Source organism: Ictidomys tridecemlineatus, chromosome 15 (assembly GCF_052094955.1).
Source record: "Ictidomys tridecemlineatus isolate mIctTri1 chromosome 15, mIctTri1.hap1, whole genome shotgun sequence".
Classification (NCBI taxonomy): Eukaryota; Metazoa; Chordata; class Mammalia; order Rodentia; family Sciuridae; genus Ictidomys; species Ictidomys tridecemlineatus.
In genome coordinates this window covers 36,920,693-36,992,781 of record NC_135491.1, presented here as the reverse complement: position 1 = coordinate 36,992,781, position 72,089 = coordinate 36,920,693, and positions in this window count along the sequence as shown.

Here is a 72,089-nt window from a genome sequence, read left to right as displayed (position 1 = left end):
TAGAATTATTCCAACAAAATAAAATTTTGTTCATTATAAAGAAGAACATTCCAAAATAGTGCAATTTTAAAAAGTGGATTGTGCTGCCTTAGGAAATAATCCCATTAGAACACTCAAGTATATTAATAATAATCATCTGATAGGTACATTAAGAATAGGATTCAAGACACTTGTACAATGTTTTCGTAAGGGATATTCCAATTGACTTCTAAATATACTGTTTTTTCCCTTTCTATACTATAGACCATTATACCAAGATACCCACTTAACACTTAATTTTTTTTTTTCTAGTGTGATTGTTGCCTAGATTTTTTGTTTTTTTAAAGGAGCCAGAACAAATCATGATGGGCATGCTACCAATTCTGTAACACAAAGATTATTTTTTCAGGATGGTTGGGAAAATGTCACTGAGAGCTAACACAAATTATAGTTTAGAGGAGAGGAAGTCAATACCCAAGGAGACAGTGTCAAGTCTGAGAGTGAGAAGAGACAAGAAATGGGAGAACTAACAGGATAAGACTTTAAGGAAAAGTCAGAAAGCCTTGAAAGGAAATGGATCAGAGATAGTACTGTGCACCTTGAGCAAGCGTTACCTTTCACACACCAGACATGGGCTGTAAGGAAACAGCAGCATAGAGCAAAACAAAATAAATGAATATCTAATAAGAGAAAAACTGTTTATGAGGACCAGAGTCTCTGGTCAACTTTCTTGTTTGCAAATCAAGAGTTGTTCTGAGCATTAAATGAAAAAATATAATTGATGTGTTTGGCACCGTTCTTGGAACACTATCAGTGTACATTAAGTTATGGCTATGGTTATGAGTTCTTTAAAGACCTGGTACATTCATCTATGTGTTAATTAAAAGTTTATTGGCTAGCAAAGCTTGGCCTGATCTAGTCAGCCATCATAATTACAGAGGCTGGATATTTTCACAAAATCCAAGCAAAAGGTAAAAATCCATGATGGCGTCCAAATAAGAAGGAACTCCTACTTTAGAATTGGGATCTGATATTAACTTTTAATTCTGCTTTCTGAGGAGAAAAACCAAAATGATCTTCGCTGAAAACAAATCTTTATATATTGCAATGTCAGAGTGTCAAGTGATTGATGGTGTTCCTCAGTATCAACCAAGAACTTAATAGGAGAATTTGAGATTCCCTGCACCATCTGGACTTCCTGTGAAACTGTTACCTATAATTAAGCCAAATAGCAGCCAAAATTATTTAATTCATATCATTTATTTTGATAAAATATCTTCTAAGTTCAGTTTCCCAAGGTTAAGACAGTCACTATATTTAATTTACAACTCTAATAGTTTGACAACATACCAAAAATAGAGCAGGACTTGGCAGTTGACCAAGGAAATTGTGCATGTGCTGGGTCCATTTTCAAAAAAAAAAAAAAAGGTTTCAAGTTGCGATGAATGCATAGTGTTCCTCCTAACAAACAAATGATTGGGATAGACTTCTAAACAGGAATCATGGAAGCAGAAAAGAATTAAAAAGGTGGAATGGGATTAAAGAGAGAATACTTAATGTTGCAAGAAAGGATGGAGTGAAACAGTAGGGAGAATAAATGAGTATAGCCAACATCCTAGTCCTCATCCCCATATAATTAATAAATCCTTACAACGACAGAACTGTAAAATAAATTTTTAAATCACTACTTCAATTTCTCCATGGTTGATTCTTTTTTGTGGGGGGCGGGGAGGTGGGTACCAGGGATTGAACTCAGGGTCACTTGACCACTGAGTCACATCCCCAGCCCTATTTTGTATTTTATTTAAGAGTCTCACAGAGTTGCTTAGCACCTCGCTTTTGCTGAGAATGGCTTTGAACTAGAGATCATCCTACCTCAGCCTCCTGAGACACTGAGAATACAGGCATGTACCACCACACTGGGCTTCATGGTTGATTCTTAAAAGGAAGTCCCAGGAAGTAAAATGACTAGCATTCTCTGAGGTGTACATCAATCTTCTGACAGAACCAGAGCTGGAACTAGTCTCACGTCAGTGCCATTTCCACATTGCATATTGAAGTGATCCTATATCATGAAGACCCTAACCTAGAAGTGCACCTTCAGAAAAAAATGTAGCAGAGACACAGAGGCAGTGGGAAGTAGAACGTACTGGTTAAAGCATTGACTCCAGCTACAAACTTAGATGTAATTTTTTTAAATCATTGTTTGCTGTATGGCCTTGAGTAGTTTGGTTATTATTTTTTTTCTTAATGTTGCTTTGGTTTTTATTTTCTCCTTATTTCTAAAAGGTTATGTATTGGTTGATTGAAGAGTGTTAAGAGAGAAACATGCAATCATCTCTTTCAATTATTATGGTTATTAAACAATACTAAATTGTACAACAAATATAAAGTACTCAGCAACTAGGAGATATTTTGTAATAGTAGGTCTTATTTTGAAGATTAGAGCTTTGAGTATGTCTTCCTAATTAGACCATTAGATCAGATAGACCCATTTTATTTTGAGATAAACACTGAAAAACTTAACTCCAAAAGAAGATAAATCTAAAGACAATCGTGACCCAGCTAAAAAGGGCATCACAAATAGAGTCTATTCATTTTGACACAGAGATGACATGATAAAGCTGACTGAATTGAATATATAATTTTTAGCAATTTTGTTTGATTGACATAGATAATTGATAGATAGATAGATAGATAGATAGATAGATAGATAGATAGATAGATAGGCAGGCATGCAAAGATTTAAGAAACCACCTGTGGAAATAATGTAGGAACATGCTAGAATGGATCATGCCCTGTCTGGGTGTAGCTATTGCTAGACATTTTAGTCATGTTTATTAATGACCATGTAGAAAACTGAAGGTCATGAATCTTCCAGCCTCCTTCTGAGCACTCAAAGTTACACAATTTTTTAATGCTAAAAAAGACAATACAAGTGGGGCTGGGGATGTGGCTCAAGCGGTAGCGCGCTCGCCTGGCATGAGTGCGGCCCGGGTTCGATCCTCAGCACCACATACCAACAAAGATGTTGTGTCCGCCGAGAACTAAAAAATAAATAAATAAATATTAAAAATTCTCTCTCTCTCTCTCTTCTCTCTCCTCTCTCACTCTCTCTTTAAAAAAAAAAAAAGAAATACAAGTTAAAAGTTCAAGTTAGAAGAACCTCTAACAAATAATATACTCTTGGAAGAAGTGGTTAGTAAGTCCAGACATTGCAATTTTATGCTCTCTGAATCAAGTGCATGGCAAAGAAGGTTTTTGTGACAACAGAGTGGGAGAGGGTATTTTCCTTAAGTACAAATTTTGAAAGGCAAAAGGAAATGGAGGTAAAAATGCTTCCCCTTTTTAGGTATGGTCCTATTTCTGATTTGCAGTATGATCCTGAAGGAGCTACGTCACGTAAGCTATACCTTAGTATATTCAAGGGCAGAGCTAAAGTAAAAAACCCTATCTCCTGGGGAGGGGCTTAGAGAAATCATTCTCAGTAGTGATGGGAATTTTCTGTTTATTATTTGCAGATAAATAAGGGAAGAAAAAGATGTGTACACATGCATTGGTCAAGGTTGCCCAGAGACAGAGAACAAATGGGATATATACAAATACACAAGAGGATTTATTAGGAGAATTGGTCCAAATGACGATGGAGGCTGAAAAGTCCCACAATACGTCACCTACATGCTGAGGAAGACAAAAGTGGTAGCATGGCTCAGTGCATGTTAGAAAGCCAGAGAACCCAGGAAGCCAGTGGTACCCCAGGAGGCTACTGAGAAAAATCTCAGAATCCAAAGGCCAAACAACAGGGATTTCTGATATCCAAGGGCAGAAAAAGGAGGTCCAACTTCAGAAAAGAGAGAGAAAGGGAGAGAGAGAGAATATGCCTGTGTGCTTGTTGCATCCAGGGTGCCAGCCAATTGGACGTTACCTGCCCACATTGAGGGTGAACCTTCTTCACTCAAGACCATCAACTGACTCACTGCAAATATCTTCCAGAAACACCATCCAAACACGCCCAGAGACAATGTTTCCAAGCCACCCAGGCTTCCCTCTATCCAATCCAGATGACACCTAAAATTAACCACCATAACAACATTTTGTATTTTCTTGACACTCTGCATCTCCAAAAGCTGAGACAGAAATAGGCAGAGAGCAACCAATTTGTAGATGGCTCTGTTTGACTCGTGTTATATAACTGGTTTTTAATCCCTTCAACCTGTGTATCCTGGTCAGCATGGCCTAAGATCTATTTCCTGAAGTTACCATCTGTGTCCTCCCAATCTAACTTTTCACATCTATTTTGAAAGGCTAGTGATAGAGGAAAGCATATAAAAATAGAAAACTTTATTTCTTATTTTCTAAAAGCTGTTTAAAATGGGGTTCTTATATTACCTGATAGCTTGTTAGAAATGCAGACTCTTAGGCCCCATCCTAGAACTACTGAATCAGATTGGACATTTTAATGAGATGCCCATGCACTTTCATGCAAAAATTGAATAACACTCTCCCATGTTTTTTTCCTTATCAGGAAAAACACACAAAAAAAGTCACCTCTGCCTATTCCTCTATTATGTCCAAACAAAGCATTAGCAGCCCAGATTGCAAAATGATTATTTGTTAATTGTGCAGGCATTAGACAAGCCCAGCAAGCATTCTGATTCAAACACATCCAAAATTGCTCATCAATCAGTAAGAACGCAATTTGTGAATTTCTACCTGGCTCAGGGAAACCATAACTATTAATCTGCCTAGGTGGAGAGACCTGCAAATGTGGGTCTGTGCATTCATGGTGATCACAGTTAGATGATGTGTTCACACCCACATTCTAACACCTGAACAGAACTTACAATAGACCTATTTTTCCTATGATCAAAATTATACCAGCAACCTTCATTCTTACTACCATTTGCGTTTCACTTCTCAAAACATCAATTTTATGTTATAAAGGGCATATCTAGGATTTGTTCATGAGCTTCAACCATGTATATGCTGTAGATGTCTATAAAAGAAAGGGGCACTAGGAAAAATTTCGATGCTTATTGAATAGAAAAGTCATTATTTACACATTTCTACATTCATTTGGTAAACATTTCTTGGTTTCTCTGTGTCTTATTAGAAACAAGGCATATTCAGGATTACAATTAACCTTAGAGAGATAAGATAAACGAACAGATCATTATGATCTGTTAGTCCATTTTGCATTACTATAATGAAATATCTGAGGCAGATTAACTTTATAAAGAAAAAAATTTATTTACCACACCATTGTTAGCTAATATCAAAGTTCAAGATTGGGGCCCCATTGGTTCAGCCTCTGATGGGGTCAATTAGCATCGGCAGAAATGTAAGTAGGAGGCAGGATCACTTCCTGAAACAGGAAGTCAAGAGAAGGGGAAGAGCCAGGATTGCTTCTTTTATAACAATCCTGAGAATTAACATAAGTTCCCATGAGAGCTATCTTGATTCCTACCAAGGGTAGGGCCTTGAGTGACTCCCAAACCTCCCACAAGACCCCCCTTCTTAAAGGTACCACCATCTCAACTCTGCCAAATGAGGACCAAGATCTTAGTGCACAAATCTCTGGGAAACACATGATATCCAAACCACAGTGATGATGCTCAGTTTTGTGCACTAAGTAGGGAAAATTCATGGTGATATAGATACAGAAAAGTCTCCTAAGAAAATCCTCAGAGATCAGAGCATAGAGATATTCTCCAGATCAGACCTAGAGACTATGACTTTTAAGTCAATGTGAGCAAGTAGCAAATACATGATGAATATACAGAGGAAAGGAAAGCAAGTACCAAGTAGAAAAGGAAATAAGGCAATTCAGGATCCAAGATCATGAACACTGCTCCTTCAGGGCATGATGAGCTTCCTCCAGCTGCAGCAGACCTTTAAATAGGACAAACTGGGATGAAGAGGGTGTCCATTTAACTTTTTAAAGACCATCTTTGTAGCCAAAAGGTAATCTGAAGCTCTTGGTTAAAGTAAACATACAAACACACAGTATTTTGCATGTAGAATAAAAGCTGATGAAGTATATCAGATACCTTAGTGTACTGTGGATTCATTTATCCAAGAAGAAACAAAAAGCTGAACAAACAGCGCTGATGAAACTTTCAGTTCCAGTTATCTAAATATTTGAGCCTCGCATCTTAAGGTAAGAATGGAAAATTATAAAGCCTACACAAATTAAGCATGTGGGCGTATGCAACTTGCTGTGGTAGGCTTGATCTTCCACAATAAAAACAGTCTGTGGACTGAATCTTGAACTATTAACCAGGTGTTCAACACATTCCATTTACCTGAAAGACCTATTGTTAACCAATTCTTTGGTATTATGAATTCTTTCCATTCGCACCCTCCCATGCAGATCAGTCAGACCGACATGTGGTATGTGTGTTTGCATGTGTGTGTTCACACGTCTGTCGTGTGTTCATTAGAGCGGAGAACAACTGTCTTAGAAGAGTTCTTTTGATCTCTGGGAGGTAGAGATCATATGATCTTCAAAATCCCACACTGTGTAACTCTAAACTAGCCACTGTTTTCTTCGGTAACACATGAAAACATGATTTTTGTTCCAATATTTTAAGGAAATAAACATGTTTATTTCCTTAAAATATTGTAAAATATTTTAATTAAGAGTTACCGATGTGATTCTGCAATCTGTATTTGGGGTAAAAATGGGAGTTCATAACCCAGTTGAATCTAATGTATGAAATATGATATGTCAAGAGCTTTGTAATGTTTTGAACAACCAATTAAAAAAAAAGAAAAAAAAGAGTTAAATCCCATCCCATTTGGCTTGGTAACCCCCCCCCCCCCCAGATAAAAACAAGAGATTAATCTTTTGAAGTGTTTAACTGAGGAAAACACTTTGCACGTAGACATGCTTCCTTAGTGCTTTATTTTTCTTTCCAAAGCTAAAGTAAGAGTCAAAAATCACATCTAAACTGAGTTGAATACTGTCTTCCCCAAAATTCAGGTTTACCTGGAACCTCAGAATGTGAACTTATTTGGGAATAGAGTTTTTTCAGGTGTTATTTGTCAAGTCAAGGTGAGATCATACAGAATTAGAGTGGCCCAAATCTAATGACTGGTGTTCTGATGAGAAAAGGGAGATTCGGAGACAGACATACGGAGAGGAGAATCCCATGTGAAGACACATGGTGAGAACACCACTTGACAAGAGGGCAAAGGTTGGAGTGATCTGTCTACAAGTCAAGGAATGCCAAGTCTCGCTGGCAACCCATAGAAGCTAGGAAAAAAGCAAACAAGGAAACTACCCTTGAGGCTTCAGAGAGAACATTGTCCTACCAACACCTGGATTTCAGGCTTCTTGCCTTTAGAACTGTGAGACAATGAATTTCTGTTATTATAAGCCACCTAGTTTGTGGCGTTTCGTTACAACATCCTAGGAAAAGAATACAATGTCTTTTGTTTCTTGTACTGAATTAGTCAAATAACAACCTTCTAGAAACTTCCTGAAGCATCCACTGTCCTTACTTGGGAAACTAACCCTTCAGAGGCTGTAGAGGGATGAATATGTTGAAGACAAGAATGGGTAAGCAGTAAGTCCATTCAAATGAAATTTTGATTCGAGGTGCACTTTACTGCTCCTACCCTCAAACTAAAGAGGGAAACCTTTAACTGGAATCTCTGAAAAATGACCAATTGTCCTACAACAGTACTTCATCCTAAAATATGTAGAAGTGGGGCCGAAAATACCACAGGAAGAAAGATTCCCCCGTCCCCTATTACAAGAGTTCTGTATCGATTTCCCATTGCTGCCATAACAAATCATCACAAATGTGGTGGTTTAAAACCGTACGTATTTATCATATTACGGTTCTACAGATCAAAAATCTGGTGAGCTCAGCTGGTTTCTCTGCTTTGAGTCTCAGAGGGCAGAAATCAAGGAGTCAGCAGAGCTGCATTCCCTTCTGGAAGCTCTAGAAGACTCTGTTTCCAGGTTTATTCCATAAGGTAACAGGACTGAGATCAACTGGGGCCACCCTGAACTGCCAGAGGCCTTCCTCGAGGTGTGGCAGGTGTGGCATTTGGGTCCCTAATGTCAGAACCAGCAACAGTGCGGCAGAGCCTCGCACCCTCCCCAGCCCTTCTTCCTCCTCCTCTGCCACAGCAACTCTCTGACTCTTCTACTTCTTTTCAAGGGCTCATGTGATCACACTGAGCTCGCCCCAACATTCAAGCTTAATTCCCTATTTTAAAGTCTGCTGATTAGTAATCCCAATTCCTTCAGCAAATACCCAGATTCATATCTGATTAAACAACCAGATGGAGGACATCTTCAGAATTCTGCCCAACACGTGAGTATCAACTGGCTTACTCAGGGAGCCTCCTAAACAACACCCGGAGCAGATTCCAGGCACAACAGGAGGCTGTGCTGTCTATCTTGTGGTTGTTCAGGCTGGTGGGTCTGGACAGCCTTCCAAATCCTGGATTCCAGCATCATCAATGCTGATCACATCTACCACCCAAGAGCTCCCTGCTAAGCCCGTCCAGGGTCCTATCTCCATCCTTCTGTTGCATTGAAGCTTCATATAATCTCACTCCCAGCTACAAAAATGCAATAAACCAAGCAAACAGGGAGTGGGGGTAATTCTCTGCAACCCTAATAGGATGTAGTTAGGCAGCATGCTCTCATTTCTAGATCACAAGGGTCATTGCTGTGGTCACCAGGGCCCCCCGTTTCCTTTCTTGTACACCAGGAACACACACCAACAGTAACGGAAGGAGCTCTGGGCACTGAGGGAAGAAAGGAGAAAACCTGATCTGTGTGCTCAGGATTGTTATTACTTAACTGCAATTATGCTTTCAAGAGAGGGTTACTTTAAGAACCGCCCATTTAATTTCTTAGACTTTGAAAACTTTCTCGTAGAGTAAATTGCCTGACATAGAACACCTAGGAGGCGAATTGAAATGAAAAGCCTTTTACTGAGTGGCAAAAATAAAGCATTAAATGCTTGATTGGAAGTTCAATGTCACTAATGGGGAATGCAAAAAAAAAAAAAAAAAGACCAGATGAATGCTCCTTGTTCATGGCCTCTCTTCCCTGTCTGCCGTTTCTCTTCTCTGTCATTGTGGATCATGCTAATTCCCCCGGAAACCCCAAAGTGGCTTGGAAATCCTGTTTTTCTTACTGAAAACAAGAAAAGGGAATTGATTGGTTTGGTCTGTTGAGTGGTTTCTTGCTGAAATTACCTCCTTAAAAGATTTTAAATAATCCAGTCTCGTATCGTATTAAGACTGGGTCTGACATACCTGGGTCTTCCATTGCTGAGACCCAGGGGTCATGAAACCCTTTGTGCATCTGATTCATCAACTCTGATATGGGGACAGCAACAGCAACTACTTAGCTAGTTAAGAAAATTAAAAACAGAAACTTTTGGCACACATTAGACTCTAAAGCATTAAATCTTTTTACCCTGTTCTCCCATCTCTCTCTTTAGGTTCTAATTAGTCTCTGGCTTTTGTACACAGGCATGTGGAAAATAGATTTCAAGTCCTCTGAAAGCAAGAACTACATGCCAAAATGATTCCGTGAAAATAGTAATTGACAGACACGCAGGAGATTTAGGCCCAGGCATGCAAAAGTGACCTTGATTAAGTCGGTTGCCTTCTCCCTAGCAATTTCCACAGGTCTGAGAGGTTATTTAACCACGTGGATTGTCCAGCTCTATAATGTCAGGTTAACGCCTACTTTTCACCTCTTTGAAGACTCTATGGAGCAAGCAGTCAGCATTCAAATGAGTGCTTACTGGGTGAAGGTTCTCAGGATGATAGGTTTAGTGACAACAGCTGCTGGGCAGCAATGGGAATAAATCCTAAGCAAGTCATTCTTGATTTTTGACCACATATTTCTGAGAGAATTTGAAAACGACAGAATTTCCCCCTTGGGAGTTAGAAGACAATAAATGATGGCTAATGCTCAATTTCCTCATAAAGTATGTTTGGATATGCACCAGTCTTTCTAGCTACTTTTTTGTTGTTGTTGTTGTTGTTCCCAACAATCTATTTCTCCTTTGGGGGCTGGAGAATGACACAGGGGAGAATGCCTTGGAAAATTCCAGAAGGTTGTAAAGTCTCGTGAAGTTCCCACAGACTGTAATCTCACATCAGCTTCTGAGATGGTGGCCAGAAGACCTGGTACTTAGGTGTTATTTTTATTGAGTTTTAATTTACATTGAATTAAATTCTCATATTCTAAGTACATTTTTGTGTTTTGACAGTGTATACACCTTCATAACTATCATCCCAATTAAGATACAGGCTATTCCCTTTACTTCAGAGAATTCCCTGTGCCCTTCTCTACTCAACCCCCAAGGCAACAAGTGCTCCAATTTCTAGCCCATTAACTTAGGTTTGTTTTTTTGTTTGTTTGCTTTTTATTTTGTTTTGTTTTGCTTTGTTAAGGCAAGTCCTCACTAAACTGCTGAGTCTAGCCTCAAACTTATGATCCTCCTGCCTCATCCGCCTGAGTTGCTAGGATAACAGGCAGTTCTAGAAATGGATTTTGTGTACACAGAATCCATAATATATATGCTTTTTTACCTGGCATATTTTGCTCAATATGTTTTGAGATTTATCTATATTATTGTGTACAAATCCATTCCTTTTTATTACACATATTCTAGTGTATGAAAATGTTATAATTTATATATCCATTCACTTGTTGATGGACATTTGAGTTGTTTCTAGTTTCAAGTTTTTGTGAATAAAGCTATTATGAACATCCATATATTTTGTAGGTGTATTTTATATTTCTCATGGGTCAGTAACTGGAAGTATGATAGGGTGGATGTGGAGCCTGAGATTTGGCATTTTGAACCAACTCCCAAGTGATGTTGATGCTAATGGTCCTCATATGACCATACTTCATGTAGCACTGGGTCAGATTTTCTATCTCACTGTGATGACTCTCTAGTGAGAAGCTTTGTCTTAGAGAAAGGTAATAAGAAAGGTATCTTGCCAACTAAAAATAGGCCTAGGGCTGGCTATAAGATATTTTTGAAGTCTTGCTACATTGAGGGATACACAGAATTGAAATTTCAAAGACTAGTTACATTGCAAAGTTAAATGAAAATGGTCTAGGTTTGCCTCCATATTTTGTGATATATAGATGATAGATATAGATATGACATGATAACAGACAACTTTGCATTTTTAAATAGAGCGAAATTCATTTCAAGAAAAACTCAATATCATACTTTTTTAATGTTTTTCCCACAAAAGAGGGAAACCGCCAATAGGATTCAGCTTTCTCTAGGGCTGTTTGTTATTTTTTTCCAAAACACTTTTTCAGCAGCCACATGAAACCAGTTCTCCACGCACCCTTCATCAGATTTCCAGATTGAGTGTTTAATTTCCCTACCAAAGCAAAACTTTGGCTATTACTTGATTAATTTAACCACATTCTTCTTTGTCATTAAAACAAATCTAAATGTCTCAGCTGACAAACACCACTTTAGGAACATCCTGATTCTGATAAATGCTTGCCTAAAATGCCTTGTAAGTATTATTAGCAAAAATGCTTGTTTGATTCCACACTCCTGCTCTAAAAGCCATCAGTGGGAGATGTGGGATCCAGATGGGAAGGGGTGGCAGTACCCTCAGGCACAGACAGGTAGTATGCACAACCTGTATTTGTGAACCCATGAATTTTTTAAGTCAATTTTCCTTCCTCCTATTTTTTTCTGGTTTTCCATTTTTAGGTTCCCAAAGCAGAGCTCAATTATTCACTGCTGACAAAAATGGCCATTGATTATCTTGAAAATACAGGCAAGAAAAAAGAGGTAATGATACCAACTGCTCAGCTGCTCAAATAGTCAGCTTTTTATTAATAGATATAATTGTTTTTCACACCTTATTAAATAACATGAAGAAGAGGAAAGAAGCAGTATTATTGGTGATTTTTAATCAGGTTTCTATAAGTCTCAGTCATAAAGTAATTATTCAAACAAATGAAGGAAGACAACACAATCAATAACTGTACTAAGTATCTATTAAAAGAATAATGTCTCCTTTTAAGATAAAGTACGTAAAAGTATCTGATTCAAGTAAATCACTTTTCTTTATGTACTTTACCACTTTATGAAAAACAAATTACAATTAATTCCACTTAATGATTACATATTACGTACAAAATAATGTACCATTATTATTTCTAATATCTTTATCATTACAGTGGATTATTGCTATTATTAATAGTACTAACTGTAACTATACCTCATTCTGCAAAGCACTTTCTCTATGCAATGCATTTTGCAGCATTAATGAAGTTAGTTCACACAAACCTAGAGTTAGATGCTCATTCTTTTTAAAGAAATTTAAACTTAGAGAACTTAGTTTAAAGAGCTAAATCTCTTGTTAGTAAATTTAAGATCTGCCTGGGAATCAAAAGCATCTGTGCCTGGCTCTAAAACCCATGCACCTTGCCCCTCCCATATTACCACCAGCTAAGAGGTTCAAAGACAACACAATGTGATAGGATTCAATGATCAATAAGGTTAACAGAGGTCTTTCTCTGCATCTACTAGCCCAAGATGGCGACCTGTTGTAGAAGAGCTTTGCATTGATTGTTCTTTACCTCGAGCTTCCTGGTTTCTTACTTTGTGTATCAAACCTTGGTACCTGAAGCCTGTTGTGAAGTATTCACTTGTGATGTTCCTACTTTTATGTCCTGATTGCTGGCCCACTAATTTTACTAGCAAAGAAAATTTGGATTTTTGCTTTGTTGGAATAACTTATTTACTATTAAAGTGTCACCTGCCCTCTTATTCTCTCAGTACCCTATGAACCTACATTTTGTCCACAATGGACATATAGCTAATCCAGTCATCCAAGGACAGGGGAGGGGATACAGTGGATGGAGGAAATCCATGAGGTCTCCCTTCTGCAGATGTATTTATTAACATCCTTAACATTAGTTCCTATTCTTTTATTCCTTTCTTCTCTTCCACAATAAATTTGTTCTAACAATTTCATTAAGACAGGCCACTCTGGTTTTGTGGAAGGATGGCTTCTGGAGTCAGGTAGATCTGGGTTACAATGCTATTTCTATGTTTTAATAGTTGTGACTACACCATTAACTTCTCTGAATCTCAAATTTCATGTTTGCAAACTGCGACAAAGGAATGTTCTGAGGATTTAAGAGGCAATAATATGTTAAAACCTAGTACATCAAAGATGCTCAAATAATTAGTATCGGTTCACTTCCTCCCTCCCTCCCTCTTCTGCAGATGTAATGGGGAAAAAAAAGGTATCTGTTAAATAGAGATAATATCTCAAAGTGGAGCTAGTGGAGAGAGACCTAAAAGCAAATCTGTTTTTTAAAAAATGGTGTTAAATAAGCCAACAACTCATCTGCCTCTGTTTCTTTCCTTTATTCAAAATAATACTTATTGGTTGTCTAATATGCTCAAGGCACAAAGGATGATGATAATCCAGACATTTAAAGATATAGAAGAACAAAGCTCCAGAAGGTGAAAGTAGCAGACACAAAAGCCCAGGGACAGAAATATCTGATAAATTCAAGGATCCGGAAAGAGATTAATATAGTTGCAATGTGCAGAGTTCTGGGGAGCGTTATGAAATGACATTGAAAGTGGGCAAATGCTAGGCCACAGAAAGTTTAATACCATCCCTTCTCTCACCCTGAACTGGCCATTTTCTTAAATCAGCATGACTCTACTATTTACAGAATTACATGATATGAATCTTGCTTTACTTCTGGATGATCCTGTCCCTGTTGGCTGTTTGTTACAATGGTCTTCCCCACCCCACCCCCCACTGTGGGTACAGAGATTCTAACTTCAGTGCATATCATAAAGAAAAAGCATGACCAAAGCATTTTAGGCTTTTGAGATGACCAAATCAGGCAGGATTGCTTAATGGTTAAAAGTGTAGCTTCAGGGTAGGAGCAGCCCACTTTAGATTCCCAGCTAAGGTATGTGCTTGGCTTCACAATGCATAGCAAGTCCCTTTTCTTGCTAATTCTAGCTCTGCAGTAAATGGAAGCAGATGGTTCTAAGAATTAAATTCTGCTCCAGTGTACTTCACATGGCACCTGACGCATAAGGGTCTAACACAAGATATCCATTGATATTATTAATATGTGCTATCACTTTTCAAAATAAACATCTCACTTGATGATTGCTCTCAAAAACTAGCAGGGACAGAAACAATCTTTATTTTTCAGATCAAGTTTGTAACTGCCAAGATGTTTACCTGTGTCTTCTCCCAATTAGGTAAAATTAAGAGTTAATTAATTTTCAGTAGTAATGATTTTCTCTGTTGTCCTTAAGTCTCATCTTATGGTAAGAGACATGAGTCTGAAGAGTGTGTAGTTAAGTTTCAGCAGCCCAAACCATGCATCCCATGCGTTCATTTATTCCTTACATATTCAATGAGCACCTATTCCGTGCTAGATCTGATGTGAGCACTGGGTATAATATATAATATGCAATATTAATAATAAGGCTTAGTGACATTTTGTTATAATATTTGCAGACTAGAAGATGTAGGAAGCAGTAAATAAACACTTTTATTAAGTTGTTGAGACACAAGTACAAACTACAAAGAGAAGAAGTATTTTAGAGACGAGGATGGAGGTCTTGGACCCTGGGAAAGTCTTCCTGGAGAAAGATGCACATGGACCAGATTTAATGGGTAATTGAGAAAAAGGAGTAAAAGGAGAAAGTGTATTCTCCTGGTTGGAGTCCTAGTTAGTGGATGAGTGATTAACAAAGAACCATTGAGGGCTGGGGCTGTAGCTCAGTGGCAAAGCACTTGCCCAGCATGTGTGAGGCACTGGGTTCGATCCTTAGCACTGCATAAAAATAAATAAAGTCATGCTGTCCATCTACAGCTACAAAAAAATATTAAAAAAAAAAAACATTGAGTACTCAGAAGACTAACCATGAATACACAGGTGTTAGAGGAACAGGTTTAGAATTGAAATATCAGAATTCTCATGGAGGCATGGCCTTCTGAACTCAGAATCAGGTTGAACAGGACAAAACTTTGTGTTCTACACACATGAAGACAAACCAATCAGAAAACTTCTGGAAAATACAGCAATGGAGATTATCTGTGTTTCCACTATACTTAATCTCTACTTTTTCATTTTGGACATTCCATAATTTGAAGACTGCTTCCTTTGCATTTAGTCCAAATTTGAGGCAGAACTGAAACTCTAAGATGCTCCCTTCTATGGTCTAACTTCTATACTTCCTGCTGGGTTCCCAGTGGGTTTAATCTTTAGGGGATACGCTGAAGGCTCAGTGTGGATCAATGATCCTCTCAAACATCATGCATAACACCATGCCTCTTGATAAAATCTCTAGGAGAGTAACCAAGTGGGCCATGATGTCTAATCCTCAAGGAAAATATATTCAACTTGCTTAGGACCCCACACCAAAGCTGTAACTGCTGCTCCATTTGCTTTTGTTTTTCAGCCTCTGTGCTCATGAAAACAATCCTACAACACTCCCTTTTGGTTTTCAAACTGAATTGTGCATTTGGTTGGCTAAAAGTTCCTCGACAAGTCTAGGAGACAATTGCAGAAGCACCTCAAATTGAACAAGTGTCCCCTCCAGCTTTAAAATTCAAGAAGTTAAGATTGGTCACATTTTTGTAATTCTTAAAATACACACACACACATAAACTCACACACCTTCCCTTCTGAAGACCTGGGTAAAGCTGGGTTTTTTAGACCTATACAACTTGTTGGTAATATGGATAGAAAATATGAATGGAAGTAGCATTAAAAACAAGGATAGCCTTGTAATAACTTGATTGGGGCCCTCATCTCATTAACAGACATGATGTGCCCTGGACTATAGAACATACATGTGATTAATCTTCACAGTATTTTTAGGGAACTTTTAAAACAAAAGACAAGCCATCTTGTTTCTAATCACAGTAGAAAGAAGCCCTAAATTGTGCTCTTAATTAATCCAAGCAACCCTGCTGACCATTAATGTATCTATTTCTCAGAATCTAGGCTAATTTTAGCAAAGAAAATACAGTCATACAAAATAATTTGGCTTCTTATTCTCCTGAACATCTCTGAAAATTTCTGATTCTTCTTCTACATTGCTTCAATTCATCCCTTGAGCCAGTTCATAGGACAAAGTAGTAAGCCAACAATGCTCCCTGCACTCTACCCACAAAGATGTCCACAGCCTAATCTCTGGCATCTGTGAATATAAAAAGACCCTGTAGATGTGATTTGGTTGAGGTCCTCGAAGTGAGATGATTAACCTGGATTATCTGGGTGGGCTCAATATAATCATGAGGTTTTTTATAAGAGGGAGGCAAGAATGTCAGGTTCCTAGAAGTTCTGTGACAACAGAAACAGAGACTGGAGTGATTTGGGGCCACAAGCCAAGGAATATTGGCAGTCTCTAGAAACTGCAAAAGAAAAGGAATGGATTCTTCCCTACAGCTTCCAAAAGGAATATGTCCCTCCCCATACCCTTAGTCCCATAACACGCATTTTTGGATTTCTGACCTTCAGATAATGTAACATAATAAATCTATGTTGTTTTAAGCCACTAAGTTTAAAGTAATTTGTTATAGCAGCAATAAGAAAGTAATATAGATGGTGGTAATACCTTTTGTTTACCTATCATGTCGTACCACTTTCAAATACACTCTGCAATTCTGTTCTGATAACCTTCCTCTGAAATGGGTAAAACTTTTATGATTCCCATGTTTTCATTTAAGAAGAGTGAGCTTTTAGGCAGTTGCATAGATGTGTCCAGGAGAGAAAATGAATTAGAACTATACAGCAAATCTGACTCCTCGTCCAGTCCTATCTCCACTCTCTCATACTGTCTGTGATCATGGGTTCTACCTTCATTATTTCTTGTACAAATACTTCTTTTATTGACTGGTAACTGTCTTGAGCTATGAAACTATAGTCAGGGGCATCCTGTTCTTACTCTTCTGGAAGTTCTCTCCTACATATGTCATTATTTATAAGCTCTAAGGGTATGCCCCCAAACCTCTCATCATGAACTAAACAGTGGCATTTCCCCAAAATTTATATGTTGAGGCTATATTCCCCAATGTGTTGGTATTGGAATAGGCACCTTCGGAGGCAACTAGATTTAGATGGGATCATGAGGATAAAGCCTCCAAAATGTGATGAGTGCCTTTATGGAAAAGAGGAAGAGATACCAGACCTGCCTTTCTCCATCTTGTGAAGTTACAGGAAGAAGGTAGGTACCTGCCAGCCAGCAAGAGAGCCCTCAAGAACCCAACCCTGCTGCCGCGCTGATCTCAGGCTCTCCAGCCTCCAGAACGGTGAGAAGTAAATGTCAGCTGTTTATGCCACCCTGTCTATGCATTTTATTATAGCAGCATGAGCCAAGAAAACCCTCATCTCTCTAGAATACAGTCCTCCTGTTCACAGTGTACACAAAACAGCACATCATTCCACCGGTCGTTTTAGTTGCCCGTTTCAGGGCCTTCATGATTCTTCTGATTACCTCTTGCAGTAACAAAGCTGAAATATACTCTAGTTGCAGATGGACTGTGATTGTTACTACACTCAATCCTATTTATTACTACATCGAAATCCATAATGTTCTCATGGTCTATGCACAGGATTCAAAATATAAACCCATACACCAAACATTTTACATAATGCTGGTAATAACAGTAAAAAAAGAAAAAAAAAAGATTGTGTCTTAGAATTTTCAAGTGCATTCTTACTCTTAATTCACTTTAATTTTAAATAGATATTAGCTTTTCACTGACAATCATTGCCACGTGTTTCTGACACTCTGTATCTAATGGTCTCCCATGGTATAGCTTCATGACTGCTCAGGAAGAGATCCTTCAAGTCTTTCTTCTCAGACCATGTTACTAGTCTAAGTTTTGCTTCTCTGTGGTCCATACCCTTTTGATCTCCCCAGGGGATGGGAGGGTAGAAGGGTGCTCATCTTCACTGAATCACTTCATCCTAAGAAGACAAAGGCCAACTGATTGACTCCCACACAAGTGCTTCTAGGTATTGCTTTAAATGACACTTTCCAGATAGAGCAAATACAAGATTGGCTGTTTTATACCCTTCATTTCCTCTAATCTTCACAACCACCTGGTGAAGCAGGTGTTCCAGGAGTGCTGAATTGATTGATCAAGCAATCAATTGATTGATTTTACTGTTTTCACTTCTTGAAGACAAACTGCTTCTTGAGAATGTCAAATTTTTAGCTGCTTTCCTCTGTCTATGGCTTACCCACCAGCATTGGCCATTTTTCCAAGCTTTAGATCTCACCTGCTTAAGCCTTTATAGTTAAGAGTTGGAGGAACGGCAGGGATGCCTTGCAATTAGATTTTTACATCAAAATGGATTTGATTTTTGACATCAATGAACAAACCCATTTGTCTACCCCTTCATTTCAGTACTAGAAATCCATCATAGTTTATCTGCCAGCTGTTGGTTCACCCAGTCATGGTTCCTTATTGAAAAATGCTTCCTAAACTCCACAGAGTCCTGACTACATTTGTAATTTTCAGGTACCTGAAGAGCTTGCATTTTTAATGAATTCCTAATGTACTCACTCCTGCAAACAAGGAAATTATAACCATGGAACATTACATTTCACACATTAATCATAATTACTTAATAATACCAAACAAGGAGATTTTTATTGCAAACTTAAACTTCTTATTTAACTTCAGAATCAGAATAATTGTCACATTTACACATATTCTAACTCATGCCACATATTTCCAAATGCCTACATTAAACAGTTTAGTCATAAAGAAATATTTTGTCAGCTAATTTAATTTAATTGCATGGCATAATCATTTCACCTATTTCTCTAAAAACAGATATTTTAATAAGAGAGCTGTAAGGAGGTTATAAAAATCTCACTTTATTTCTCGATTTGCCAGGAAAGGTCTCTGCTGAAAGTTACCAGACAATTACAGATTCAGGGGGTTTCCATAGTTCTTCAATGTATTTGTTATATACCATTAGTCACCAGGTGAAGCCCTTCACTAATAGCAATACCCTTCAACAATAGCCCCAGAGAATTTAACACTGATTGATGGCAGGTCACCTGGAATTGGTTGGCAGAATTTCCAATTTTCTGTTGGGAAATTGCTTATTTCTCCAAGTCTATTCCCATTTTTACAAGTGGACAGCAAGCTGAGATTATACATTATTATGTGTCTAAATATAAAATTGTGATGGATGGTGTCACACATTTAAAGAGAGTTAAGCATTTAATTTAAGATTTTAAAAGTTTAAAGAAGTTTAAAATGCATTTTTAATCTTTCTCAGCAACTCATGGGCTGATCCCCACTGGAGGAAATATTGAAAAATTGCCTAAGGAATATCATTTAAATGTAGTATTATTTTCATCAAAATTATTTTTTTCAGATTCTCAAAGCAGTATCACAGAACTTTTTTTGTAAATATGTCTGAGGATCTCAGGCTTATCAAGGAAAAGAAGGGATGAATAGGTTGTCTTCCACAAGCAAAGGGCCTAATGCAATGCTAAATTTGGCAGAAAGGGGAGAAAAGGAAGCCACCTAAACTCAAAACCCACATTGCTGTTTGTTTGAAAATATTTACAGAGGTAAATTTTTAAAGAATGTATTCAGAATTCTAAAATGTTACATATTATAGCAATACTATCCTGCAAGTACTTTTACATATATAATTTGTATCAAATTATTGAATTAAGCATTTAATAAGTGGTTGCCTATGTAAAGATATCAGATGCAATAGATAACAAACCTTCCAAGGAAAAGTCTAAAATGCAGTCACTGTGGGTCACTCTGAACAAATAAACTAGGAAAGTTCATCAAACCCTTTAGGTTCAGCACAATTGCTCAATCCATTTGAGGCTTTTAATGTCTTTAGGTTTTAGACTTTACTTACAAAAAAAATGCTTGTAAAAAGTATAGAGAAGCATGAAGAACAAGAGGGAGACAAAAATATTTACCAATGAAAAGCCTGCCTTGCAAACTATATTTTTTTTTACTATGAACATATATGTAGTTAGAAAACTACATATACTTATTTCTAAAAATGCCATTTTAAAGGCAGTGTAGAAATTCATCATACAGTTACTTAGTAATTTGGACAAGAAACCAACGATGGATATTTAATTTGTTTTGTTTGGATTGTTCATTCAACAAATATTTATGAAATATTTGCACATTACGTAACATCTACCTTTACCCAAACTAGAAGTACAAAGCCTCTTCTCTGTGGAGTTTCTATTCCAGGGACCGAACCGTAGAGACAGACAAGAATGCATACAAATAAATATGGCAGCTGATGGGTTAGTCCCACAATAAAACTGTAATAATCATAGTAAAGCAGGATAAGAAGACACAGAGAAGCAGGAAGTGATAGATGATCTCTGCACTGAGATGACCTTTAAACAGAGATCTGAATGGGGTTATGACACACGCCATGTGGCTATCTGGGCAATACGCCTTCCAGACACAGTAATATAAAAGACAGAATAGGGAACATGCTTGGCATGTTGGTAAAGTATTTTAAAAAATCCTTGTGGCTGAATCTTTATTTACATCCTTCTATTTTGGAAAACATTCCCAGGAGTATATTTATGAAGTATAAAAATATGTACTTTTTTAAAATTAGAATTCTCTCAGAGCATTTGACTGAATAATTATGTTTAAACTCTCCACATTATTTTTCATTACTTCGTGAAGCATTGAGAACCTCCAGAAATTCGTATATTTTCAAGAATCTGCTGTCTGTACCAGGAGCCTACATGTACAACCAGGCCTGTGGTTTATTATTCAACCATTGTTGGTGGTAAATGTCAGCATGCCGTGATGTGCATGATACTTATTGTGTTCATGTTCCCTGCCAGATGGCGAGCTCAGGGAGGATGAGACCCTGACTGCACCACTGTATGTGACAACACTTCATGTCCTGGAGATTCTGTAACATGTGTCAGATGTTTTATCACATTTCCTTGCTTATGTTAAATTTACTCCTTAAATAATAACAGTGACCATGTATTGTTAGCTTGACCTAGAATGAAGTAGATAACCAATAGGTACCTTAGATTAATGAAAAACATCTCTCACTGACTTATAACTGAGATAAGAACTAATACCCAAAGAATAATAACTAATTCCATCTCTTTAGTTTGTTCTTTTTAGATATACATGACAGTAGAGTGTATTGTGACAAATTATACATACATGGAATATAAATTATGCTAATTGAGATCCCATTCTTAGGGTTTTACCTGATGTGAAGTTTCACTGGTGGTGTAACTAATTTTAAATATTCAATAAGTTGTCAAAATTTACCAACATCTTCAAGTCCAGCAACGCTTTAAGATTTCTAGTTGCTTAATGGTCACTCAAAGCCTGTATATTTTCTTAAAATCTCTTATAAATAATTTAAATACAATGTGAGATCCCATAGTTAGACAAGTAGTTGGTGGATAAAATGCCCAGCTTCCTTATTCGTCAGTGGGATGCTTCCGAAGCACGTGATATGCAGTCTCTGAGGATCTTCAGTAGAACTTGGACCTTGGTTGCCCATAGCAGACACCCACTAATTAACAAGACCTTTATTTCATTTTCTTTCCTTTCCTGTCTCACTTCTTCACTTCCTTACATGGAACAGAAAATCTGACATCATTTACTAAATAAAATGTTAACACCCCAAAACTTGTCTCATAATCTCCTCTTGGGGTAGTACAAGCTGAGACATTAGGGAATAATAATAGTATCTATTACACAAAGCTCTTGAAAGGATTCATTGAGCCCATACAAGTAACAATGTTCAGAATGTAATCACTGGTCCACAAATGTTAGCCTTTGTTAGAATTATCTGGATTTATTAGTACTATGTCTAATATCATGTATCTCCTCGTACCTACAACCCCTTGGTTTTGACAATCTCATTTTCCACGTATGTCCACAACTTTCCTCTTGATACTCATCTCAGTGACTCCATTGATGGCACATTGATGGCACACCCTGACATTTCTAGACTGTTTCACACCTCCTTTTGAATCCACTCATTGGAGTGACCTTTCAATTGACTGTCTCTGTAATGACCTAACCTGGACCATCTCTGATAGCTTCAGAGGGAACAAAGTGAAACCACACAGATGTAACTTTAAAAGGAGCAGGGGACGTGTATTACTACTGAGACATAGCTGAGAGGACTCCAGATTTTCCAATTTAGCTACTTTCCGTATGGAGAAATATATTTTGAAAAACAGTTCCTATGTGAGCTTCTAATGCCAGTGGAGGTTGATCTATCAGACCAAGAAGGATGCATTATTACTGAAAAGTTCATTCTCCTTTTCTTAAACTGGCATTAATGCTATAAATTTCTTGAGTTAATTGCCAACTAGGATTAATTCTAGAATAGTTACAAAATGTCTGACTTTACAAAGAAGCTCTGATAATTGCCTTTTGTGTTATGAGCAATGACTTGGCTACATAAACATCCTCAAAATATATTTATGTAGTCATCTTCCTGATATTCATCCTTATCCATTCTCTCAACCATATGAAACATTTGAGTATGTACTAAACAAATCTTGATGGATTGGCATGAAAATTATTATAACAGTCACTTCTCCTTTGCATGTAGATATCTCTAAAACAACCAGATGATCTCTAATTGGACTAGCTGCCCTAAAGTTTATAACTAATATACATCAAACCATCTTTGGGATGGATTCATCTGATATAATTGATGATATGAAACAAGGAGAATGATTCCATTTTCTTTTCAGAAAATTCCATTTTCTTGTCACAAAATACACATAACATAAAATTTATCATCATAACCATTTTTAAGTACACAGCTCAGTGGTGTTAAGAACATCCACATTGTTGTAAAATCTCCATAATTATTTTCATCTTGCTAAACTGAAACTTCATACCCATTAAACTACTCCTCATTTTCCCTTTCCCCAATTTCCTGGCAATCACCCTTATAATTTCTGTCTCTATGAATTTGACTGACTCTATGCACCTCATATAAATGATCATACCACATTCGTCCTTTTATTCATTGGCCTATTTCACTTAGCATATTGTCCCCAAAGTTTGCCCATGTTGTAGCATGTGTCAGAATTTCCTTCCTTTTCAAAGCAGATATTTCATTGCATGTATATACCACATTTTTAACTATCCATTTATCCATCAATGGACACTTGAGTTACTTCCACCTTTTGGTTATTACAAATTATATTGCTATAAATATGAGTGGACAAATACTTCTTTGAGACCCTACTTTCTGTTCTTTTGAATGCATACCCAGAAGTGGAATTGCTGAATCACATGGCCATACTGTGTTTGAGTTTTTCAGGAACAGCCATTCTGTGTTCCACAGCAGCTGCGCCATCTTACATTCCCACCAAGAGTGCACAGGTTTCTGACTTCTCTACAATGGCTGACCCCATTCTTTAAATTAACTCCGAATATTACCACACCTTACACTGCATGTTCTTTTAAACTTCCTTGTTAATTGTGAAGATCCTAGATCCCTCCATCTCTACTCTTATTTATCTTTGAACAATTTAAAAAAAAAAAGATATGCTTTAAGTGTCTACTTTCACTCCTAAAGAAATATTTTTAAATGAGTACCAACAGGACCTTGACCTTTGGGATCTCCCTGACTAGTAAGAGACACACAAAGATACTTATAAATTGTAATGTTATATGAAATTGTCACAACATAAATATATATATATATATATATATATATATATATATATATATATTGAAAACACTGTAAGAACAAGAACTGTACAAAGAGACTACCTTTGTTGGAAGACCATTAATTGGAAATTTCAAAGAAAACATTATGTTTGGATCTAGAATAATGAGGAGGAGTTTCAAGTAGAAAAGATAATATAAGGGGAGAATGCACTGCAAACTATACTCAGGCAGACAGCCTTGGAAAGACTGGGGCTGGGTTGGTCCCAAAGAGGATTAAGTACCACACAAAAATATTATTTATGTTTGATTCAATGATGTACATGTAATTCAGTTTTCAGCAGTTATAAGTAATTAAGTTTTCACTTATTAAAATATAAAATGGAATGGAGACAGAGTCCAACTGACAGAAATTATTTGCCTTTTGTAATCCAGCCTTGACCCACAGCAAACATACAAAAACGTGACATTGTCATCAGACCACTATAATTCAGTCATCTGGGATTGGGACAGGGCCAGAAGGTAGATATCCTATAGTCAATGTGACATGGAGTATTTAAAACAACCTAATGAACCATGCTTCCATTAGTTTGGTCATGTCACAGAACCATTGTTACCCTTAATTAAGGGCCTCTCCACATGAGGTACCATCATAGGCATTGCTGAAAGAGGCCTCACTGTCCTTGTATAACTAAAATCAAAGTCCCAAAACCCGATGCAGATTCCAAGGACATCTGAACACAAAGTTCCATCAAATTATAAGCCCACATAAAAATGTGTCATATGTGAAAAAATATATATATATATATATATTAAGAAAAATGCATAGGGTAGAATAGAAGATAAGAAGGTATCATTGGCAGGTATGTATATTAATAGAGTAGATCAGTGGACCTTTGGGGAAAAGTCATTACTTCTTGCATTTATCAGGTAAGTTCACTCAAGGATGTTTTGGGAAAGTTCAATTTTTAAAGATAATCATCTCCTTTCTAACTTTGCACATAAAAAGCTAACCATTAACGTAGTAAATCATAGATCAAAGTTAGTTAGCATAATCTAGATTGCAGAAAAAGGCATTTTTCACATGTAAGAAGTCAGAAATTTACTGCCAAAGTGATATTATCAGGCATCTGATCCTTTTCAGTCACAGAAAGGAAGTATGATACACAAGCCTTTCCATAATATTTGGGTGCATGTAAGCTAACGTTATTTTCTCTGTCCCCAGAGCCAACACTTGCATAATTATTTGATATATGAAAAAAATTTTATCAAAAGCATTGGTGCACATCAGTGAGAACTTTCAACCACCTTGAAAATGACTTTTAGAATATTTCATTAGCAGACTGTCTTTCAGAGCCTGAGTTGACATTCATGTTTCTTCTTACCAGTCTTTCATCCATAAAACCCTTTGTTCTGCTGAACAGTTTCCAGACAATGTGGGCAATCAAAAAAAAAAAAAAGGCGTCCATTCCAGCATTTGATCAGCCTTATTCAAATCTCATCTATTAATACTCTTTTGAGATCTTTCTAAGAATTTTATTTCCTTTCTTTCAATATCATCATATTGTTTCCTTTTAAAAAAAAACTCCAAATTTAATGAAATGGAAGTTTGACATTTCATAGGGAAATAGGCACAATTCATGACTAAGTTTTATCCATTTTTATCACTTTCAATAAAGCATATGGGAAAATAACTGCTGTGTTCAAAGATTTATTTTTAATTACAGAAGATTACTTTTTAGCACTCAGAATATTAGGGGAAAAAACAATTACTTAAATAGCATTTTATTCAGGTGTTTTGTTTTTGTTTTTCAATGCTGGGGATTGAACCCAAGGCGCAAGCTCACTAAGCAAGCTCTCTATCACTAAGCTACACTTCCAGCCCTTAAATAGCATTTTATACACAACCAAAAGTAGTATGTTCTAAATGAAATAATCCAAAGAGTCAAATAGATACTTTTCAATAATTTTAATAAAAATGTTAAATGATTGCTTTGAGGAATAATCTATAAATAGGATGTGTTTCATCTTCAGAGCAGATATACTGTGGACGTGTGTATAGTCTGCAATCAAAAATCAACCTTGGTATTTCAACTCTTCCCATATATATACATAGAAATATACATTATTTTGACTAGTACGCTTTGTAAGCTTAAAAACAAAGTTGTTCTGAAACAAGTGAAATTTTGATGTATCTTGGCATGTGTGAAAGTACAACTTCTGTGAAGTAGGAACATTCCAAAAGTAGAAAGCTCCGCTTTTGCTGCACAATTCTGTCTGTTAATCCTGTTACAATAATTTATTTTATTTATATTTTATTTATTCTTTTTAGATATACAGGACAGTGGAGTTATCTTGACATATTATACGTCCATGGAGTATAATATTATCTATTATCTTGACATACTGTACGTGCATGGAGTATAATATTATTCTAATTAGGATCCCATTCTTGTGGTTGTAAATGATGTGGAGTTTCACTGATCATGTTTTCATATATGAATATTAGAAAAGTTACATCCAATTCATTCTACTGTCTTTCCTATTCCCACCCCCCTCCCTTCCCTCCCTTCCCCTTTGTCTAATCCAGTGAACTTCTAATCTTTGCCCCGCCAACCTTATTGTGCTACTGCAGTAATTCAAATGATGATTTGGAAAGTTTGTCCAAAGTTAAAATGCAAAGCATTAAAATCAAAGAAACACTAAGCTCAGCTTAATTTGCTTTTTCCCCTCATTTTCCTTTTTTCTTCTCTTTCTTTTTTTTTAAATATATTTTTATTTTCAATGATATTTTTTATTTCAATGATACTACCTTTTATATGTATTTCTGCCTACTGCATAAAGAATATCAGCAACCAGACTGAAATCCACAAGATTCCTTTTTCTAATACAGAAACTAAATTTACTTTTTGATTTAAAAAAAATGTAAAAGTCCCCAGTTTGGTTATGTTTTAGTATTTTGTTGTTTAGGTTAATTTGCTGCTATGATACTTCATGGCATTTATGTTTTGTGAGTGAAGTCAATGGATGATTTCAAATAAAGTGAAAGAGAGAAATGAGAATTGTCAAAAATCTAAGAGATGGAAGAGACAAGTTTCTCTTTATACTTTTTTTTTCAAGCAAATTACTTTTCTTTCAAAAAAAAAATTCTTCCCTGAGAATTTCTAAACCTGTATGTCAAAATAGCTCTTAAACAAGAGAACCAAATTTAATATAGTCATAAAGCTCCTAAAGGCCACTTTATGTCTCCTTCCAGGGATTAGAAAATAGCTCTCAGTGAGCCTTAGAACTCAGGCATTGTAATATCAAGTTGGAAATGGAACCAGTTAAGAGAGAGCAGGGGAAAAAAGAAAATCTCTTAGAAAAATCTTCCAAAGATCATGGAGAGAAACACCTTTACAGTTAGACTTTGTGAGAAGTGTTCCAGCATCTGCCTAATGCTGAAAAAAAAAAATCTGTCAAATAGAATCAAAATCTCTTCTGAAGTGAGGGGTTAAAACTCATATAAGGAAAACCTGGGACAAAAGAGGAGACCAAAGTGAGGCACATAGTATATACAAAAAGGAATGGAGCCATACTGAAGAGCTAAACAGCTCACTTGGCTCTCTTAAAGATGACGAAATTGCATTCTATGCCTGGGTGGTTTTTATGATTTTGAATATTTGAAATCTTTTGTATTCCATCAGTTTTCACTGAGTTATGTTCTATGTTGCAAACCCTGAACTAGATATTTCATTTATAATGACATTTAAGTAGAATCCTACTATTACCTGGGATCTTTAATATACCCCAGAAGCCCATGTGTGGAAGGCTCAGACTCCAGCTTGGCACCACTGAGAGGTGGTTGACACTCTAAAAGGCAGGGCCTAGAGAGGAAGTGAGGTCACTGTGTGCCCCCAGAGGAGAATGTGGAAGCCTGTTTCCTCCTCCCTCTCACTTCCCAGCCATGGGGTAAGCAGTCTCCCTCCACCACATGCTCCCACTGTGATGCGCTTCCTCACCCAAAGCAATGGATCCAACCCATCAGGAAACTGTAGCCTCCAACACTATGAACTCAAATAAACTTTTCCTCTTCATAAGTTGATTCTCTCCAATATTTATTATGGTAACAGAAAGATATCTAACACGGATCTCTACTCTGGGGGAAACAGACACAGGAGTCAACAGCCACATCACCCTGGGAGATACACTTGCATAGAACAAGCTTTACTGATGTACAGGAGGACATACATACAGCTAGTATTTACCCCAAATGGCACCTCACACTTAACAAAGGAAATAAACACCAACACATTGAAACACTGATACTGCTCTGCCTGGGAAAAGCTATAAGCAGCATTATTGATAAATGATATTTAAAACAAAATTCTCTTACAGACTGGTTTCTAATAGATGCCTGTTGATGTTGATCTGGCATTATCCTCACAATTCTGTAAAATTACAGGGAAAAGTGAAGCATTATTTTGAGCCAGTGATTTTTTTGTGTAGCTCAACATCTGTAATCATGAATAAGGGTCTAAGTCAATGGATTTCCCTGCTTCTAGCTGGGCTTATCCAATGCAGAGCACAGACAGGAGATGGGGAGGAGTCCAGAGAGAATTGATGTAATTACTCTCCAGGCCTTGCCTGCAAGGACCCTCAATCAAAAGGGCTTTTTCCATTTAAAATAAAATAAAATCCTGTCATTTTTTTTACAACATAGTTGAGCCTGAAGGACATTAAATGAAACAAATCAGGCACAGAAAGACAAATATCACATGTCTCATTCATATATGGAAGCTAAAAAAAAAAATTGATCTCATAGAAGTATAGAAGAGAAGAGTGGTTACTGGAGGCTGGGAAGGGTGGGCATTGGTGGAAAGATGGAGAAAATCTGGTGAACGAGTTTGGAGATGCAGTTGGATAGGAAGAATAACTTCTTTTTTAATTTATCTATGAAAACAGAATGCATTACAATTCTTATTACATATATAGAGCACAGTTTTTCGTATCTCTGGTTGTATACATAGTACATTCACACCAATTCGTGTCTTCATACCTGTACTTTGGATGATACTGATCATCACAATCCACCATCATTAATTACCCCATGCCTCCTCCCTTCCCCTCCAACCCCTCTTCCCTGAAGTTAGCCAATCCCAAAAATCCAAATGCCGAATGTTTTCTTTGATGTAAGCAGGCTGATTCATAGTGGGATAGGGAAAGGGAACATAGGAAGAATAATTTCTAACGTTCTATAGCACAGTGTGCTAACTATGGTTGACAACTAATTATATATTTCAAAATAGGCAGGAGACTTTTAATATTCCCAACACAGAGACCTAATAGATATTTGAGGTATGGATATAAAAATCACTCTGATCTGATCATTAAACATCATATACATGTATTGAAATGTCAGCCCATATCCCATAAATAAGCATAATTAATATGTCAATTAAAAAGTTTTTAATTTTTAAAACAAGCACAGGTGTCCTTCAGCAGCCATCTCCACAATGCCATCTCGTGCCAGGTCCCCTCTTGCCCCTGTGTGCTGAGGGTTAGTCATGGCATCACCCGCTTCCACCTCTGGCAAAATGCACTGTGGCATGGAGTTTCCCTGGAGTCTGCCCACACCTTGGTAAATGGTCTCTTCATTAAGTCTCCTAACCTCAAATTACCCAATTTAAGAGTGCAATCTGTTTCCTGCTGGCAGCCTGACAAACTACACCCCTTATCTTATTTTCCTGCTCTCCAACATTTGATACCAATGTCCACTGCCTTCTTATCTCTGACTCTACCTGCTTAGTCTCCCTAATGAGTCTGTCTTAGACTGGTCAAGAAAAGGTGACAACATTAATCTTCAACAGCCCTTCCACAGAAACATGTAGTCTGAGTCAAAACAACGTGCTTTGATGGAAACACAGCTTCCAGACAAGTTCCCTACACAGCATCTTTTTTACCACCAACACACACACACACACACACACACCCCTAAGTACCTCCAAAATATAAACTCTGGATTCACTCAACAGCTTCTCTCCTCTGCCTAGCCCTTAAAGGCTGTTACTTTCCAAATTTTCCCTTTATATTTTCTAATTTTATACATTCTTTCTGTAAAATTCCACGCCTATGACTTCCATTGTCACACAAACGCTTCCAAATTCTTATCATGAAACCATCCCAGTCCCCAGACATCTAGTTTCAAGTAGCCTTCTGACTACTGGATAACTTTCTTTAGGGATCTCCACAAAGAACCCCAAACTCGACAAATTCAAAACTGAATGATCAAAAAAGCACTCTACAACTGTTCCCTATCCCAGTGAATGGCATGGTCTCTGCTCAGAAACTGTGACCTAGGGCTGCAGATGTGTCTCAGTGGTAGCCCACTTGCCTAGAATGTATAAGTACATGGTTCCATCCTCAGCACCACAAAAATAAAAAAGAAAGGAAGAAAAGAAAAAAGAAAGAAATATGTGATCTGTCCTGAATTCCTCCTACTCCATAACCCTTCTCCCCATTAAATCAGCCAGAAGGTTCTATCATCTTAAATATATCTCAGATCTCCTTCTCCTTTATTCAGCCTCACTGCCTCCTAATTATACTGTACATCAAGTCTCTCCCTTCCCTAATCCATCTTTCATAACGCTTCTCCTGACATTTCTAAAATTAATTTTATCTTCTTATTCTCTCTTTATAATTCTCCAATGACTATATTTTATGTTCAGGATAATATGTCCAGACTTCCAAAAGATATACAAAACCCATGTCTATGTTTCTAGTCTCATAACCTCACAAAATCATATTTATCATAAAATATAGTCCTTTCCCATTATCATTTTCATGATCACGTATGTAAATACATGTAGAGCATAGGTCTATTTCCAGATTCTCCATTCTGTCCCATTGGTCTGTCTATCTTTATGCCAATAACTCACTATCTTAATTATTGTAATTTCATAATAAATCTTACCACACAAACACCACAGTTTAGGTATTCAATGCTATGCATTTCCTCGTATGTACTGCTTACCTGACATGGCACAATTTTTATTGCACTTTCACTTTTATTCAGCTTAAAATATTTTCTAATATTCCTTATGATTTCTTCTTTGACCTATGGGTAATATATAATTGCTTTATTTGTTTTCCAAGGATTTGGGGATTTTTCAGATATCTTTTTGTCATTGATTCTTAATTTAATTACATGTAGTCAGACAACATGAATTGTTTCTCTTGGATCCTTTTAAGCTTACTGAATTTAGATTCATCATCTAGAATGTGGTGTATCCTGGTGAATTTTCCATGACTCCTAGAAAAGAATGCTGCAGTCATTGGATGGAGTGTTTTATAAATGTCAATTACATCAAGATGATTGAGTGGGCTACTTAAGTCTTCCCATCCTTAGTGATTTTTCAGACTACTTTTTCAGATTTTGAGAGGGGATCTTGAAATATTCAAATAACAGTGAATTTTTCTATATTTCCTTGCACTTCTATCAGTGTGCTTTATGTGTTTTGAAGCTCTGTTATTAGATGCTTAAACACTTAGAACTGATATGTTCTAATGAACTGACACCTGTATCAGTAGAAAATAACCTTCATTTATTCTATTACTATTCTTCTTTCTGAATCCTACTTTTTTTAAACACACATACACACACACACACACCCTCTGGCACTTTTTTGAGTAATAGTTAGAATAATATCTTTTTCAATTTTTTATTTTATTTTAAATGTATTTGTATCAATACATTTTCTGTAAGTACCATATAGCTGGGTCATGCTTTTTAATTCAATATGATAATCTCTTCCTTTCAGTTGAAGTATTTTTTATTTTAGTGGTTGCCTTTGGGTTCACTGTATTTATCTTTATTATAGTTAATCTTCAAGGTTTATTTTACCACTTCATGTAAAATATTAAAACCTCACAATATTGTATTTCCATTTCTCTACAAGAATTGTCATACATTTCATTTTAAAAATGTTATAATTCCCAAAATGCATCATTTTATTTTTGTTGAAACTGTTGATAATCCTTTAAGAATATTTTTAAATGAGAAAATAATCTTATATATTTACCATTTGCCATTTCCAGTGCTCTTCATTCCTTTATGTAGATTCATATTTCTATTCATCATAGTTTGCTTTATCCCTAAAGGACATCCTGAATTTCTTAGAATTCAGATAGACTGGATATTAATTCTTCTAGCTTTGTATTTCTGAAAAAAAATCATAATTTTACCTTCCTTTTTTTAAAAGATATTTTAAATTTATAGAATTGAAGGATGAAAATTTATGGTTTTATTGTTGCTCTGTTTTATTTTATCTTTAATGCTTTAAAGATGTTATTTGACTGTCTTCTCAGTTATATCTTCCAGTGAAAAAAAATCAGCTAACATTTTTACCTTTGCTCCTCCCTAGGTAACGTGGCTTTTTTTTTCCTGACTCCTTGGGAAGATTTTTCTCTTTATCAGTTCTCCCTACTTCCTTTCTTTGTCCTGACCTTTTGGGGACCTTCCAACTATATGTTTTCCCTGCAGGCTTGACCCCCACACTGGGGCCTTAAACATTCCTAGGCACCAATGTTTACGTTGTTGCCTGAAATACTGAGAGATCAAACATATTGTCAAACATGTAGAAACCAGCTCCAGTCCTGAGCCAAATTCATTAAACCCCCATATAACCTCCATAACCTGATCCTCTTGTTGCCAACATACCTAGATTGAACATTTCCTTTCTCACTCTCCATCATAAGTACACAGCAGCTCCCTATATGTAAATTCCCCCATACCCACCCAATGAATGCTTTGGACTGATCACCTTGGCATTCAGTGCTTCTTTCTTTGGAATCTTAGCAGATCCCATCTCAAAATTTTTTGAGACAGTCCCTTGAGGGAATTCCCTTGCCACCACTTTTGGGATGACTCCAGCCATGGGTTGACCAAATAAAACACAATGGTTTTGAGCAATTTGATTATGATGTGTCCTGATGAAATTTTGTTTTCCTTTTGCTAGGGTTGGCATTTGTGGGTAATAGTTTTTACCAAATATAAAAATTTTTAACTATTACTTCCTCAAATGCATTGTCTGTACCTCCCTCCTTTGTGAACTACAATTATATGTGCACTATGACACCTAAAGTTGTTCCACATTTCGCTAATTATTTTTGTTTTCGATTTTGGGTTCTTCCTATTGCCATGTATTCAAGTTCACTAACCATTTCTTCCAAAAAGCCTAATCTGCCATTATTAGTCCTATTCAGTTGTGTTTTATTTCAGACATTATAGTTTTCATCACTATAATTTCTTTTGCATCTTTTTTGTATCTTCCATGTTTCTTCTTAATTTTTTGAGTACATGGAATACAATTTTCAGACCTTTTTTAATGTTCTTTTCTGATGATTCTAATATTAGTCTCTGCTGGGTTGGTTTCAATTAATTTTTTTAATCTTCAAAATAGATTGTATTTTATTGCTTCTTTATCTGTCTTATAATTTCTCCTTGGATACAAGACATTGTGAATTTCACCTTCTTGGGAGCTACTAGGTAATTTTATGTTTCCACATGAGTTTTCTTGTGGAGTACACATAAATTGCTTGCAAGCTTGATTGCTGCTTTTAACATTCATTAGGCAGGACCAGAGACATGTTTAGCTCAATGTTCATTATTTCACAATGAAGGCGAGAACCTTCCAAGGACTCTACCCAATGCCACATGAATGAATTTTTCCGCTCTATGGAAAATATTCTCATTCTCATTCTCTCTCTCTCTCTCTCTCTCTCTCTCTCTCTCTCTCTCTCTCTCTCTCTCACACACACACACACACACACACACATCAATCAATCAATCAGTAGGCAGCTAAATATTTAAGAACTGCACAGAAGTCTCTGGGTTCCTCTCTTGATGGGAAGCTCTTACATCTTTAGAACTCTTGCCTGCAAATTCTAGCAACCTTTATCCCTCCAGACTTTCAGCTCTGTCTTCTCAACTCTTGGAGTCTTCTGGGCTCCACCTGGGTTTTCACTTCCTGCCCTGACAGGAGACTGTCTCTCTAGGCTGTAAACTGTGTTAATCAGAGGGATCATTTTATTTGTTTCCCATCTCCCAGGGGCCCCTGTCCTCCGCTGCTTCACACCCAGTGTCTTGAAAGCCATTGTTTCATCTATTTTGCTAAGTTTTGTTTGTTTTGTAAGTAGGATGGTAAATCCATTACCTGTTACTCCACCTAGGTCAGAGGTGGAAGTCTTTGAATAACCTTATTTAAATCATTTAGTAGAGCCTTAAAACTAATTTGATTTTGAGTTCACAATGGCCTCTTTGGCAGATTCTTTTTTGTTTATTCTATTAAATGTGCAACAGATAGATACTATTAATAAATATATTTTATAAATGAGAAAACTGACAGTTCAAGAAAATTTTTCTTCATCATCCAACAATTAATGTTGAAACCATACTTCAAATCTAGACAGCTTGATTCAAGTTGATATCCACAGTTATATATCACCACATATTATAAGACTAGCCATGAACTATAAGAATTTTAGCCATTATACATTAAATACCTATTTTTCAAGTTTTGGCTATGACCTACAATAGAAATCTAGTTTATACCTCCACCAAGCACACACACACAACTCAACAAAAAATTTCATATTTTAAATAAAATATTACAGTTATTATAGGTACTTATCTCTGGTTTTATTCTTTTTGCTCATGTTTGTGTTACTAAAATTAATTCTACAATACATTAATATTTTTGATTTTTTATTAGAGAAACAAAATGATGTTGTTTCTTTAGATTCATTTATTGCAAGACCTCCTTCTGAGATTGCTTTTATTTTTTTATGACTTTGCTTTGATTTTATTTGATTGGATTTTTTTCAGTAATTGGGAAAATACAAGGGCTAATTATGAGATAGTCATATTTATTCCAAGCCTAGATGTTTTGATTTACTACCAATATTATCATCATTATTATTTTTTAGCTTTACGAATTTTATCACAAGTTGGCATCCGATGGATGTTGTAAATTAACTTGAAATGTTCACTTTTCCTTTAAATATTCCTCATCAGTGAATACTTTCATGAGGTAAAAGTTCTGATATGAGCCAGGATATGAGCACATGCCTGTAATCCCAGCAGCTTGGGAGGCTGAGGCAGGAGAATCGAAAGTTCAAAGTCAACCTCAGCAAAAGCAAGGCACTAAGCAACTCTGTGAGACCCTGTCTCTAAATAAAATACAAAACAGGGCTGAGTATGTGGCTCAGTGGTCCAGTGCCCTGAGTTCAATCCCCCATACCCAAAAAGAAAGTTCTGATATGATATTCCATCAATTGATGACATCATCCCCAAGAGATTATTTTTTAAATTGTTAGTTTATTTAATCTTAAGTATATGCTAATGAAACTTAGTTATATGGCTTTCTTAATTAAGTATAATAAATTTATATCTTTTATTTCTGATTTGTGTGGCATATCACTGTTATTATTTTTGTAAATTGATTGCTAGCTTCCATCAACATTTAATTGAGATTCATTGACTACTATGGTTATTTAATTATCAACAAAACATTACTTCAGCAAATTAAAATATATGAGTGGTAGGCATTAACTTTGCAAACAAAAATATGCAATTTGATTTTTATTGATAAACTATTTTCTATGTAATAGTTTTCCATTTAATGGGCCATTTGTAGGAAGACTAATATCAATTAATACATCTATTAAATACTACCACTTTCAAAAATGATCCCCAATTATCTTGCTGTAAGCTATTTTGATAAGTGTGAATAAAATACCTGCACACTTCTTTACAGTTAATATACGAAGACTTAAATTGGACATTCCTTTCTTATGTGATTTTCATCTAATTATATGACCATTAGATATATCCTTCAAATGCTCAATAATCCTCTCTTTACAATCAACTGATGGTTAATTAAAAAGCAGTGACAAACTTGCCAACTCTGCATTAACTACTCACTTGTGATGTAAATTTAATAGCAAGTCTAAATTATTTTAAGTGATGTAAGGATTTCCAATATACTCTCCCAACTGCAAAGTTATCTGATTCAAACAAACAGGAAGTAAAGACAACATGTCAATTAAATATTTTCCTGTTGAGTAATAACAAGTTTCCATTTTAATATTATAATGCAACATTATTAGCACTAAACTTACAAAATGAGAAATACAAATGACTGGTATAAAATTTATATAATTTACGTGAAAACTATTCTGTGATAGTTTTTGTGCAATAAAATATAATTTAAAATATAAAAGGGCAGTTGGAGGGAAGGCTATTTTCACTCTGAGTTTCTACCAGAAAAGATAAAAGATCCCTCTGTTGGAGGATGTTGTTACACAGTCTGCCATCCATCTCATCCCTGCTTCTGAGTTCATCACTGATTGAACTTGGAGATCAGCTGACCAACAAGACAGCAAGGAGCAAATGCATGACCCCAGAGCAACCATCATAAGCTCTGAGCCAATGATATTCTTCATCTGGAAATTTAAATGTAAGAAATAGAAAGTGCACAATTGGAAATAAGAGCAGAAAGGAGTAGGAAATATCATTCGAGATACCGAAATGGAAAAGGGTTAAAGAATTATTAAAGCAAACCTCTTAATGAGGAAGAAAGATGAGAAGATCTAACAAAGGGAGTTGTCCTTTATCTTCAAAAGCCTTCCTCTATCCTCCAGGGTCTTGGGTGCTTGCTTTCTGTTATCATCTTAGTTGACAAAACATCCCTCACAATTCCTCACTCCACGAAGTAAAGAAATATGTGTTCCTTCCAACCAAATGACTTTACCACCATGAGGGTGCTCATTTGGACCAGATCATCAACAAATATTTATGTAATTTTATGCAAAGTCCAAGCAGGATGACACACTTGGTACGTGAGAAGTCGTATCCTCTCAGGAGAATGAAAGTTGTTCCACATTCCTTCACAGACATTTCACTTGAGAAATCAATCCAAAAATTATGACAGGGTAGATGTGAAGATTTTATTTAGAGTTTTGTCAAAGGTTTCATGAATAGACTTGAAGAACGTTTATTTTGTTAAGTGAGATCAGTCAAGCACAGAAAGACAAAAACTACATGATCTCACTCATAAGAAGAATCTTAAAAAATTGATATCATAAAAACTGAGAGTAAATTGTGTTTACCCAAGACTGGGGAGAAAGGAAAGGGGAGAGATTGATCAACAAGTAAGATGTTAGATAGGAGGAAAAATTTCTTGTGTTCTGTGGCACAGCAGGATGAATATCATTAACAATAATGCATTATATATCTGAAAACAGAAGAGAAGTTTTTGTGTGAGAGAAGAGTATTTTGATTTACTTATCATAAAGATATAAGTTTAAGGTGATGGATATGTTAATTACCTTAACAATCATAACCCAGTATATACAGGAGTCAAAACATCATATTGTACCTTATAAATGTGTACAAATACTATATATCAAAAAATTAATTAAATTTAAGTATACAAAATCTCAGTGATTTTTAAATTGGTGAAATAAATTGTAGCCTAATGGATTCTATCCATTCAGTAAAAGTGATAAAAAAAAGCACTGAATGGGCCTATAAATATGAAAATGAAGGACAGAGTGACAAGAAACAATTATAGCCAAATAAATATGGTTCCTTTTTGTTAAAAATAAAATATGTATCTTGAATATCTGCATACAAATACATAATTGAGATAAGGTCTAAAGCCAACATGGTAAAATCAGCAATCCCTTGGTAGTGAAACTGCAAGTGATTTCCTGTCCTCACATTTTGCATGTCTGAATTTTCAAAATTTCTCTACTAAACATGTTTAACTTGTATAATCAAAACAAATTAACATTTGGAAAAGTGAAAGCAGTGATTGTCCCTAGGTGTTTGGGATTATGTTTTCCCTTTCTTTTCAGTAACGAGCAAGTATTCCTTTTATAATTGAAAAATAAATTGTATTTTTTGAAAACAGCATAGAAATATAATGTACCATGAAAGAATAAGTCTGATTCCACAAGAGACTTTATCAGGATTATGATAAGCTTTTGTTAGATTCTTCGTGACCATTTTGTTTTCAAAAACACCACTGTAGAAATAAATTCCCTCCTTGCTCCACCCCCCCCAAAAAAAAAACATATGGTAAGGAACAAGACAGGGTAGTCCAATAACAAATTGTACTCTGTATATTAAGGAGGCCATGAAGACTTTTTGATATGAAAAACAAATTGCCAACTGTGTTACAGTAAATCCACCATTGCCGGTATTGCTGCCAGAATTGCCATTTGTCACCTCATTGGATAAATCTTTCTCTATACAAATCCAGAAGTCTCATGGTAATTCCAACACTATCCATATATCTAACTATGTTTTTGCTAATATGACGAACAGAGAGTCGATTTTCTATATGGCAATAGGAAACGTGAAAGTGTTCATTGAACAATCAAGAGTTATTTTGGTGACCTAAGACCAACTAGGGCTCTTGTCTGGAACTTGCTGCCCTTTGAATGGTTTCTAGATAAAGGAGTCATAAAATTCCAGCATTTTACCCGTAGTAAATGTGCGTACTTTTTTCTGAATAAGTTCTGGGGAATCTAACGTACAACATGTTATTGTAGTTAACAATATTGTAATGTATACTTGAAATTTGCTAGGAGAGTAGATCTTATTTGTCCTCAGTACACACACACACACATACACACACACACACACACACACACACACACACATCAGGATAAATATATGTAGATGGATGTGTTAATTAATTTTACATGTATAAATATGTTATATATACACATATGACACCATCATGTTTTCTACCTTGAATTATATAATTTTTATTTGTTCATGATGCTTCAATCAATCTTGAAAAAAATCATTTTTCTTTCATAGACCCTTATAGATGATTTATCTTCTCCACACCTGACTCTTTTTTCTCAGAATCCATGTTTTAAGCATTCAATTCCCTCCTAGTGTATTTTGATGTTTGTGTAGGATTAACTCTCCTTGGAAGACATTTTTCAGTCGATTGAGGTCATGGACTTACGTTACCAGAGTACTTTACTTGTCTGTTCATGGCTATTTCATAAGTGGTAAGTCACAAATGGGCCAAGAAAAAAATAGTGTAGATTAATCAAAACTAGCTTTCATCAACTAGGGGGAAAAAAAGAGCACAATACCTGACTACAACAGGAAAGCATTCATTAGACAAATACTGAGACCTACTATGTGCCAAACACTCTCAGAAGTCCTAGGGACATACCAACAAAGACAACAATGTCACTTCCTTCATGGAGCTCACATTTAAGAGTTAATTTTAAATGTTTTAAACCTCCAATTGTCAGGATCGTTAACTCATGCCTGAGGCAAGAATTTTTTTAACTGCTTAATTCTTAGTGGATTCCAAAGATCCCTCAGAAGTGTGGTAGTACACACCTATGATCCCAGAAACTCAGAAGGCTAAGGCAGAAGGATGGCAAGTTCAAGGCCAATGTAGGCAATTAAGGTAACCCTGTCTCAAAATAGAAAATAAAAAGAGCTAGGAATGTAGCTAAATAATAGAGCCCCCTGAGTTCAATCCCCAGCACCAAAAACAAGAAAAAAGATACCTCAAGAGCATCCCAAAGATGAGGGTCCCAATACTCTATTCTCTAGCATTTAATTCTCTAAGAAAATACCTGTTTCAAGCAGGGTAATTATTTTGAATTTAGCACATTGCAGTTCTCTAGATTTCACTTGCCAATTATATTCCATTAGAAGGAAAAACACAGGACGTGTATGGATAAAGAGCTAAGACCTCAAAGACAAAGATTTCATGATGGGCCAAAGAATCAGCTATCACTTAGGCCACAGAGTATCAATGTTTCCTGAACTGATCTCCTCCTATCCCTTGAAGGACACAGTCCTACAATTTCACAGATTCCAAGAACTTCTAGACAGAGGAGAATCAATGTATCCAACGTGTCTCAGCAGAGCACCCAGACACCTAGGGCATTCATGAAGAGGACCCACTCTGACCCATACAAAGGAACTTCTGTGAATTCTACCCCCTGCTCCTATGGAGCACAAAAGCTTGCTATTATTAGTATTATTCCTTGTGCCCCTGTACCAAAAAAAAAAAAAACTCTTATGCACTGTTTCAAACCATATCGACTTTCTCTCTTTTCACCATGAATGCTGTAAACAGATTCATGCAGATGAGCCTGATAGCACATTTATCATCTTTCTCTGGGTATCTCTGATGCTGTGCTTGACACTTGTTCAGAGCAAAGTGGAATGCATAAACTAATGGGCTATGGACAAACCCTTGAACTCTAGATCCGTGGGGGATAGAAGATAGAAGAAGGTGACTGCTCTTCCCCATCCTCCCACTCTTCAGACAATTCTAAGTTTGGACATACCAAGATTTTCAGCAGGTCCCGCTCAACCAGCCATCCATCTCCTTAGCCAAGTTGGCTTTACATGCTTGTGCTGACTCTCCTTTTCCTATTTGCTACCTCCTACTCCCCAGGATCACATTCTCATATCAACAACCTGCAAATAAACCTGTGACTTGGGCTCTGATTGGGCAGTAAGGTAGCTTCTCTGCTGTCTTTAAAGAACAGCTTGTATAGAAGAAAAAAAGTAAGAGAGGCAACACCATCAAGAAGATTAGGGCTCTGGCCTTAGTTTATGATTTTTGTTAGCTGTGTCACTTTGCATAAGTTTCATAATCCTTAGATTATGAAGTTAAGAAGAATGAGAAATACATTGTTGGTGGGAATGTAAATTAGTACAGTCATTATGTAGAATAGTAGGGAGGTTCCCCAAAATCTAAATATAGATCTACCATATGGTCCAGCTATCCCACTTGGGTATATATCCACAGAAATGAAGTCAGCTTACCAAAGAGACACTGTCCATGTTTATTGCTGCACTGTTCACATGACTAAGATATGGAGCCAACCTAGATGCCCATCAATGGATGAATGGATAATGGGTAATAGATAAAGAAAACAGTGGACTACCAGTCAGTCATAGAAAAGAGAGGAATCCTACCATTGGCAGCAAAATGAATGAATCTGAAAAGATGCAATGTTGAGTAAATTAAGTCAGACCCAGACAAATACTGTATGTCTCACATGTGGATACTAATTTTAAAAAGTCAATTGGAATGTAAAATACTAATTTCTAGAGGCTGGGACGGGTGAGAGAGGAGAAATAGAGGGAGGTTAGATAACAATATCAAAACACAGAAATAATACGTTCTAGTGTTTTACAGAAAATAAAATGAGGTGACCATAGCTCACAATCATCTATTATGTACTTCACACAAGCTCACACCAGTATATTTTTTTGTACTAGGAATTGAACCCAGGGGTGCTTCACCACTGAGTCAGATCCCCAGATCCCAGTTTTTTGAGACAGGATCTGGATAAATTGCTGTGGCTGGCCTTGAACTTGTGATCCTCCTGCCTCAGCCTCACATGTTGCTGGGATTACAGGTATGCACCACCACACTGGCCATGTTTTATACTAGACAAGAGGAGTTTGAAGGCTCCAAAGCCTTCAATGATAGGGAGATGAAAACATGAATTACCTGATTTGACCAATACACATTGTACAGGTGTATTAAAATATCACACTGTACCTCATAAACATGAACAATGATCAAATTTTTTTAGTATTTGAGAAAATGGAAATGCTAATGATTCTGATTTGATCATTACATATTATTAACATGTATTGAATCATCCCACTGCACCCCATATATGTGTATAATTAAAATAAGAAATTTTTTAAAGTATGAAGATTAAATAAGGCAATATGGTCTACAGCTTCTAGTCTCCCATATCCAATTTCCCCAGCTCAAAACTGCCATTTAACTCCCTAGGAATAATTGGGCAGAAATTCAATGAGGTAGAAATGGAAGCATTCAAATGAAGCAAAACATTCTTCTGTACATTATATTTCTTCTTTTGTCCAAAGTTTACTTGTTTACTTTGGAGGCTTCCTCCTCTTTAAAATTATACATCCCTAAACTGATACACTTCACAGACAGCGCTCATTCCAAGCACTTGCTCTCTCAAGACCATGTCGATTTCTGAAGCATAAACTCCTTTTAATTTTCAACAAAATATCCTGACTTGGCACTCACTCTTTCAAGAAGATGAATGTTACAATTTGGAGGTGAGATGTCCCCAAAAAAGCTCCTTTTGATCAAGAATATACAGAGGTAAAATGATTGGCTTGTGAGAGCGGTAGCCCTATCAGTTCAACCTAGTTTGAATGGCTGAATGGAATCCACAGGCAGGTGGGTCACGGCTGGGGGAGGTGGGTCACAAGGGGCGTTCTCTGAAAGAGTGCATCTTCTCCATGGCCCCTTCCCTCTTGTTCTCTGCCTCCCGACCCCTCCACGAGCCAGATAGTTTTCTTTCACTGGGCTCTGCCCCCATGATGTCCTGCCTCACCTTGGGTCCACAGCAACGGCATCCACCATCTATGGACTGAGACCTCTGGAACCATGAGCTTCAAACTTTCCCTCCTCTAAGTTGTTCTATGTTGGTCACTGTGACAAAAAAGCTGATGCAAACAGTGAATGAAATAGGGAAGGAGAAGAAAAATAACATGAGAGGATAGCAGGAACCTGGGAGCAATGTGACCAAGAGCGACCAATAGAAGAATTGTGGAAAAGCACTGAGGTCCCAGCGGAGAATGGCCTTCAGTTGATTTTTGGAGAATTTGCTTTCTCTGAGCCTATAAGGCACACTTCCTTGTCTTCCTCATCTTATCCCTATCAAAAATGGGACTCAAGGGGGGAGGGAAAGGGAGAGAGAAGGGAAATTGCATGGAAATGGAAGGAGACCCTCATTGTTATACAAAATTACACATAAGAGTAAGTGAGGGGAAAGGGGAAAAAAACGAGAGAGAAATGAATTACAGTAGATGGGGTAGAGAGAGAAGACGGGAGGGGAGGGAAGGGGATAGTAGACGATAGGAAGGGCACCAGAATACAACAGACACTAGTATGGCAGTATGTAAAAACGTGGATGTGTAACCGATGTGATTCTGCAATCTGTATTTGGGGTAAAAATGGGAGTTCATAATCCACTTGAATCAAATGTATGAAATATGATATGTCAAGAGCTTTGTAATGTTTTGAACAACTAATAATAAAAAAAGAAATAAAAAAAATGGGACTCAAAAATCCATTATTTTAAACATACCTTCTCATACCTCCAGATAAGGATCTCTGTATTCCTTACAGAGAGAAGGGCTCAAATCACATTGAACTCACAATCTGAGATATAGTTCCTAGTCGTAGGAGAATGTAATTGAGAGAATCCACAAAGAAATGTTTTTTCAACTTGGGAAAAGAACTGAATATCTCAGATGAGGACAGGGCTGTAGCAGAGCAGGAATCACCTGACACAAATGAATAAAGAAGTGTTGAGATGGAAAGGTGTAGGCTGTATGCAAAGGCACATAAATGACATGAAGGCAAAGACTGAAGGTCCGAAGGGATTATGAGTGTGCTAACTGTGCAAGGAAGAGTGTGGAAAGACTGGGGAGTACTGTGGTTCGAGAAGGAAATCTCAGAGCTGGAGACATTTTGAGTTATCTTCATATGACTATCAGCAACCCAAGTTAATTCTTTGTGTAGTGAGTAGATTAGCCTTTGTATACAAATAGAAATGGATCCTGAAGAAACTACTATAGACCCTTGATGTATAATGAATACATCAGATCTCACTTAACCTATAAAGACTTCAAATGAAAAAATCAATAGTCGGAAACAGACCATTCTACGATGATTTATCAAGTTATCCCTACTGAGGTCCCACCTTAATTATTTTCTGCAGCACGGAAAGCTACTACCAGGAAGACAATTGTGTAATGGATCTTGCTCCTGTGAAAATAATTGTTTAGTTCTCCAAAACATAGAAAATTGAGAAAATCCAGGATATAGCCAACCATACATTTACCCACCCATCCACCATCCATCTCTCCATCCAATTATTCATTGAACAATCACAATTTACCAATGTATACCAGAGTATAGTATATTAAAGTTTCTATAAATCAACATTTATGAACTGAGCATCATGCTAAGTACTTTTACAAAGATGAGCAAGGTACCATCCAAAGCACTGAAGAGCTACCAATTTTGGACAGCTAGAAAGGTAAACAAATAGCTACCATGCATTTTGAAGAGGGATAGAGAAGTGCATAACTACTCCTATTGTTTTTTAAATGACTTTGTTTATTAAATGCATATTAATTTTTGGCAAATTCTGAGAGAGATTGTCAAAAATGGTAAGCATTTATAAACATAAAAAATCAAGGTTTGAAAGTCTTAACATCTATCGGTTGTTTAAGGATTGCTTGTAAAGCTGACCACCCTATCCATCACTGCTTCACTCTGGCTTTTTCTAATAAGGCTAACGAGGTCACATACTTCACGTCTTTCAAGAGGTGCTGTGACGGATGCGCCAATCAAGGTTTCATATCAAGAACCTTCCTCCCCCTCTGCACCCAGGGATGACCAGGAATAAGCCTTTTTAACAACTTGCAAGAAATTGTTTTTAGAAAAGAAGATAGTAGGAGAAGAAAAGAATAAAAATAAATGTATGACCTTGGCTTTCAAACTTTTATCTCTACACTTCTTATTCAAACCATGTCCCTCGGGTCTCTCTCTGCACAGAGGGAGATGCTTCCCTCCTCTGTGTGACTAGGATGCCTGAATTTCTCTCCAATCCCTGCCCCAGTGGGATGTTGACTTGTGACCAACGGAGAGAACAGATCATGGAGAAATGGGCTATTTATCCACCTGGCGTGTTTCCCCATGAATGCCTTTTTCCTGGTCTGGAAGAAAAGTTTCCATGACAACCAAGTCACTAACATTCACTTCCCACCAGCTGACGTGCTTCCCTCCCCATTGATCAGCTGGAGATTGTGTTAAAATTGTTTTACAGAGACTGGATAATCTTCAGGGATTATTTGCCTGTTTATTTTTTGACAAACTGGGCTCTTCAGCTTCTTAAATGGGCCTTTCTCTTTTGGCATAATCCCAGCTAAATAAAACAAGTTTTAGCCAATGCTAGTCACCTCATAGGAAATAAAATATGGAAGGGAACCTCCCTTCTCCATAAAGGAGACTATTTCCTATTTCTTTCCCTCCTCTATGTACCTACCACATGGTCTGGCAGGTGGTATATGTTATTACTAAATGTTGAACCTACGATCACCCAAGCTTTCTCTGAGTATTTATGTTTAGGTTGATGAGTTAACGTAAAACCAATCTTCTGAAATGTAAAAGCTTATTCTTCTTAAAGATGTCTCTGTAAAAAGGAAAGGGACTTGCAGTAAGAGTGTGAGTACATACCAAGTGTTAAGTCTATGCATATAAGAAAGAATGGAAGAAATGGACAAAAATATTTATAAGTGTTATGTTTAGTAGGTGAAATTATAGAAGTATTACTTCTGGTTTTTCTCAATCTGATTTTTTTTTCTTTTTTGTTAATAGTGAATTTTTCTGATGAGTATCTACTATTCTCAAAGTCCCAGACTAGCCCCCAGGGTCAGAAAAATTGGTGAGTCTCCTTTATATTCAGAACCATGAAAAGAAGTGGTGAACTAGGTAGAACCCAACTTGCTAGGTAGAGGTTTATATCCCCTGATAAGCATATCATCTGGTGCTACGACTATATCCTGTGGTGGGAAGGAGAGCAGATGAGGTTGTGGATAAAGGTGAACCAACCCTTTTCTCCTTGTCTAAAAACAAATCTGATCTTTGGTTAACTTGCTTGCTCTTTCTCCTGAAAATTTGATGAAGGTAGAATTGCAGCTATATCACCAGGTAGCATTTCTTATGGTTAAAAGACTCATGATAGGTAAGCTGCATCTGGCCAGAAACCATATGAGTGAAACATAGCTAGCTAGTGGGAGGCCACGGCTTTAGGATTCCCTGAACATAGAGACTCACCACAAGGCATATCTCTGCCTATGCCAGTTACTAGTGATATGGGTCCTGGGGGTGTGAAATTTCTAGCCCAGGGAAGCTACTGCATCTGTCCAGTATGAGTCTTATTTTCTTACACCTGAACTCTCATCATGGGAGCAAGAGAGGTGCAGGGGTTGGAAGGACAAAGAGTGGGATGCTGCAAGAATTGCTATGATAGTTATTCCTGTTGAAAAAAAGTTTGTGCTCTCTGGGTTTCTTGCGCAACAGCCATCTGATCAAACTGGGTGTATGGTGCTATGTATCAGGTCTTGTGAGTTTGAATGTCAACCTGCTCAGCATCTGATGAGGACAGCCAATTTTATAAGTGTTGAGACCATTTCTTCAATTATTCTTCCATTTTTCTTCACTAGAAAACACCTAAGTGTGACTCCACATGAGCTCCCTAAGGGAATATTACTATATCTTCTACAAGAATGTTCTTTATTTTAGTCAGGACGGGAGCGTTTGTTCATTGAGTGATACATGCATGGTGGACACTGAGATGTTCCACTCAAATCACCCTTCAGAGATGAAAGGCAGTATTTTTAAATAAAGTTTGTAAGTTCTACATAAAAGGAAAAAATAGATAAATTTTTCAGCATTGCTGCAAATAAAAATGTTGGTGTAACACAGCATCACAGTTGAGGCAATATTCTTGTTAAATTAAGAAACCTATGAGTCATAAATGAATTAGAACTGGCAGGAATATACGTGGTGTTTTATAAATGTGTCCAGTTGTATGCTGAGTTGGTTCATTGCTAACTTGCAAGAGACAATGGTTAAATTTTCAGAAATTTCAGGAGATTAGTAACTACTACTGTGATTAAAAATTATATTGCAGGAAGTTACAATTAAATAAATTATACTAAAACTAAGATTATAAATGCTTTAAAAAAAACCTGCATTCAGAAATGAAGGATTCATTACCCAGATCTTGGACATGGTAGGGGCAGGCTGTCCTCGGCTATCAGCCCTCTTTGGATAGTGCCTTGGTAGAAAAGAGACCCCTCACCCAAGGTCATGCTCAACTCCAGTTATTGATCAACACAGGTGTCTAAAAGTCTGGTCCCTTCACCCCAACTTGAAACTCAAGGATTACCCCAGTGTCAGTGTTCCCCATAGGTTGACAAAAGTTTCCATGAGGCAGTGTGAAGGTCAAGCTTTCCCTCTGCCCAATCCTCATTTCAAGATGGCTCCCAGGTAAATCTCCCTCACACCACTTTCCACCATTTGTGACAACACCCATTCAAAGTGCTTATGAGTTATCTCATGTTTCAATCAACACTGATAAGACGTGGTCTTTATTCACAAGACCCATATGACCTAGGGGGACAGAAATTCATCCATTAAAATGCAGTATAAGAGAGCCAAAGGAGATATTCTTTTTTTTAAAAAAGAGAGAAATAGGAGAGAGAGAGAGAATTTTTTAATATTTATTTTTTAGTTCTCGGCGGACACAACATCTTTGTTGGTATGTGGTGCTGAGGATCGAACCCGGGCCGCACGCATGCCAGGCAAGCGTGCTACCGCCTGAGCCACATCCCCAGCCCAAAGGAAATATTCTTAACTGAATCACTGGACTGTTAAGAAGAGATCTATGGCCAGGTGTGGTGGTGCACACCTGTGATCCCAGCAACTCAAAAGGCTGAGGCAGGAGGATTGAAAGTTCAAGGCCAGCCTCAGTCAATTAGTGAGACTGTAATCAACTCAGTGAGACCCTGTCTCTAAATAAAAATTCAAAAGGGCTGGGGATGTGGTTTAGTGATTAAGCACCCCTGGGTTCAATTTCCAGTACCAAAATAGAAGAAGAAGGAAAAAGAGAAAGAGAAGAAGGAGAAGGAGAAAGAAGAGGAGGAGGAGGAGGACTGGTAGTAGTAGTAGTAGTAGTGGGGTTCCATTTGTGGAGGAAGAAATATCTCCGCAGGCTTCTAAAGGACAAGCAGCAGCTAACTAAGGGGTATGGAGATGGAAGAGTCAGATATTCCATGTAGAAGGAACAGCATGTTCAAAGAGCTAACTGACCATAAAAACCTGACTTTGTAGAAGAGGCAAATTTTTCAGTTCTTGCAGGGTAGAGGGTAAGGAGAGGTGAAATCCCAGGCAAAGATATTTTCTAAAAAGACTTAAGTCAAGGACCTTAAACTTTATGTTGGAGGAGCAGAGGCATGAAGGGGTGCTGAATTTTTGTATTTTATAAATATTTCTGGGCCTACAATATAGAGAGTGGATTTGGGGAAAGCCCTAGGAGACTGGAGACAGGAGAGGACAGGCTGAATGGGAGTCAATGAAGAAAAGAAAAATTGAGAATGTTTTCAAAGTAGCACTGACAAGACTTAGAGCATGGGGGGTGGCCAAAGAAGGGGAAACTGGGAAAACCTCCAGTTTCTGACTTGAGAAAATGGGCAGCAAAAACAAAATAGGACAATTAGAATGTCCCTGTGCCTCCAGATAATTGTATCTGACACCTGTTTATAGGACACCCAAATGGAAATTTTAAAAAGAAAAATAAAATTAGTTGCTCAATGTGGGTCTAAGGTGGAGGAGAGGTTTGGGCAGGGAAGTCAGAGAGAGAGACAGAAGAGAAACAGAAACAGAGTGGTTCACCTCCCTGTTGGCCGGCCTTGCTCTAGCATTTCTGACCCTCTTAGGCCACAAAGGTACAGGACTACTCAGCGGTGGTGAGACAGTGTGGCCGAGCTAGAGAGAACAGGCTTTTTGAGTCAGGCAGGCCCGAGTTTGGACAAGTTGTGTATCTGAGCTTCACATTCCCCATTACAAAGGGGACTGCTAGCTACTCACAGTTTGCAAGGCCGTCACAGGCTTGAAGGAGATTACATATGTACAATGCCTGGCACACAGTAGGCCCTAAAGAGGGATTCTTTAGGTTCCCAGCCCACAGGGTCTCCAACAGCCTTTACATTGTTCTCCAGAGCCCCTCCTGACACCACTTCCCATTTTAAATTCATATTGTCAATATAAAGCATTATTCCACTTACCTGATAAAGAGAAAAGTCAGCCCACCCCCACCCCAGCTCCTGCCCTCCCTTCCCATGATCTGGCCCTGCCTGTGTCTGTAATCCTCGCCTGGCCTTGTCGACATCTAATTTACTTCCCTTCAGTTGGATGTTATCACAAGTCCTGAATTGTTCTCACTTTCCTGTTTATTGCAAACAGATAACCATTATCTCCAATGAGCCTGCTTGGTTTTTATCTTCCTCGTTTCACATTCTGCAACTTTTTAATTATTTCATTTTATTTTCTCTACATTAGGCTGTTCCTCTTCGGCATTGATACTTAAATAAAGAGACAAAAACAAATTTCACAATATGCCTTTTCAAACAGATTACCTCCAGAACAAGCTGAGGCCCTGAAAGTTGGCTTTGATTATAAAATTCAATGACCATGGGGCTGGGGTTGTAGCTCAGCGGCAGAGCACTTGCCTAGCATATATGAGGCACTGGGTTGGATCCTCAGTGGCACATAAAAAATAAATAAATAAAATAAAGGTATTATGTTCATTTATAACAAAAAAAAAAAAGAAATTAGAAAAAAAAAGTGAATGACCATATCACAATTCTTTGGCTGAAAAATGCCGAAGTCCGGCTGCAGCAAAATAACCAGGGGGTGACGAACAACTTGTGTAGATTGATACAGCAGGAGTGGGAGCCGTTTATTGTAGGACAGGAGGGGTATATATACATTCCACACAGCTTATCTTAATTAACATAAACTAGATACAGCAATCAACCAATAAGGAATCTCCACACTTAACGGCTCGCTGGCACCACCTCACAAACCACTCCCCCTGGCAAAATGCCAGGCGCCATCCTGACTTGTTTACAGACTCTAACAGAAAAAGGCAAGGGTTCTTCCAGTGGCCTATTTACAGAGAGCTGAAATTAATCCCAGTCCAGTGAATCGAGGCTCGGTTGGTTCCAGAAGGCAAGACATCTTCTATAAGGGGGTTACACAGCTGGAGAAGAGGGGGACCTGGCCATAATCCAGGAACCATGACCAGATTAGGAAAGAGGACAATAGTGTCCTTACTCAAGGGAAAGGCATAGGATGAGACTAGAAAAACATAACCAATACTTTGGAAATAAGGAAAGCTAGGAAGAAACGTAGAGAGGGCTCAGGAACTTAGAGCATGGGGCAGGACCCTCTAAAGTGCATTCTAAGGAACGATGATTGGATATCTGAAAACAATGAAACTCTGCTAGATAAGACCAGTCCCTTTTTTCTCATCCTTATGGCTGTGGATCTTTGATTCCCATCCCAGAAAATTATGCCGGAGCCCACCAAAGATTGCTCAGTGGACACACTGTGGACCACGTACTCCAGTCTAACCTCTCATCTCGGCTTCTGCCTGTCCCTCCTAACACTCCCCTCAGCTCCAGTTTCCTGTTCCCCAGAACACACCTTTCAGCAAAGCAGTCAGTCTCTCCTTTCCCTGGTCTTGATCACACTACCTGACCACAAATTGCCTCTAGTCTCTCCTCAGCCCTACAACCCCTGACCAACTGGGCATCTCTCTGCCAGTTAAGAAGACCCAAAGGAAACCTAAATAGCAGAGGCAGTAACCTGTTCCTTCTCCTTCAGCCCTTCCCGAGACAATCAGCCCTAAAAGAACAGAGGAAGAAGGGCCCTAACATTTTCTGAGCCCTGGTGAAGCGCCCAGTATTTGAGAACTTCGTGTGCCTTAGCCACTAACTCCTCCGGATGTTCCCATTTTACAGTTGAGGAAACTGAAACTCCCCTAAAGTAACAAAAATAGCAGATGAAAGAGCTGGCACTGGCCATTCTAACTCCGTGTTTGACAAAACCTAATTTATAAATTGTGCTTTGAGGATGCAATATTAACGAATTCTCTATAACAAGCTGCCAACCCCTCTCCCTGGCCTTTGCTCCCCTTCTATCAATGTCTTTCTTGCTCCTCCTAAGTAAAAAGTGAACAAAAGAATTGCACCAGAAAGAAATAGCCCCCAAACCCTTGATGCTCAGCTCCAAATCTCTGGTATGCTCTGCTTTTCTCACACATACATTGAAATGTAATGGGGTTCATGATGTTAATACTGGAGTGGCATTTAGAGACCCAGAACCTGACACTCAGCTCTGAAATCTTATCATGAGATAAATATACCTCTCCTGTACCAAAAGGAAAAGAAATTAAAATGAAAAAGCAATACATTTAATAATCACCCAAATGAACAGGAATGAAAGGAGCCGGGCAGGCTGCTGTGATACCAGCTCACCTCTGCCCTGGCTGAAGCTGACCCACCACTTCTGACTCAAGCTATTTATTCAGTCCAAGGGCCTTACTTCCTCCTTGATATGCATCCCATGCACTGCAAGTGCCAGACATCCTGAAACAAATTACCAAATGGACTCCAGGCAAACTTCTTATTCTTGATATGAATTTTGAGAAGCATAAAGAATTTTCTGTGGACCATGAGGTAGGCCTCTGAGCCTGCAGAGAAGAGACCAGCTTTTCTATTCTGGAGGGGGCATCTCCTAGAGCCTAAGGGGAAAGGACAGCTAGCTGTAAGACCTCCTGTGATTGCAACCTGTTACAGTTTGGATCTTAAATGTCACCCAGAGGTTCACATGCCACCTGGATGATCACATGCTGAAGGCTTGGTCTCCAGCCTGTGGTGCTATTGGAAGGTGGAGGAACCTTAAAGAGGTGGGGCCTAATTGAAGGAAGTTAGGACTTTGGGGACATGCCCTTGAAGGAGTTATTGGGACTTCAGCCCCTTCCTCCCTCTCTCCCTCCCCCTCCCCCACCTTTGCTTGTCAGCTGCCATCTGGTGAGCAATTTCTCTCCACCATATACCCCTCTATGATGTGCTGCCTCACCACTGGTCCAGAAACCACCAAGCCAAGCAACCATGGATGGAAACTTTGAAATCCATGGGCTGAAATAAATAGGTCCTCCTTTTAAGTGGATTATTTCAGGAATTTTATCACAATAGAAAGCTGACTCACAGTCAACCCTTTCGCAACACAGTTCAGCTTTGGAGTTGGGAAGATCTGGGTTCAAGTGTCAGCTCTGCCACCTACTTCCTCTGCAACCTTATGCATGTGTCTTGTTGTCGCTGACCATCAGGAACTTCCTACAAGGTAAGTGAGCAACTACTTGCAGTGGAAGACTTGGGGTAATTAGAAGTTCTCTCCATAGATCTGGGCATGGAGTCCATGAACAAAAACCCCTAAACTCTTTTCCCCTTCAAAGAGAGGTATCACCTTCCTCTTCCAAAAATGACACTGAATGTTGGGAATGTAGGCAAAATTGAGACATGACAAGGTTGAATAATATGCAAACTGCCCTTCAGAAAGTTGAAATAAAACTTTCTAATTTTGCTGGGTCACCTAAATACCTCTCCAACCCCAGGATCTGTTTTTCCATGAATTGCTTCAGAAGTAATTAATGGTGCTATATCCTCATGACCCTCTCTCTATATTTTTTTTCCTGTCTGTTCTCTTATACTGTGTGTCTGTTTTATTACTTCTATTTTAATGAGTTTGTTTTTCTTCCCTTTTTCTATTTACAGGCCTGAGCAGGACCATATATGCAATGTTTAACCTACTATGCAATTTATATGGTAGGAATCAGCTTGGTTCCTTCCCTCATTCCTAGGAGAGTTAGAGAACTGTAAAGCTAAGCCATGTTCCTTCTTATCCAAAACACAGGCCCAGTGGGGACAGGACAAGATTCTATCAACATAGGGAGAGGAACAGGAGAAAGAGCACTAGAAAAGGAATCATGTTCAGTTTCATTCCTCTCTCAGCCAGTAACTCAGCACACCACACCTTCCATCTCCTCTGTCTTGCTTTGTTTCTCTTTCTCATGATGCTCCGGGGTTGGTTCAGTTGATCTAAAACCTTCTCTGTATCTTGATCATCTGGTGAACATTGTTAACTAATAAACTATATTTTTAGAGCAGTTTTCGTTTTGCAGCAAAATTAATGGAAAGTACAGCGAGTCCCACATATCCCCGACAGACACTGCACCATCAACATCTGGACCAGTGTGGCCCATTTTCTACCACTGAAAACCAACACTGACACATTTTATCAGCTGAAGTCCACAGCTGCCATTCAGGTTCACTGTTGATGTCATGCATTCTGTGGATCTGGACAGATGGATAAGGACATGGCTCTATCAAAGTCCTGCCATAGAAAGTAGTCTCACTGCTCCAAAAATCCTCTGTGCTCTTCCTATTCACCCTTCCTTCCATACAACCCCTGGAGACTGCTGATCTTCCTGTTAGCATTCTTTTGCCTTTTTCAGAATATTATGTTCAAAAATGGAACCACACAACAGCCTTTTCGGATTGGCTTCTTTTGCTTGGTAATATGTATTTCGATTCCTCCTTGTCATTTCATGCCTTGATAATTTGTTTCTGTTTAGTACTGAATAACATTCACCATGGTAGTGAATATATTTTAAACCCAGATTTACTGCATCAGACTATTTGCATGTATTTTTACCAGCTCCTGCAGCCAATTCTGTTGTACATTTAAGCTAGATGATTAGAAGGATTTCTCCTGGATTTAAAAAAGTATATGTCTTAATGCTCCCTAGATCTAAGTTGATTCTTTGCTTCAAGGAAAAATATTTATTTCCTCTAAGATGGACATGTCCATACTTAACTCCAGCACCCTCTACTTGGGTTCCACATGAGTGAATAGATTCAACCTAAGGCCTGCCTCTATGCCAATCTTCTTTTAGGACTCTTTCACCCACCTCAGTCTAGATTATAGACTTGAGAGGGCAAAGACTACATGAATCTTGTTCACCATTTGAAGCCAAGTATTTGACAGACACAAGGGACATAACAATTACTGCATAAAATGTGTCTCTTTTTTTTTTTACTTTTTTTCACACTGTTTTTATTGGTGCTTTATAGTTGTACATCATCATGGGATTTGTGTTTCTCGAATTCACTCAATATAACAATATAATTTTGAATGTGTCTTAATTGCTCACAGAGGGTAACCCTTTTCTTCTGAGAGGTTAAATATAGCAGAAAGTAGAGAAATAAAATAGTTCCTATTTCTGTCATTGTTGTGATGCTACATTTTTCATAGCCCAGGCCTTAGAGATGGCTCTTAAAGCTATAAATGATTCAGTAAAGTCAGTTAAGCCCAAATGAACAATCACACAAGACAATGGTGGCTCATTTCCTAAGTTCATCGGACATAATTTTTGATCAAGGAGAGTCAGGCTAATAGTGTTCATGATATCTCACACTTGCTGAAGAATCACAGATCTCATTTTATTATGCCTCAATTACATGGATAACTTTTTTAGACTAAGCATCAATTCTCTCAATGCTAAAAACAGTGGACAATGAATAAAGAAGAGGCTCCCCTAACTTCCTACATAGTGTGTTTCTTTATAAATTCCCTCCAAGGGCACCTAGTGACATATAGTTCATATTGCAGTCATGGAGTGTACCACATTTGCCCCTGGGCCTTCTCAACCTAGCAACACGTTAGACACTTGGGATGGGCATTAATTCTCTGCTACCGTTCACCGCCTTAGAATTCCAAAGAGCTAGTAGTAGCTCAGTGCTAATGAGGTCAAAGTCCCAGATTAGATTTCTCATGGGCACAAATGATTATCTCTCTCTTATTTAGACATATAAATATCACTGAACCTTGCCAGTTCTTACTATTTTTTTCTCTCCTGAACAAATTCTTGTACAGAAAAAAAAAATGATCATTTTATGTCTCAGTGCTCTGCTCTATAAAGTGAGAATAATAAAAATAAAACCCATATTACTTATCCTGTAATGTTTGAAAATTCAAGAAAATAATTTATATGAATGTATACAGTCAACATTAAGGAAAGAAAAGAAGAAGGAAAGAAGGAAGGAAGAGGGAGGAATGTACTGATAAGATGATATTAATAGTGTCACAGTGGGCCAGGTGCATTGGCACACGCCTGTAATCCCAGCAGCTCAGGAGACTGAAGCAGGCCGCTCACAAATTCAAAGCCAGCCTGAGCAAAAGCAAGACACTAATCAACTCAGTGAGACTGTGTCTTTAGATAAAATACAAAATAGTTCTGGGGATGTGGCTCAGTGGTCAAGAACCCGAGTTCAATCCTTAGTACAAAATAAAAACAAAACAATAGTGTCAGAGTGGGCTTTTGCTGCTTCTTCCTACTCAATGTGCATCCGCCATTTTTAGGATAATAACGCCCCCAAGAGGTTCCATCTCTGTGTTTTAAGTTGTTTGATGCGTTCTCTGTATTCATGGGTAGTTTTATGTCACAGGGCTCACTGATCAACTAAAATCCACTTGGGCACAATGATTACTTCAGGATTGGCATGGGACCCATATCAATCCAAAGCCAATATCAGAACTTTTCTAAAGCAACTGATCAGGAGCCTTCACAGACTTGGAAAGTCAAAAGGCAGTTCAGCGCTGTCTCAGAACCATCCTGAGCTGCAAGCCTGCATCAAGATGGAAGCAAAATGGAAATTGCAGAGTCTAGGGGTGAAGAGCACTCGCTTCCAATGTTGTCTGGGCACCTGGATCTAGCTACATCTGAAGCCAATTTATTTTGTTGCCAGCCCATAAATCCCCTTGTTATTTGAAGCCAATTTAGAATTAGGTTTCTATCATGGAGACGGGAAGAGTCCTGATGATCACAATTACTGAAAGTTAAGAAAGAGCCTCAACAACTTCAGATCAAAAGAATAAAAGTTGCACCTAATGATGAGTGTGGCAACTAGTGTTGGGCACATCATTTCATTTCTCTGAGCCTTATCTTTGCATGTATCGAATGCCACGACAGCTAACTATCATGTGGAGTGACATGGAAGATTAAATAAAATGAAAGGCATGAAGAGCACAGCACATTGTATGTAGTCCCTACACTATTTTCCCACATTCCCAATTACCTCTTTAAAAAACCCAGAGATGAGAGGGAACCCGACAAGCTCTTAGTGACCGTGCCCTTGAGGCTGTCTGCCTACACACCGAGTTGCTGGTTCAGTTTTCCATTCACTTAAGTCCCACCACGGTGTGACTAACTAGATTACTATCTCCAACCAGCTGTACTTATTGTTTCATTCTCCATAAAACCCAGAATCCTTTTATCAGCGTAAGCATTTTTAAAAATGAGTTGGCATGGAGATCTGCAGCAGGGTGAATATCACCGGAGTGGAAGGCCAGCAAGTGGACAAAAGAAATCCGCTCTCAACGCTGGTTCTCCAGAGGGCTTTGTAGAGCTAGGAATCTACTAATGTGGACAGAGACTTGGCCCCTTTTCTTATGTCAGTGAGCCAGGAAAAAAATTAAAAAATAAGGAAACTAAGCAATTCTGGGATAAGATATTTAAAAGAAAAGAAAGAAGGGAAATGGAGATCCTTCACATATTAAAATAGAAACTAAGCTTGGAGATGACCGCTACCAATTTCTAGGCTCCTGATGTGTGCCAAGCCCTCTGTGCATTTAATTGGCAAGCATCAAGTTTTAATAAGGTGGACGTTCTTTTATCTTTTCACAGATGACGATGCTAAGGGTCAGAGAGGCTCTGAAAAGCAAAGAACTTTCCTGTGGTCAAGTTTGCCATTCTCCCTCCCCATTTGCATCTGAGCCCACACTATCTGCCTCCTCTGAGTCCCTCATGACCTCAGTGCTGTGTCCCTGCTTCTACTTGGCAATGTAATGCTCTATGTCCCAAGGAGCATCTAGAATGGTCTTAACAAAAACAAATAATAATAAATCATATTATCTCATACTTAAAACCACTCAATGACTGGAAAATAAATTGTCAATTCTTTTCAAACTAAATATCCAATACCCCAGCAATTGCACACTTAAGCATTTATCCAGGAGAAATGAAAACTTATGTTCAGCCAGGCATGGTGACACACGCCTGTAATCCCAGTGACTTGGGAGGCTGAGGCGGGAGGATTGCATGTTCAAAGCCAGCCTCAGCAAAAGTAAACTGCTAAGCAACTCAGTGAGACCTTGTACCTAAATAAAAACACAAAATAGGGCTGGAGCTGTGGCTCAGTGGTCAAGTGCCCTGTGTTCAATCCCAGGTACTAAAAAAAAAAAAAAAAAAAAAAACTTATGTTCACACATAAACCTATATGCAGGTGTTCAGAGCCAATATTTATAATAGTCAAAAACTGGAAACAACTCGGTAGGTGAATGATGAAGCAAACTGTGGTATATCTATCCTGAGTGATGTTACTCAGTGATGAAAAGAAAATTACTGATGCATGCCACAACTTGGATGTTGAAAAAGTCAATGCCCAAAGGTTATAATCTGAAAGGTTTCATATACATAATGTTTTTGAAATAAAATTTTAGCAATAGAGAATAGCTTATTGCTTGCCACAGATTAGGGATGGGGGTGGGAAGGATAGAGATATGACTACAAAAGAGGAACACGAGACTCCTGGTGATGGTGGAATGGTTCTGGGTCTTGCCTTTGCTGGTGGATTCAAGGTGGGCAGAGGGACTAAAACTGCATAGAATACACCACACATACACACACACACACACACTTAAATGAGTACAAGTAAAACTGGGGAAATCTGAATAAGATGGGTGGGTTATATCTATGTCAATATGCTGGTTGTGATGTTGCAAGATGATACCTTCTCCAGAAGGCTTTTCCTGAGAATGTAGAGAAGCACCCAGCACCCCTGTGACGTCAGCCTGTGTTAATTATCATTGTGGCACTTATCATTGTTATTTATTTGTTCTCAGAGTTTACATTCCCCTCCACAAGAATGTAAATAAGCTCTTAAGGGTAGAGATGCTGGTTTTCTGCTATTTTTTGTCAGCTGGAACAGTACTGGACACAGAGTAGGTGCTCAATCAACATTCAGAGTAGCTATAAATGAGCATGAAGGACAAGCTGCGTGCGGAGAAAGGTCTCATTTAAAACCTAGTCACATTCTTCCTAGAATTCAAAGCCTCTACGTATTTCCAATGGGCTCAACCTCTGCATTCAGCTCATATCTTGCTGTTTTAACGCAAGTCTCCATATCCGTAGGAGAGCCCAGACCTAAAGGAGGTGAGAATCCGGAGAACAGACACACTCCAGAGAGGACAGAGAATGGGGAAGAGCCCAGGTGTGGGAGGCCGCCATGTCATGTGACCAGCATTTTCCTCTCTGGTTAATTATAGTTTCCAAATTTGTTAAATGCATCTCTCTATCTGAAGATATGGAACTTCCCATGATAAATCTTTAATAACCTTGGCTCTAAAACTGTCTGCTTCCTCCGTGACCCTTCAAAAAATTCCAATAAATTTCTATAGCACTTCCTCAATCAACCTGGAAATTCCTCCGGACCAGCGCAAGCAGTTAATCGAGGGTCGCTGGAGTGAATTTCCTAAGGTATCCAATAAAACACAGATGCACAAGTTACCTTTAATTCAAGCTCCTGGACGGCTCCTCTGCCCTCAGCCCCAAGCTCCCTAAATGAGAGAGTGAGGAATGTCACGAGAGGCTTGGTCGGCAGTGGTCTTTTATCCAGGAGACTCTCAGTCTTTAGAAATTTCCATCCAATAAATATCAAAAGGGGCGGAGTTACAAGGACAGGTAAGGTAACTGGACCCCTGGGGCTGTAGGAAGGCACACCCACACGTGAAGACACATTTGGTGACATTTTTACGACTTTCAAGATCAGGGCCACTGTCTACGTCCACTTGGATGTGGCCAGATCACAGGAAGTGACGGACAGAGCCTCACCAATCAGGAAAGGAAAATGCTGGTCACATGACGTGGTGGCCTCCCACACCCAGGTATAGGTGGTAATACAAAGGGGGAAAGATTGAAAAGCCAGGCCACCTCAGGAAGCCCACACTGACCTGCCTGCATCCCAGCCACTGCACCATGCACCACAGATGGTCCCTGTGGACTCACCGGAGAATCCCTTCAGAAAGGGGCACCACCTGGGTGACCTGATATTTGTACTGGACAATGCAAGCACAATGGCCACAGCTAAAGCCACTTCATCTTAGAGATGCCAATCACTGGGGAAACAGTATATTTAGGGACAAACCCAGCAGCCCCTATATCCCTTCAACCAGAGCAGGTCCACTTTGACCTGTAAGTGACACAGGTAAAAGTATCTCTGATCAAAACATGATCTCTGTCAAAAAGTAGCGGAAAGCATGGTTTATAAGATAGACCCAGATCTTGGCCAGCTTAACAGGAAAAAAAAAAAAAGATTTTGAAAACATTCTATCGTTTGAAGGCAATATTTGCTTTAAACCCTTGCTACGACTGTCTTTAAGAAATAAATAGAAGCAATGTACTGACATTCTCATTTTCAAGTCCCTGGTGGGTTTCATTGTCACAGTCACCTGGGGTTATCAGGTTGCTTCCTTCACAATTGCTGGCCAGCGAGGCCAGGCACAACCTATCATTCGCTTCACACATCCCATTCCAATCAGAACAGAGCTGTCTCATTCTTGAGAACAGAACAAAGGCTGGGTATTGATCTCTACTGGAGCAACAGTGTTTAACTCTTGTGCTTTCTGCCAAAGGGGCCCTGGGATTCTCAGGAACTTTTCCGGAGAAAGGCATCCCACTTTTCTCTTGGACCAAAGGTATTTGTTCCCATGGTTTCCCAGATTTGCAGCAGGAAAAGCAAGTGGGATTTCATGTATTTACTTACCAAATCCCACATGCTCAACTGTAGCGTTGATCAGAATCAGTCCATCTGAGTCACTAATGGACCAGATCAAATTCAAGGGTGTGTGGAAAAGGCTCATCTCCCCAATACATACATGACTCCCTACGTGGAGATTTCCAGTCTGATCTCTGACGTGTTCCTCCCAGCACCCTTGCAAGAGGGAAGGAATTCTTATGTCCACGTTACAGATGAGAAAATTGATTCAACAAAGCATTTAGGGAATTGAGGCTAATTCCTATTTCTTGGGGAAGTCGATTGTGTATCTTCTCATAAAAATCATTTGTAGTTTTTTTTTTCCTCCTAAAGTGCAGAGTTATTTGAACCACACTTGTCAAAATTACTATTTCCTTTAATCAAAGCCAATTTTAACCCATAATGAGTAAAACTTAGATGGAGAAATATCCTGCTCTTGTTACAAATCCGTTTTTCTTAACTCTTCACCAGTTTTCCATGCCAAAGACCCTGTCAATCTCTCCTACTTACACAGAAACCTCTCCCAATTTCTCCTAATACAGAGGTCCCAAATACAATTTGTTCATAAATAATTTCAAATAGTGACAGAAATAATTACAAATCATTTTTATCTTTAATGTTTCTTACCTGTATTTGCATATAGCTTATGTTATTGGACTCTTATAATACAGACTAGTAAATATTGGTAACTTATTTTACAAAAGAATAAATGAAGAAATTGAGGACTACTTAAATTGCATGAGATGGCACACTTAATAAAGGGCATATCAGGGTGCCAGCAGTTTTATTGGACTTTAAAATCTATTCTCTTACCACCCTATCATGCTGCTCAGGTAGAACTTTGAAGAGAAAGTACTTATGATTGCCCTGCAGGAAGGAGACTCTCTGATTCTCTCCTGTCCACATATATATATTAAGCAACTGTCATAAACCACATATGAAACTACTCCTTGGGGTCACAGCAGTCAACAAAATCCCCAGCCTCCTGAAACTGCCATTCTAAATGCAAACATTAATGGTTTATATGTGATTCTTATTCTTTGCCATCTACTCCCAATACACACATGCACACAAGAGAATATAAGACCCCTTTATATATATCACAAAATGAGAAACTATATCTATAGTCATAGTTAAGTGTGAAGGCAGCAGTTTTTGGTCTTTTTATTGCAGAGTGCTAGTTAAATACATGACTTGCCACTCCCACTCACGGCTGTGATACAGCCACAGCAGGCTGCTGCGGCTTCTGTGAAATTCCCTGCACGTCAGCTGTATCTTAATTGCTTTTTCTCTTTCTCGGGAGACCATAGCAGAATGCAAGAAAGTGTTCTGTTATTATAGCATTACCATGAATCCATAGGTAATTATTTGTAAACTTCAATAGATTAACTAGGAATGGTAACCAATTTCTTGTGACAGATCTCACAAATGAGGCAGATATTGACATTGTATATTCTGACCAAGTTATTATCACCAGGGATCTTATATTGTAAAGATTTCCACCCCAGAGAAAGAAGTGACTTACAAGTCATCATAAACCACATGTATTCTACCATGGATCTATCTATAAGTCCAATGTGTTGGCTGCCAGGCTAGAAATGTATGTAGCTTTCTATACAAATTCTTAAAATCCTCAAGGTTAGCACAGAGTAGTAGAGTACCAAAAAGGTCAGGAGTGACCTTCCAAATAGGAAAGGAGAAGAGGAAAATCTCTCCTCTCACTTTGCAAGTTTGCTGTCAGCCAGCCTTTATATGTGACTCGTAAAGGACCATGGCAGCCATTACGAAGGTTCTCCAAGGCTCCATCTGTATACAGTCCACCACATTTGGGAATGAAAAATCCTGGGCGACATCTATGGTCTTTTATTGAACTCAGGAGATGTGCCCTCAGCTGAAAAGCCTCAGAACCCACTAAATAAATCAGGTTCCCTCCATGAAACAGAATTCCCACCATGCCACTCAATGAAGACACTTAAATTTAGGGACTGCCTGTAAAAGTATAGGTATGAACCAAATCGAAGGAACAAATCAAAGCTAGCAGGGCAATGAGAAACTGAAATAATATAAAGACATTCATGCCCCTAAAACTAAAGCTAGAATGTTCCAGGAACCCCATGAGAGCTGGAGTCCTGGAGGAGAGGTCTCCAAAAGGAAAAGATGGGAGGCAGTTCTTGCCTCAAACAGGGCACCAAGTCGGGGAGGCAGTCAGAAAAGACATAGTGTAACCCGTCTCTCCCCCGATTCTTCAGTATAGCGCCACTGCACCTCACTGTGCATTTCAGCAGAGGAACCTGGGGAATGTCATCTGGGCAAAGCCATCTGCAAGGCTCAACTGTGCAGCATGCAGAACAGGGAGGAAAGGGGCACAGAATCCAGGTGGAGCTTAAGTTTGCCCATTCATCTAGTCCCCTCAAGCCAATTCCCCTCTCTCATCGTCCCTCCCCTGACCTATTGTCTTCTTAGCAGCTGGTTTTTTCTACCTGAAAGCCTTTGCACCAGGTAGTCCTTCCTCCTCTCATTCTTTCTCCTGGCCCATCTCCACAGGCAGAGCTTCTCCTGCTCCTTTAAAGCCCCACTTAGTCACCATGAGCCAGGAAGACTGGTAGAGACCCCAAAACTTCAGAGATGTAACGTGGAAAGAATACTGAGAAATGTCTCAAAGTGGAACGAGAGGGAGACCCACAGATGGAGCCAAGTCCTCTGCAGTATGTGATGAGGTACTGTGGTGTGGATGAAATCCGAAGGTGCTGATCCACTAAAATCAGACAGTGGCTCAACTGCCGTATGCTGAATGGGGCATGCAATTTAGAACAAGTGATGAATCCCTCGGGACAGAAAAAGAGAGGCTCAGGATGGCCTCCATGGGCCTCCACTCAGGTCTCCTGCAAGCACCTGTTATGTTCTCATAGCATATTAGCTAATATCACTATATTATCTGTTTTAATGTCCCTTCTCCATGGTTAAAATGTACCGCATGTGCAATCTTGTCTTCCCTGGTTCAATACTGCAAGAGTCAGCCTTTCTCAACCTTCCTAATACTGCCTAGGGCTTAGCTCACTGCCAGGAACCTCCTTGATAGGTCTTCAAAAATTATATTGAATAAATACAAGAATTAACTCAGCATACACATATATACACTTCATCGAAAGAGACAGTGAGGTTGCATTTTATTCTGTGAGACAATTTGCAACCTTTTAGTTAAATTTTAGGTATCTTCATTTTAAGGGGAACTTGACATCGGAATATTTCTAAGATGGGTGTAAGGACTTAAAATCCTGGAAGTCATCTGTCAACTACTGCAATAGACTTCCAGCACATTTCAAATCTACTTAAATGCTGCTTTTTTCCCCCTAAATACTGTCAAATACATTTGCACAGGAGAGATTATTTTTTAACTGGGATGGGTAGCTCATTCATTTACATGTGTACTCTGAGCCTGCTACTTACTCCTTATCCAAATCATGAGGTTTTGGAATTTGTGAGTGTGTATATGAACTGCCAGGAGAAGAAAAAATAATGAAATTTACAGTTTAAAACCAAAAAGCTCACAATTCTGCAAATCTATTTAAAGAGGCTCTGAAACTAAAGCAAGGCATAAGCTCATCATAAAGACACAGATATAAAACAATACACTCTACTAAACGTTTACTCTGAATAAATAACATTCAAAAAAAGTGAAAATAAGGTAACTAGAGAGAAAAACCACCATGTAAAATAACTCTATATGGCAGAGTAAGGCATAGAGAATTTCATCCTTCTCCAAAGATCAGGCCATTTCCCAAACTAAATTCAAAGAAATTCTGAAAAACTAAAATATATTTAATTTTAAAGACAGTTCCTCTTTTTAATGCTGGTAGTAAAAAAAAAAAAAGATCTCCTCTTTTAAAAACAACTGAATTTATTTATAATGATGCATCTTAAGTACATGCAGCTATTGTGCTGATTAACTCACTAGCTGCAAATGAGAATGCAGATGGAACCCTGTTTTGTGCATTGTAAACATGCTGTACTCTGAGGCTTAAAGGTCCTGGGGATGCCACACTGAAGACTAACCATGCACGTCTTTTCTTCTCCCATTTTGGCCTGTAGTTAAGAGTCCATGCTAATATCATTTCCCATTTCCTAGGAAAGAAATTAAAAGTCAGAAACAATTTAAATTACTTGAATCCTCTCCCATGAAAAGGAATTTGTATACCTCAGAAATGAATGTGGCTTTCTGATGGGGAATGCTTATTTGCTGTTGACAGCTTTTTAGTGAAAAAGATAGAAATCAGATTGAATTTCGACAGTGAGAAATTGAGAGCTTGTTCTGCCAGCGGGAGGCTGAGGCCTCTAATTTTACCTCTGCGAAACAAAGATGAAGCAAGAATATAATCTACCTACTTTTCAAAAACAAAACATAAAAATTCTCCCTGTAGCTGGCTTCAAAGTAAGAAAAATTGCACACAGAGCCAGCTCTCTTCTCTCTGTCTTAGTATTAATATAATAGCTAGACTGTATTCAAAAGCAGATAGAATAGATTCCAAATTCCATTATACTCTCTATTCTGAACTTTTCATTTGAACAATGAAGTCCACAGTAACCCCATCAAACTTCCTTAAACCAGAGGTCTGACGATCCCTGAATACCAAAATATCTCTAACACACAAAATTAAATTCTATTCTACACGCAAAATATCGATCGCTGAAGATACATTTTTTTTGCAACCGAGGTGATGTACAGATAGTCTTCATTAGACTTCAGTAAGCTCCTAATTATATATAATAAATCTAAACAGACAGTACTTGTTTTGTAATAGAAGTAAAAATGGGCTTTGGCAAGTCTGATTCTTCTAAGACATTTAGTTTCCCAACATTCAAATCTGAGACAACAGTAATGTTTATGAATTTCACATGCCAAATGAATCTCTGAAAGGAGAAACACCATGACAATTCTCCAAAGCTGTATATTATGGCTGTAGAAGGGACGTTTCTTAATGGAGGTTTCAACATCAGGCATATCTGTTTCTGGTACCATCCTGCATGCATTATCTCAGGAAGAAACAGGATAGATGTTAATAGAGACTTAAGACATAGTTTTATCCAGAAATTTCCCTAGGGTACTCCTTTCCACCTAAGAGAGCCAAAAATAATAATAATAATAATACTAAATACTAGTGCTAGAAATGAAGAAATGTGCTATTTCAGGGCACAAAATTAATCAAACACAAAAGTAAATAGACCTGATCCTGGTAGTGCATACCTGTAATCCCAGTGGCTCGGTCGGCTGAGGCAAGAGGATCGTGAGTTCAAAGCCAGCCTCAGCAACTCAGCAAGTCCTCAGCAACTTATCAAGACCTTGTCTCAAAATAAAAAATTAAAAGTGCTGTGAATGTGGCTCAGTAGTTAAGTACCCCCAGGTTCAATCCCTGGTACCAAAAGAAGAAAAAAAGGAAATATAATGAAAGAAAATAGCATAGCATGTTAAAAATTCAGAAGAATTATAGGACATTGGAAAGAAAGGACTATATGACTGCAGATATATGCAGATGTTATATTTGTCTGAAAAATGAAAAGCTTTTTATAGATCACAGTAGGCTCTGTTTTAGCAAGTCTCAATTAACCGTGTTTTCAACAATTTTAAAATAAATTAATTCCTTGCATATTTTGGCATTTATACCACTTGAAAATATAGCTACAGAAAATAACTGAAGTCCTACTGAGTTTATAAATTCAAAATAATTTTACTGTGTTATTAAATCTTAATCAAAAGCAATGTCAGGATTAAAAAAGAAAAAAAAAACTTAAATACTCATTAAGTTCAATCTCAGAAATACAACAGCAGAGAAAATAAGTCCACTGAAAAGAAATAACTAATTTTCACTTCTGGAAATATGGTAGATTATTCTGAAAAATCTAAAACACTAGAAATCCTGCATAAAATATCATAAATATTCTTTTAAAAGGTATTAGTCAAGCTAGGCACGGTGGTGCCTGACTGAAATTCTAGCAGCTCAGGAGGCTGAGGCAGGAGGATCACAAATTCAATGCCAGCCTCAGCAACAATGAGGTGCTAAGCCACTCAGTGAGACCCTGACTCTGAATAAAATACAAAATAGGGCTGAGGATGGGGCTCAGTGGTCAAGTGACCCTGAGTTCAATCCCCGATAACCCCAATACCCATTGGTCAGCCTGAAAGAAAATCAGATGGAAACATGTTGAATGAAAAACAAAAAGAGAATTTTTTTATTTTTTATTTGTTCCTTTTAGATATGCATTAAAGTAGAGTATATTTTTGACATATTATGCATACATGGAGTATAACTTCCCATTCTTGTGATTGTATATGATGTGGAATTACACTGGTTGTGTATTCACAACTCATATATGAACATAGGAAAGTTATACCCAATTCATTCTACTGACTTTCCTATTCTCATTCCCCTTCCCTTTTTGTCTAACCCAATGAACTTCTATTCTTCCCTGCCCTCTTGTTGTGTGTTAGCATCTATATATAAGAGAGAATATTTGGTCTTTGGTTTGGAGGGACTGGGTTATTTCACTCAGAATGATAGTCTCTAGATCCATCCATTTACCAGCAAAAGTCATCAAGTCTTTCTTTTTGTGCCTGAGTAATATTCCATTGAAATATATATATATTTACCTCTTTTTTAAATCTATTCATCTGTTGAAGGCCATCTTGGTTGGTTCCATAGCTCAGCTATTATGAATTGAGCTGCTATGAACATTGATGTGGCTGTGTCACTGCAGTATGCTGATTTTAAGTCCTTTGGATATATATCAAGGATAACTGGGTCAAATGGTGGTTCCATTCCAAGTTTTCTGAGGAATCTCCATACTGCTTTCCACAGTGGTCGCACCACTTTTAAGTCCCACCAGCAATGTATGAGTATGCCTTTTCCCCACATCCTCACCAACATTCACTGTGACTTGTACCCTTGGTAATTGTCACTCTGACTAGAGTGAGATGAAATCTTTCAGTGGTTTTAATTTACATTTCTCTAATTGCTAGAGATGTTGACATTTTTTCATGTTGATTGATTGGATTTCTTTTTCTGTGAAGTATCTGTTCAGTTCCTTAGCCCATTTATTGATTGGGTTATTTGGGTTTTTGGTGTTAAGTTTTTTTTAGTTCTTTATATATCCTGGAGATTAATGCTCTGAGTGCAAGTGTCAGACATTTTCTCCCATTCTGTAGGCTCTCTCTTCATTTTCTTGATTATTTCCTTTGTTGAGAAGAATCTTTTTAGTTTGATACCATCCCATTTATGGTTTCTTTATTTTACTTCTTACACTTTAGAAGTCTCATTGAGGAATTTGGTTCCTAAACTGACATGATAGAGAGTTGAGCCTACTATTTCTTCTATTAAGTGCAGGGTCTAATGTCTAGGTCCTAGATCCACTTAGAGTTGAGTTTTGTGCAGGGTGAGAGAGAGGGACTTAATTTCATTTTGCTACATATAGAGTTCCAGTTTTCTATGGGAGGATTTTTTAAAATAAGCAAATCCACAAACTAATATTTATAGTATAAAACAATAATAGTAATACATTGTATTATTTAATTACTATTATAATAATACATTGTATTATTTAATAGATAAAGAAAAGCATAGGAAAACAGTAATACAGAGGAGGGAGATAAGCAGAATTAAAGTATCCTAAAGCCCAAGAATTCTAACAGAAGTGGTATATGTTCTAAATTATATTGAAATAATAAATTCCAAATTCTAAATTATATTGGAATAAGTTAAAGATGCATGTTTTAATTTTAAGAGGAACCACAAAAAGAAGAGTAAAATCAATCATTATCCAAAGTACATCTATGAAGACATGAATTGGTGTCAACATACTTTATATACAACCAGAGATACAAAAAAATTATGCTGTATACGTGTAATAAGAATTGTAATGCATTCCATTGTCATTTATTTTTTAAAATCAATTAAAAATAATAATAATTTAATAACTGGAAGAAATGGAAATTTTTTAAAGTGACAAATTCAAAATAAGCAAGAAAGATGGACAGGAAAGAATATTACAAGTGGTATAAATACAGAAGAAACAGTAAATCAACTAATACAACAGTAGATGAAAATAGACACACACACACACAACTTCAACTATGGATCTCTGTACCAAGCAGCATTTGAATGAAGCTAAACCTATACTTAAATCTATGTATTAGAAAAGTGGAATGATTAAGTATTCATCTCAAAAAAATGTTTAATAAAGAACCGAAAAATGAAACCCCAGGAAAACGAGGAGGGCTAGAAATAAGAGCAAGAATTAATACAGGAAACAAACTTGAAAAAAATAAGCCAACAAATATGAGAATTATTTCTTTGAAAAGATGATAAAATTGATAGCCTGCTAACAAAAGTAATCAGAAAAAGAATGCACAAACCACAAATTTCAGTAATGAACAGAGGGCACCACTACAGTTCCCACAGAGGGTAATAAGATAATGTGATATTATGCAAAAAAAGGGGGACACAGGGAAATTTCAAAAGGTGTACATGCCTTTTATCTTGATTATGATGATGGTATCATGAATGTTTACATATGTCTAAACTCACTAAGTTATACACATTACATATGTGCAATTCTTTGTATACTAATTATACCTCAATAAAGTTATCTTAAAAGATGATTATCAACATTTTATGCAAATTTAAAATTTTAGATGAATTTTTACATAAATACAATTTAAGTTAAAAGAAATATAGAAAGAAAGGGAATTTGAACAATTCTCTATGTATTTTTAAATGTAAATCATTGTTAAATTATTCTCATGAATAAAATTCTAACTAGATGACCTGTTGGTTATTTCTTCTAAACAGTAAAAAAGGAAAGAACCCTAACATTATGTAACCTCTTTAATACAACAGAAAAAAAAACAGTAAAAAATATTCTTCAACTTATTTTATAATGACAGCATTAACTTAACACCAAAAACCAGATGAGAGAAAAAGATCTATTTTTTTCTGAATACAAACATAAAATCTTTAACAAATTCATCAATATGTTTTATAAATATATATATCATGTTGTTTTCTTCTAAGCCAACATGCTTCATTTAGCATTGAAAATTCAGTATAATTTACAAATTAAAATCAGGTAAGAAACCTAAAATCATATTTATAGATACAAAATATGCATTTAATAGGCTTTCAAAAGAATATAATAATTTTATGTTCTTTAAACTTTTCACCATTTCAAAACAAAACTCTTAACAAATTAGGGACAGGATTCATGAGTGATATTAGTACCCTTATAAAAGAGGCTAGGGAGAGCATGTTCACCCCTCTATCAAGTGAGGATTTGGTCTATAGAAAAAGATCCCTCATCAAATACCAAATCTGCCAGATATTTGATCTTGTATTTCTTAGCTCCAGGATGTGAGACATAAATATTTATTGTTTATAAACTCTCTCCCAAAGCATCCTGTGATCATGAATAGTTGAATTTGATGTGAAATTGGCTATAGCACTTGTGGCTTATTGTAAATCAATGGTTGCTTTTCTTTGCACACCTCCCATCTGTTCCTGTCTTACTTCCTTTTTTCCCCTTTTCTTTAACTGCCAAATAAATGTAACTAATTGAATAACCTCTAATGCTTGCCTCAAAATCTGTTTTGGTAACAACCGATGACCAATACATACATGGGTGGATAAATGAAGATACAAATATTTATCATTATAATGCACATCAATAATTATAACAATATCATTCTAAAAATCATACTCAGCCTCCCAAGTCCAGCAATCATTGAAAATTTTTATAAGTATATCTTACTCAACTCATTTATTCTAAGAGTTTTCATTTAATTCCCTTCTATTTTATTGGTAAATTATATTATCTGCAGATAAAGATAGTTTATCTTCTATGTTTCAATTTTCACCTTAAAATTAGTGATTATTCATTTGCTTTTATATATTAATATATCTCATTGATTTTTCTTGTCTTATTACTTAGTTTAAGACTTTCAAAAGAATAAAATCATGTTCTTTAAATAGGACAGTTCATTCTTTAAACAATGAAAAGTTGTAGGGGCTAATCATTATAATGTCAATTCCCTTAGCAATTACCCCATAGCTCTTCAAATGATCACTATATAGAAATATAATTGATCTTTAAAAGTGTTTAGAGACTAAAGAACCTGCTGAAAGAGCAAGAAATTGTGCAGGTTATAAGAGAAACGTCAATAAGGGAAACTATTAACCAATGTATCTGGATCTGATTTTATGAGGAACATTCTCTATAGAAATTCAACTAAACTCAACTGTTTAGTGTGGTTAAGCATGATCTGTAGCCCATCTGCAGTGCCAGACAAACTTTGAAAATGTAGAATCCTAGGCCATACTTAGAACTTCAAAATCCAGATATCAATAATTGATGTTTAGGATTCTGTAATTTTCACAAAATTTAGAAATAACTTTGATGTTACTGAAGTTGGAGAATCAGAAATTAGGGGTTCTAAGGTATTAAGGAGTAGATACACACAAGAATATATTTTGTACAGATAATAAATATCTTACACTTAAAATGTGCCTTCAAGGATTTGGATATGGCAATGGCTATTTAAGATTCTTGAAAATAAAAAAAAAAAAAGCTTCCTCTGCCTTTATCTCAAATGCCTCTGATCAGAATCAAGGCAGGAAATATACAACTATTAGTATTAGGGAAAGATCCATAGTTGCCCTCAGTCCAAACAGAATAAAAACTGAAGTCAGAGGCAATTTATATGCTGAACTGAAATGCACTCATTGCCTCTATGTTCCAATTTTCACCTTAAAATTAGTTAATATTTATTTGAATTAAGACAGTAAATATTGCTACCAAGTAAGAATAGACAAGTGACTTCCAAGTTTTGTGGTATCTATTGTCTAGAAGAAATCAGTCTGGGGCACTTTCAAAAATTGCTAATACTAGCTTTAGTGGGAAATTTTTACATTTTTCAGCTAAGAAAATAGGGATTCAGATGTAAATGGCTTGTTCAGCTGTTTGTTATTTGTTATCCACATCTCATGTTCATTACCTGTCTTACATTTAAGAAATGAATGTATTCTAGAGGTCATTGGGCACCCCAAAAAAAAGTCTTAAAATGAATTAAAGATCTGGTGTTGACAGAGCTCAATCAAGAGGCAGTGAGCGAGGGCTGGGGTGGTGGCTCAGTGGTGGAGCACTTGCCTCGCACACATGAGGCACTGGGTTCAACTCTCAGCACCACATAAAAATGAACACATAAAATAAAGGTAGTGTCCATCTACAACTAAAAACCAGTTTAGAAAAGAAAAAGCAGTGAGCTTTGAGGAAAAGAAAAGTAGTGAAAAGAGAGGAGACTCTGTAAGTCAGGTCTAGCCAGAAAATAGAAACTATATCAGGTATTTCAAACAGAAGGAATTTAATGCAAGGAATTGCTGAGATACATAATGAAAGAGCTGAGAAGCCAAAAAAGAGCGTGAAACAAGACAAACATCTTGGGGGTAGAGGGACAAAGGGATGTGGTAAGATTTTTAAAGTCCAGGAGCTGACGCCACAGGATGAAAAATGGAACTATAGCAGCCCAATCAACAGAAACTTAAACCTGAAGCTGACGTCCCTGGTGCCGAAGACAACTCCTAAGTCAAAGAGAGAGGGAAGAATAATACTTTGGTTTCTGCCTCTTCCTGGCATCTAGCTCTGTGCCCATGCCTCCACTGGCAAATCTTCCCAGAAATCAAGACCCAAAAAAAAAAATCATGAAAAAATAGTTAAGTACAAAACATATCAGGGGGAAAACAGTCAGGGGTAATCAATCTATGTCAAATGTACACATGACCTGTACGCAGTGTCACCCAGAAATAAGATAGTGAGAACCCAAGGCAAATTCCTCCTACTCAACTTTACTGCCCATCGGTCCTTTTTATATATTATCTCCTTCCATACACTCTTTAGTGACAGATTCAGAGATTTCTGCTCCCTTAGGAAGGTTAATTTTAAAGGAAATCCACACGCCCAGTTCAGTTCTACCCCTTCACTGAGTAATAGAGAAGTTAACAAGAATCTTCACAAAGCTATTCCAATTTATAAGGATTTAAAACGTTTAAAGGCCTAAAATCAGTCATTGATGATCCTTACCTATTTTCTATTTGTATACTGAACACACTTTTCCTGGGGGGTGGGGGGCGAGGGGGGGTACTTATCTTGCTGGTTTGCAAGATTATCATGTTTCTAGACTGTTCCAAGGATGGACCAAAGGAACAATTCCTGTGAAATAATAGGATCCCCAAAATAATGAATGGTCAACCCTGGTGAAAGCCTTCCAATATATCTGTATCTGGAAAAAGGTTAAAAAAAAAAAGAAAAAACTTCAAATAGCTTTTCTTTCTTCTCCTCTTATCTACTTATTTGCAAAGAATGTTTGTGAACTGACCCAACTTTAGAAAATCGAAGTTAAGCTAAAAAAAAAGGCTTCAGTGACTTTTGTAGCATGAAAAAGAAAAGGGCAGCAAAGGCCAACTGGACGTGCCTCCAGGAGAGAGCACATGCCTCCTGAGTACCCGTCTCAGTATCCTTGGAAGCCAGGATCAGGAAGAACGTCGGGAAGAACATCACCCTAGAGATGCTATGCATGACTGGCATAACCGAGAGCAAAGAGAGTGAGGTCGTGAGGGTGCAGGTGGGGATGAATTTCTTCCCTCACTGCCCTCCAGCATCTATTTTTCTGTAGAGCTGAATAGAGAAAAAAAAAAACAGATGGAAGAAATTCAATGATGCACTCTTCCCCGCTGAATTCCTA